General features: G+C 43.3%; 1 protein-coding gene across 1 annotated transcript; it reads right to left on the bottom strand.

Moving 5' to 3' along the window:
* Nucleotides 1-15309: 15309 nt before the first annotated feature.
* Nucleotides 15310-55133, bottom strand: LOC147700731 (taste receptor type 2 member 7-like). Its single transcript, XM_086929201.1, has 3 exons — nt 55091-55133; nt 51611-52068; nt 15310-15885 (listed from the first exon to the last, which is right to left on the bottom strand). Exons 1-3 carry the CDS (start codon nt 55131-55133, stop codon nt 15310-15312), a joined length of 1077 nt encoding a protein of 358 aa, XP_086785327.1.
* Between the last annotated feature and the right edge of the window lie 16956 nt (nt 55134-72089).

Genomic DNA, 72089 nt, shown 5'->3' with positions numbered 1-72089 from the left:
TCAGTAGTATGTTTAAAGAGAGCTATTACAGAGACCACTAGTGCAATGAGAGGGGACATGCTCTTTGCTGTGCACAAACCCTAACAGTTAGTCGATCGATCTCATCTGACCTTATTACTTTACATTGAAAGAATGATTTAAAATTATGCATAATTAGGAGTTTTTGCAGTATGAATTTGTTCATCCTGCTCCTCTGACTATGCGCCTACTTGAGGAGTTCCGTTGTATAATGTACACCGATGGGAGTGCGCAAGCTGCTACGGGTTCCCTTCATGCGTACTCTTCGGCATGTGCGATTGTGGTTGGTGCTATGGTGAATTGAGAGTTCAAGTCCGATGTTGTACAGTCACAAACATTAGGGGACTGCACCACCCAGTTGGCAGAGCTGCGTGCTTTAGTACTAGTGTTAGAGTACGCTGACCCAGGTGTGCCTACTCTTATTGTTAGTGACTCTTTTTACTGTGTTCAATCATACAATGACAATCTACACTTTTGGAGACAAAATGATTATCGTGATTCCAAAGGCTGCACAATAAAACATAAAATGATCTGGGTTCGATTTGCTGAGCTTAAAGAACAGCTTTCACTCGTCTTTGTAAATCATACCCTTGGTCACCAGTGTGTAGGAGTTCACGCTGTAGGCAACTGTCTCGCTGATGAGGCCGCGAAGACAGCAGTAGCAACATTTGCAGTAGCTGCGGTTACACGTTCCAAAACTAAGATTGATGATGACATCTTGGCAGCTATTGCTGCTACAGAGAAGGGAGGTAATACCCTCAGGGTTTCCCTTGTAAATACTATTATTGTTCTGATAAAGTTGCTTTTGTAAGAATTGAAGGCGTTGGTGACAGGTGGTTAGTTCCCAACGCGGACTGCAGGCAAGGTTTGATTACTGCAGCCCACGCCGGCATAACGTCAGCGCATGCTGCGGTGTCAGCTACGGTATCTTTCCTACAACAACGTTTCTGGTGGTGGGGCTTGTACAAACAAGCACGTGAATTTGTCACTCATTGTGGCATATGCCAGCAAATTAAAGGTTCCTCTGCTGCACGCCCGCCCCAGACTCAGTAAAACATCTCTAATAAACCCCTTGGATGTGTCTATTTGGATCACTGTGGTCCTTTCTCCTCTGATACTGCATATAAGTACATCTTAGTAGAGGTTGACTCTTGCACGCGCTTTGTGTGGGTGTGGCCTTAAAAAAGCACTGATGATAGAACTGTCGTAAGTGATTTGCGTGTCTTTGTGGGAATTTTTGCTTGTGGTACCTTCCATTCAGTCCAGGTGTACAAGGATGCCTTGGCTTCATTGGGGGTCTGTAATGGCCGGATTTTCCGCTTAGATGGGATCAGCCCCTAGGGGCCCCTATAACCCAGCCAAAACGTACTCACCTCCCTCCTTAGAACGTATTCACAATGGATATAGATATATATATATGTATGTACAAGTCGTACCTAAGGATGGGGAAATAGCAATAAACATGCATAGGTTTTCTACTATATCTTATTCACATCAGTTAGTCTCGCGGCCACTCCGACCCAGACTGATCTACCCCAGGGCAGATATGACACACAATCCGGTGCGTCTACACATGGGCCTGCAGAACCCAATGCTCTCTTTTCCAAACGGTTTACAATCCGGCAAACCTACACGCTGGTCAACGACGACCACATTCCTATGAGCACCTATCGGAACAATTTCTCCTTTGTCTACTTGGGATAAAACTATAATAATAGAATTTAGTACGGTTTCCAAATAGTATAATGTGCCTACTATCCTTGGCATCAAAGGTCCACTTCGCTCCCTATTTATGTGATCACCACTTACCTGATTGGGGTTACTCATCCATTCATATAAACAACAACCACCTAGAAGCACCGTTTACCAAGATTGAACAAGAATACACGGCACATATCAGTTTACTAGAAACTAGGGTATTTATTGTCAATAAACATATAACACAATACTATGCAACACAAATTATGCAAAGAAAAGGAAAAGGTAAGGATTAGAATGCGCGCTTATTATAAAGAGGGCGGATATCACCTTGTTAACGTGAAGTCGGGACTCGGCAGTCATCTAGGTTCCCTTCTCGTCTCTGTGTCCTGGCTCGTCTCGCAGTCACACCCCAGCCGTCACAAGTACACGTCTGCACCGCTAGGCTCAACCTCGTCTGCTTCCCTCCAGGCCACTGGAACCTTGCTGGTTATTAGCTACCGTCTCTCTCTCTCTCTGTTTGAGTGCGCTCCGCGCTAATTCTCCTTCAGTCTTTCTCAGAGAGTTTCGGTCTTAAATCTTTCTCGGACTTCAAAGATGGCGACTGTCCGCCATGAAATAATTAATGGCAGAGATGCTAACGGCTAGATGCTGCCTACGAACTGACTGTCGACTAACTAACACCTTCACTAATATCAAAGCCTGTTCCTTCATGGAAAGCTACGGCCAGTAACCTGCCGCCCACCAAATTCTTGTACCTCCCCGTACCAAGGACACGTTCCCAGCCGGCCGGCCTGAAGTTGTGTCTTCGGAGTGGAGAAAAATACATTCCTTCGATAAGGGCCAGCCTGAGCCGGTTCTCTCCAAGCGAACAACAGCTTGAAACTAAAACATTACACTTGACCTAGAAGGCCTCTCGAGCTACTAGGCAGAGGGCAAGATGGAGTCTGTCTCGTTTAAGGCCTACAGGACCCGCAATATGCATAACTCCATGGAAAATATCCTAACACGTTAGCAAATGGGCAAATCATGATTAATACTTATGTATCTATCCCCTAACTTGAATTCATAAGCCCTACTCTAAAGAAAGGGACACGAAAATACTCTACTATATAAAAGGCAGGGATCCTATCTATAGTCCTAATCCGTATGCTATAAGGGTGATAGGCTGGAGTCACTCTCCATCATTCTCCCTCTTAAAGGAGCCAGAAAAGGTCAGCCATTACAGGGTCCACGTCAAATTTTCGTCTCTCTACAGGCCTGAGGGTAATAGTGTGGTGGAGCGAAGGTTATAGGTGCTGGTAGAGATTGGCTCACCCATCTCAAATATAACAAAAGAGTGTTCTCACTTCCCACTATTCCTGAGAATGTCCTAAGTCGCATGTTCTAGGTTGTCTAATCATTGGTTACTTTGCTATAGGATGAAGTTCTAATGTAACACTGATTGCTAGCTGGTTGGGGTTTTTAGGTACGGAGGTGAGTTTCTGGTCCACCACAATTCACTAATGTCCTAAGGCTCTGTGCACAGTTCTGTGTATGAGCAGAAATCCTTGCAACAGGTGGAGCTCAGCTGCTGGTATGATCCTGTTGGATGCTGAAAACATCCCAGACATCCTCTCCTTCAAAGTAGCCAATGGTTAACGTTAGTAGAAGGAGAAAACCTGGAGTCACCTGTGGTTTCACATTTCTATCTAATACTTTCTCCTTATTAAGGCATGCTTTTTATGTTAACTTAGCCATATTTAAATGCATTCGGATGTAGTGGAAAATTGTAAGAGGCCTTCATGGTTTTAAGAGATTTATTGTGTTGAATTGATGTGTAAAGACACACCTGCTCCATAGTTGCCAAGAAGCAGTCGAGATCCCATGGTATGAAATATGCCCTGATTATGCATTAGGTGTAGTGGAAATTATCACAGGGGTATGCAGCACATGGCTTTAACGAATTGTCTGATCATGAGTTAAAAAATGCATGTGTTATTTCTCACCATGTGTTAAATACCACACATCTATAGCCCACGTGCACTATTTAATGCATGCACTGTATGCCACAAGTGAAAAATAATGCATGTGGTAAAGAACACGGAATTACAAGTATAAAGGGTCCTCAAAAAAGCAGGAGAAAATAGCACCTTAAAATATCACCAGTCAAAAGCTGGTGGTAAAAAATCATGAAAGTATAAAGAATGAAAAAAATGCTCATAATCAAGGCCATAGAATGTATTTAACAAATCGACTCTGCTCCCCATATAGAGCAGCAGATCATCGACCCTGAAAATTTCTGAGCTACAGTTCATTGAAGAATGTGACAATGTTTACAGGTGATATATTCTTCTAAAATCAAAATGATCTACAATTCATCTTGTATGAGCACAGTTTAGAAAAACAAGCTATGTTCCATCATCTCCACAGCAGATATCATGACAAAAAGGTACTTGTTGGGTTGTTTTTCACACCAGGGGTTACAAGAATCAGAATTATGGAGCTCTGGGCAGGGAAAGCAAAGGTAACAAGCTGACAAGTTAAATACCATGTTTCCCCACTTCTAAACAGTTACAAATATGAGACACTGTCCTTGGTGATGAACACAAGAAGTTTTTTATACTCCAGCTGCAAGCCAGTCTGTGCTCCATTGAATGAAAGATTGAACAGTGGATAATCTTTCGCTTTGATATAGATGACACAAGCAGCGGGTACGCTGATGATCACTGAGGCCAACAATGATCCCATGAGTAGCCATGGCATGGTCTTTGGAAATCCCACTTTCATCCGGGAAAACAACGCATAATGAAAGTTTAAAATGTTCATACAGTAATAAAAACAGAGCCAGGAGGGAGACCAGAGGCTGCAGATACCCAGTCAGAATGTCAACCTACAATGATATCTGTACAATCTATGAACTGGAAATATCTCATTCCAGTGGCAATTAAAGACAGTGCCTGCAAAAGGAGCACAGTTAAGACAAATGTTGGTGACTCCAAGACTGAAGACAAATACATTATTGACATTCAGCTCATTCATGGTGTTGATCCAGTTAGATTTATTCATGGAGACAATGAATGTGTTTCCTAACAGCCCCATTACATGGAAGATTCCACTAAGAACCAATTCTAAATGATGGCCAAACATTGTTTCTGCTTCAGATGTTGCTGGTGTACTTTGATTACACTTTGTGTATCTTGCATATTGTAGCTGAAGGACGAAGGTCTGTGATTTCCTGGCACACCCAGAAGGGCTGCTCAGTGAAGCATAACAAGGTTACTGATACTCTTCCCAGGTCACCCTCAATTTGACTGATGTAAATTGAATTATTTGAATCTGGTCTTTAGTTCACATCTGTCTAACCTTTTCCTTCTTACTGCAATAGAGGAGAACACAGGATCCTAGCACACATTTTCTTCAGAAGGAATTATGAAAAAAGGAATAATGTGCAGGATGTTGGGACTTTTTCACAGTGGAAAAATCTTTACTACCTTAGGAGGTAGCATGCTACATATAGGCCAGTCGTGGCCTGTATGACTTGCGGGTGTGGGGGGTGGAGGCAGGGGCGTCGTGCAGGGGTGGGGCTTAAATAAAAAACTAAAATAAACGTACCTTCCCGGGTCCTGCGTTGTCTCTGCTCCTGACCTGCTCTCCTGCTGTCCTGCCTCCGGCATAAACAGGAAGCAGGCAGCCGCCCTCCAATCCCCTGAGCCAATCACAACACTGCAATGGCAGTGTTGTGATTGGCTGGGATGGTTCCCATCCAGGTGCCTATGGGGAGGCCATTTTCTCCATGTAGGCTGCATTGCAGCCTACATGGAAAAAGGACAGAGTGCACATGACTGGTTTGGGCAGCCCCCGAGGGCCGACCAAACAGTCAGCACCCTCAGCAGTGGGTAAGCCCCCAAACAAAGTCTTCTGCTTCCTCGCAGTTCGAGAAGCAGAATCATAAAATGGTAGTTATTACCATTTTATGTCTCTGCTTTTCGGACTGTGAGAAAGCAGTGGGGCGACACTCCTCCACCCTAGTGGAGGAGACCCCCCTGATGAAGGCCTTCAAACCCATGGTGCGAAAATGTGAACATGAATATAGAAACAGATATTCTTTAATTCTTTGGTAAATTAGCACACCCCTTGCTGAATGGTATATTTTAAATAAACATTTGTAACCGGATCTGAAGCAATGTCACAATTTTCAGAAAATTCAGGCCACAGCCAACACAGTAGTGACATCACTAAAAGCACTTTAAAAGTGTTTTTGTGGCCATTACTAATCTGGGAAGCTCTGGGAGCATAGGTGACAACATCTTGCCCACTTGGCATTTGAAAAGGGCCTGCATTATTTGTAAGTGACAATAATTGATGGCCTGATATACTGTCTCCTCCTAGTATTACAGAAGGGAAATTCACTGGTCATGGAGGTCATTTACTGGCTATGTTCTCAGTTCACCATACTAGTCCTTGTGCTCTGCCTATTTTTCTCACCGGGCGATAGCATGCTGTCATCCCAGGGCAGCAGAGTGGGACTTGAGTGCAGCCTGTTTTCCCCTGAGCCAATCACTTGGTCTGTTTGTGCCATAACGTATAAGGGAAGGGGAGCAACAACTTCTGAAGATTTGCATTACTTGTGGGAAGTCCTCTAGTGCTCCATGCAGCATTTCACGCGAAAGCTGGACATGCATCAAGATTTAGAAAGGAAGGTCAGCCTGCAGAGGTGGTGATGGAAATATTACCGATCCTGTGTCAAACAAGCTGGAGGGTCATGGTTACACTACAACTTTCCCAATTTAGTGTGGTTGTTATTCCAGTACATTACAGCAGGGTTTCACAATTTAAGATGACATCCACCTCATTTCCTGTGATGTCATGTACTGTCTGGACCATTTATAAGAGAACATTGTTGTGACATGAATCTCTCAAAAAGCATTTGAACCCTTATTTATTCATTATTTTCATCACCTACTTTAATAATTTTGTTTCTGATTTTTGCCACACCCACTATGGATCTTTCTTCTTGGATTCCTTCAGGACTCTTTCTCCACTCTTATTCAGAGTAATCCTGCTGCCTTGTATATCAACGTTTATTTGTTCTTCAACTCAAAGTAATTACATTATGCTTGCCAAAGGAGTTTTTTTGCATTAGGGCTTTTTTTGTCATATTGTGACCCACTTAACGAGACACTTGACACCTTTCTTTTGTAAACTAAACTAAAAGGTTGCACATGGCTTCTGAGAGGAGTTGTCCTTTCCTCAGAGAAGCAAGAAAGACAAATGAATGATCTTCCTTATGTTCCATCAAAGACAAGTCCCTTTCTCAAAATAATTGTTTTATTTTTGTTAAACTCAGTTTGAACATTTATAAACAATACTCAAAGAGAGGTAGATTGTTCTCCTGTACATGTGTTTCAGGGTGAAGTGGTAGCATAACTGCTTGAAAAGATCTTTACTAAAAAGGTGTTCAATGTCATGCCTTTGTTTTTCAGACTAGTGTCATTAAAATGTTACTATGATTGTGGCCTGTAAAATTGGCCAGTTTCTTGCAATAACATCTTGCTTAATCCCTTCGAGAATATACACACATATGTTATGATGCAGGTAACAGCCCACTTAATCAGACTGGCTCTGTCTGGTGGAACATTTTAACATAAGATTTCAATTTTTTTTTTGCTGTATGATCTTAAGCACAACGGGGGTGAAAATGTAGCCATGAAAGCTCAACAAGCTTGATATCCCCATTGAGGGGTCACTAAGCATGGGCGAATTTTGCAAATTTGCGGTCCGCGAATTTGCGGATTTGCGAATTTGCAATCCGCAAAATTTGCAAATTCGAATTTGCAGATTTTTTTATTTTTGCGTGTTCGCGGGCACTTTGCGTGTTCGCGGGTGTTCACGGGGCGCTTTGCGTGTTCGCGTTTTTTTTTTTGCCTGGTTAATCACTGCCACCCTATAATTTTTTATGCCCTTCTGCCCTCTGTATCACTCGTTTCTGTGCCCTTCTGCCCTCTGCCCCACTAATTTTTTATCCCCTTCTACCCTCTGTCCCACTTTTGTGCCCTTCTGCCCTCAGCCCCACTTAGAATGGCGCCGGCAAGCTGCAAGCGCCATTCTGAAATAGCTACAAAGAGCTTCAAAAGGAAGCACTAATAGATAAAGTAGCGCAGGTGCATGAGTTGAAGGTCAAATTAAGTTACACAATCATTAATCACCCCAAGTTTGGGGTGATTAATGATTGTGTAACTGAATTTGACCTTCAACTCGAGCACCTGCTTTACTTTATCTATTAGAGCTTCCTGTTGAAGCTGACTTTTGTAACTATTTTAGAATGGCTCTGGCAGCTTGCCGGCACCATTCTAAAAGAGTTACAAAAGTCAGCTTGAACTTTTGACCCAATCCGTTCCGCTCGCGTGGGTCCCGTGCTCACTACGCCACTGGAGTCAAGCTATCCTGGTTGAAGACGGCTGATAGCCAGAAACCGGTCCTAGAGTGCTTGATTCCGTTCCAGGGAAGACATGGCTTGGCAGTTCGGGCTGGACTGTTCCCATGAGGCACAGGGTCAAGACTGATTTGCATATGGCCATGTCTGAACTGGGGTGGCTTGGTGAGCAAAATAGCAATGTAATAAACCCAGATCTGTGACTGGGGGTGAATGTTTTGCCATTGTGCAACATTCCGTCCATCATGTTGTTTGTTTTGCTGTTCACCCTATGTGGGACGGGTATGCCCAGACGTGGGTCCCGCGCTCACTAAACCACTGGTGTCAAGCTATCCTGGCTGAAGATGGCTGATTGCCAGAAACCGGTCCTAGGATGCTTGATTCTGGTCCAGGGAAGACATGGCTTGACAGTTCGGGCTGGACTGTTCCCATGAGGCACAGGGTCAAGACTGATTTGCATATGGCAATGTCTGAACTGGGGTGGCTTGGTGAGCAAAATAATGATGAATTAAACCCAGATCTGTGACTGGGGGTGAAAGTTTTGCCATTGTGCAATATTCCGTCCATCATGTTGTTTGTTTTGCTGTTCACCCTATGTGGGAAGGGTATGCCCAGACGTGGGTCCCGTGCTCACTACGCCACTGGAGTCAAGCTATCCTTGCTGAAGACGGCTGATAGCCAGAAACCGTCCATCATGTTGCTTGTTTTCTTTTACATGAAGTTAGGAGCACTCAGCCAATCAGAACACAAGACACACAGTATACACAGTGATCATGCATTCCTCAAGCCGGACATCTAGACACCTTACCCAATGGCCCTCATAGTGTCCACAAGGTCGAGGCCCACCTGCATTTTTTCAGGTGAAAATATTTTTGACTCCAAGACTAGGCCTGCATTCCATTCCGAAAAAAAGGATCTCCAAATTGTTTTATGATGCTCCAAGAAATTTATATAATGGCGCTGAGATCAATTGTAGTTTGAGACAGTCCACAGACCCCGACTCTGGAACTGTTCGCCCGGCCGAAGAGTTTTATTAAACCAACTGTTCCTGTTTTGCCAAACGCCTCTTGTCTTTAGTTTGTCAATGTAAAATCATATTCAAGCAACAATACTCACTTCCAGACATGGAGTGGTTTGTCTTTCGGGTAGTAAGTTTTGACTCTCTCAGCTAAAGTTAAGAAAATGGTTGTGAATAACAGTAGGGCTGACAGGAATGTGAATGATATTGTGTAAACCTCTGCAATTAATCTTAAGCAGACAATTTGTCCATGTTTTCTCAAATGTAGTATAATTAATAATAATGTGATCACTCATATTATATATTTTCATATTAGATTACCTTTATACTGTGTTTTTTTCTCATGGCACTTTCCTATCAAAAGTTTGACAATAAAGAATTAATCAACGTTATATATTGGAAATAGTCTATGCAGCCTTGCTTTTGATAATGCATTTAGAAAAACAATTCTCCCAATTTATGGTGGAAGTGTGGAACATATTTCTGTTACTCATACAACCACGGCTGTGCAAAGCATTTGCACGCATTATAGTTGATTTAATAATGTATTAGACAAGACAACTTTAGATTAAAATAGTTGTCCTTTTAAACAGAGCAGGGCTTTAGCACCTGCCACTGGCTAGAGATGGATGGGCTTCATCATGCATCATGTATCCAAGGCAACCTTTTCAATGAGGTTTTGGTAGCATTGGGTCTTTCACAGAACGCGTTAGCCTTGCAGTATTTGTATTGTGATTTCGCTGCACATGTTGCCTTTTTTCACCCGAGAAAGGGCCCACATATTTAAGATTCCCTTTATTACAAAGTATACTTTTCTTTTATTTTAACAGTGTCTTCATAGCTTTCCTCAAAATACATTCATTGCGTTGTAGGCCAATTACACCTTGCAGAAAACTAGACACATATCCTGGCCTTAGTACACACAATTCCATCGACAGTTTAAAAAAAAACATATTTTCAAATCAGGTATTTTTATATGAAATTGCCACTTACTATTATTAACCTTACCTTTGTTACATGTATTGATTCACTGGTAGTGCTGCTTGGGAAAGGGCCCCTTTGTTTTTAGAAGGCTACCTGCTAAGATACAGCCTTTTGTAAACAGATGCTCCATTTGGCCTAGATTCATATAATCACTACTTTAGGCCACAAGATGTTGACTATTTCTCAAATTCATACGCATCAATGTAATATAATTCAAGACTTTTTTATGTTCTCCCAAAAGGGTGTATGCATGGGACTGTCGGGCAAGTTCATATGGTTCTGCTGTTCAGTGTTGCAGGCTTACATGGTCCTTCTGTTTGTAAATTGTCCTAACATCTAGATTCCTTGGGTTCAGCTATTGAGAGAGGCAAGCGGCTTGCTTGGCATGGCTCTTCTCCCATTCCTGAACCTTATTATTTTTTAATTTTCATAGAAAAAATTCCACAGATGTTTTCATGAATGGCGTATTTTTTGGTGGTTAAAGATAGATTTGTGTTGTGACATCATGCTTGATAGTGAACCTCCTACAGTCCAGGAATGGTAGGCCCACTTTTGTTTATATTGATAGAATCAATGGTAATGTTTAAGAACGAAATCGCATCTCTATTATCTAATTACACCCGCTGGTAACTCTCCATACCCCCGAATCAGAAAAATGTGGTTAGGCAGGCTCTAAAACCAATACGTGACGTTACTGATTGGCAGGTGTCAGGTGGGGTGGTACATAACCGGCATACAAACTTGTGAACAGGCAACTCAGGCCAATCCCCCAGATAAGCGCAGCTACACCAGAATGACCCTGGGAAATTGGGGCCAATAAAGCACACATAGCCGGAAGGGTGCATGCATTCCCAAAAACACCATAAAGTCAGATGGCACATGAAGTTAGGAACACACAGCCAATCAGGACAGAGCACAAACAGAATAAGCACTGATCATGTGTCATTCATGCCTGACATCTGGATACGTTACCCACTGGCACCCATTGTGGCCACACAAGGTTGAGGCCCACCTGCATTTGTTATCAGGGGCCTTATTTATGACTCCACATACAAGACCTGCATTCTTTTACCAAAATAGGATTGATGGAAAGACTTTATGATACCCTAAGAAATGTATAAAACCTTTTTCAGATTGATTGTACTTTGAGACAGTATGCAGACCCACCACTGTAACCATGTTCCATTAAACCACTTGCTCCTGTTTTGCCAAACTCCTCTTGTCTTTCATGTTTTCGAGGTAAATTCATATTCGAGCAACACTTTGTTGAAATTTGTCTATTAGAAAAGTCACTTATTTAAAATTATAATGAACAATAATTTTCGGAGAGCACGAGGCATCTAATTATTTCTTGGATGAAGATACTTTTGCCCGCTTATAAGATATGATTATGCTTGTGCCCAGGAACAACAAACTAGGTGAGTGTTTGCAACGGCTGTCTGCTGCTGTTCATGTTTTGTTTCATTTTGCACTAATTTCTTAGAGCGGAATGCATCCTTGGCTCTGCTTTGGATGCAAGTATGCAGAGAATAGTGCTAAATGTTGGGTCATGGTCCTTGTGTTATTCCGCATAATCTCACATAATTTTGCATAACTATGCCACAGCATAAGTAACACCTGCCACTAATAAGAATATGAGGTATGTAAATTTCTTCAATATTGATGGTACGTCTTTGCACTTTAACTGCTTTACTTATACAAAGCATGCATTTTGTTTCATCTATTTGCAATAAAAAAAGAAATGCAGCCCATTAGATCAACAGTGGCTACGTCTAATTTAACAATCTTTGCAATCGCCTTGTTCTTTGCTGCAGTAGATGTCCTATTTGTGACAGGTGTGTACAGATGTGGGTCCAGTTCTCGTAATGCCAAAGATCTCAAGCAATACCTTAGCAATGAGACCTACGCTGTGTTTGCTTGTGCTCCCGTCTTGATGGGACCTGGCCTTGTAGTTTGGGCTAAGACAGTTCTCAGAACACAGAAACAAGACTGATTTGCATATTGCAGGACTCAGTCTAGAGTGGCCTAGTGGGTTGAAAACAATGGTCTTCAATGTGACTGAAGCAATCACCAATGGCTGAGAATATTTTATGGGTTCCTTTCATCTCTTTGTTCCAGTATGTACCTTCGGAAGCATTATTCACAAATAACACTAAAGAGGATGTGAGAAATGGGGCTGTTGGTTTACTAATTTGTGAGCCATGGTCAAGCAACAGGCACTATTCCTAGCAGGGTAAACCACAAAAAGTCACAACATTAACCTGTGCTTAACCCTGGGTAGCTTGGCACAAAAAGCAGTCATGTTTAACTTAGATACAATGTGTAAAGTTTTAATGCGGCACACAAACAGTAATACATTGAAAACACAAGACAAGAAAAATCCCACACCAATTTAGAGAAATAGAGTACATTTTACCGAATGATTGGACAGCAAAACGACAACAATTCAATCAGTAGAATCAGAGTTATGAATTTATAAAAGTTTGTAGTAAAAACGAGTTCCTAAAATATAAAAGCAATAACCGTGACCATTTAGTTGCGCAAGAGTAAAAATATATGGCTTACCACGATGGAGCGCAGTTCGAATACAAAATGTGGATTGAGCCCGGTCAGAGCTTACCTTCAGACTTAGAAGAATTGTTAAGAAACATGTTCTGGGAAGGCAAAGTTCAGTGGGGCAAGGCTGCATGTGTTATCCTAGAAGAGTACTTTGTTGCGGGAGCCTTGGGTCGAATCTGCAGTGAATATTTCTAATGTTGGACTTAGTCTCTTTTTTGGACGTTGAAAATCTCCAGCGAGATGAAGCAGGAGGCTGTAGCTAAAGACAGTTCCAGGAGCTGGGATACCCCTTTTGCGAGGAACTGCTAAACAGGATTTGCTGCTGTGGAAAAGAACGCAGTGGGAGAAAATGCAAAGTCAATTCAACTTGGGATGCACCTCAGCCGGATAGGTGAGCTGACAGGCCCTGTCTCCTTTTGCCTCTCAGAGCAGTTTTTGGCCAAAGTTTTCTCAATATTCAGTTTCGGTTTTTGCCCATCTAGACAACTTTAGCACCACTAGCAAGTGTCCAGTACTGGTGGGACACTACTTGGGGGTTCAGGAGTCAGGAGTCATGATGGGTCCAGGTGCGGTTCAAGATGGTGGGAGCCTTTTGTGTCCATGTGGCTCAGAACAGAAGGACAGAAAACTAGCCCTTGGTGTCACTTCAGGAGCCTTTGGTTCAGGTGAAGATGCTCAATAGAAGGATGGCCTCTGAGGCTTCAAGACAGGCTTCAGACAGCAAAGAAGTCCTTTCCGGAACGGTAACAGTCTTGCAGAATGCACAGCAGGTCACCGCAGCAGGCAGTCCTCTGAGAGTCTTCAGCAGGTCCAGTAGTGTGTTGAAGTAGAGGTCTGAGGGTCCTATTTTTATAACTGGTGCCCTTCCTTCAGAGAGGTGGGAGAAGCTACTAGAATGTTTCTTTGAAGTGTGAAAGATTTCCTGATATCCCTGCCCTGGCTCCGAACTCGCTGCAGTCACAATGTAGAGGTGATAAGTCCTTAATGTGAGGAGAGAGGAGAGAGCACAGCATAGTTGAAAGTGTGGCTGTGTTCGGCTCCACTGCTCTATCCTGCTGGAAATACCGCAATATTAATTGCGTAAGGTGCCAACTTTTCATACCATATCAGCAATGTTCCTCATTTGACTAATAAAGTTTGCAAGATAATTGATGATTTTGTGTGCAGAGCATGCAATGTTTATTGAAGATAATATAGTAAACATGTATAATCAAATCAATTATTGCCACAATAGTAAATCTGATATCCTTAGAGGCTCATTTGTGAACACGTGCACCACTTTTGGACCATCACACACGGAACCTTGGGTTCTCCAATTGAAGAGACTAGGCTCCTTCCAATATCATGAGGGTTCCACGCCCATTTTTCCTTAATGATATCCTGACATTATATAATTTATCATTCAGAGTGGGCATTGTTGCTCCATCATGAACAATGAATAGAGTGCTGTCACATGCACAACCACAATGTCCTACTTGTGTGATAAATGCCCTTATATACATTCAATGTTAGGTGATGGGAGCACCATAAGCCTAGAGGCACCCTACAAAACACTACATCAAGTGCAGTTGTTTCAGAATGTGGTAGCATTACTGATAATAAGTATTTCTGGAAAAGACCACATCACTCCCATCTTCTACTCATTGAACCCATGAACAATGCAAAGTAGAATACTTTTTCATGTCATGGGAAACGCTGACAAAGTCATATTCGGTTAAACTTGAAATTCATCACAGCCAAGATAACACAATATACACAAGGAATATGCCCTCCTTGGAGTACTCTAAATCAGTACGGTCAGGCATGGCGACAGAACCTTCTCAGTGGACAGAGCCAGACCATTGAAAGCTCTTCAAATATCATAACATAAGGCCAGAGGGGCCACATATATGTTGAATAGTGTAGGACTCAAACAAGATTCGGCCTTGAGCACATTGGAACACTCACCTTAACAACACACCCTCTTCCTTTTGCAAGTCATCTTTTTGACTAACATTTGTTTCTGCTAGGAGCATCACTCTTTAGAGATAATATGTTTAGTTTTCAAGTGTGTTGTGATGTTGAGTGTAGAGCATTGTTGACTGATGTACCTTTTCTATAGAGACCCTTTTCTAAAGTCTGCTTGTCTGCAAAATAAGCATCAACTAAAATGTCATATTTAATTAGAATTAAGATATCAATGATAGTGCCACAACTCCTATACAGGAATATTCTAAACTAAAAGTAGCATGATGTAATAAATGCAGTGACAGTATAAAGTTACTTTATTTTAGTTTATCTGTGCCTTATTAGCCCAGGCATTCTCTCTCTCAAAGTAGCCAGTGCAAGGGATAGCAGGAAGAGGAGGCAACATTGTGTCTTTAAGGCTTTAGGAGATTTATTTTGTTGGATTAATATATACAGATATCCTTGCTTCATAGCTGCAAAGAAGTTGTCATGCATCCCTCATATGCCAGAGAATCTATTTAACTGATAACATCTACCCCCCTGTGGACCGGAATAACACCCACCCCTTAAATTCATGAGCCATAGCTCTGTAAAGAAAGTGGCTCAGACAATCTTTACAGATTAAATATACTTTTAAAATCCCAAGAAAATCTACTTGCATGATACCAGTTTAGGAAGCATGCCGGGCCTCTTCGTGCCCACACCATATAGCATGACAAACTGAACTTGTTAGCTTCTTTTTCAAACTGGGATTTCCAAGAATCAGAATTATGGAGCTGAGAGTAGGGAAGGCAGAGATAACAAGCTCACAAGTTAAATGCATTGTACTCTCTTTATCTAACTCTTTTAGAAATAGAAGACACTGTGCCAGGTAATATGAGATACAGAGGATCAATAGCATAGTCACAGTCTTCATTGCACCCAGGTGAGCATCGAGTCTTGCGCTCCGAAAGCTGTCTGCATTCTCCACCATTCGCCTCATGTGTCTGTATAGGGAGGCAATGATCGCCGCAGCAGAGAAAAAGAAAATTATAAAGGCCACTGATGCAATAAGGCTTGGTATAATGAAGACATGGAGTTGTTCATACTCCAGTTGCAAACCAGTCTGGGTGCCATTGTCTGAAAGATTAGACAGCGGGTTACCTTCTGCTTTGAGATGGATATCAAGAGCAACGGGTATGCTGATGGTCAATGAGACGAACAAAGATCCCATGAGTAGCCAGGGCACCATCTTTGGAAATCTCACCTTCATCCAGATGAACAATGGGTGATTAAAGTTTACAATTTTCATGCAGTAATAGAAACAGAGCCAAGTGACAGACCAGAGGTAAGCATGAGCGGATTTTGCGGATTGGCAATCCGCGAATTTTGCGGATTTGCGGATTCGCAATCCGCAAAATCCGCGAATTCCCGCGAATTTGCGGATTTTTTTTTTTTTGTGTTCGCCCGTGTTTCTGCCAGTTCGCGAGGGTTTTTACAATTTCGCAATTTGCGAACTTACCTGTCGGGTCGCAAGTTTTGCGAACTTGTTGTTTCTACGTGTCCAGCCTGTTTGGGACACTCTTCTTCATCACTGCCACTCTCTGTCACCACTGCCACTCTCTGACTACTCATGCCACCCTCTGGCCCACCCATGCCACCCTCTGTTTCATCACTACACCCTCTGGTTGTCCAGTGTACATTATTTTCGGCAAAGCAAAGCACACCTTCCCTGCCTCAAGTGACCTGAATTAATTTGGGGCTGATTAATGTGTCACAGAATATTTTTTTAGCTGGCACCTGCTTCCTTAGTGCGCCCTGATTAGTGATCTTTTGCACTTGCTAAGTGCTTTCATTGTTGCAAAATTAGTTACAACACCTACCCTGCCCCAACTGACAATAATGAATTAGGGGCTGATTAATGGATTTTAACTTCCAGCCTGGCTCCTGCTTGTCTCCCTTAGCTGTAATTCAGGACCTTTGTGGCATATGTGTAACTATTCTGAGGTTCAGAGCAGGGTCACATAATAGTTTCAACTGGCAACTGAACTCTGGAGGGGCCCCTCAGGAAGCCCTACAGGAAATGGCTACTAATGATGTGCCTGAACTTTTGAACCTGGTAAGTAGTTACTTTCAGTTTTGCCAAGATCGTATTTCTGCAATTTCGCACTTATTCGCGGGGCGCGAACTCACGCTAACAGTGCGAGCAGTGCGAGCAAAATCCGCTGCTCGCGGATTTGCGGATTTTGCGGGAAATTCGCAAATCTCGCGGATTGCGGATTTCCCGAAAATCCGCAAAATCCGCGAGCGGAACGGATTTTCCGCCCACGCCTAACCAGAGGTTGCAGCCACCCAGAAAGAATATTAGCGTAAAATAAAATGTGGAAACTCCGTAAAGAATAAATATCTCCCGCCAGTGGCAATATAAGACAGTGCCTGCAAAAGAAACACAGTTAAGAAAAATGTTGGTGACTCCAAGACTGGAGACGATGCAATCACTGACGTTCAACTCATTCGTAGTGTTGATCCAGTTAATTATATTCAAGGAAACAATGAATGTGTTCCCCAACAGTCCCATCAAACAGAAGATTCCATTGAGCACCAATTCCAGAAGATTGACAAACATTGTTGCCGCTTCAGTTGTTGCTGATGTATGGATTTGATTTGATTTTGCTTTGATTTGACTTTGGTTGTGTTCCTCGCAGACTGTCGTTAAAAGGCGAGGTGTGGGATGTCTTGCACATCCAGAAGGTCTGCTCAATGAATCATGACAATGTTACTGATACTCTACCCAGATCACCTTCATTTTGACTGATGCAAATTGATTTATTTGAATCTGGTCCTTAGTTCACATGGCATTTAATCTATTGCTTCTTGCTTCCACAGAAGAGAACACAACAACCTTTTCTTTGGAAGGAATTATGAAAATAGTAAGCATGGGCCTAAAATCCGTTCAGCTCATGGATTTTGCGGATTTTCTGCGATTTCGCTATCCGCGAATCGCGCGAAATTGCAGAAAAATCAGTGAATTCGCAAGCGGGACACATTTTTCCCCCAGGAAGCACTTACAGGGTTACAGCAGGTGCCCAAGTTGAAGCTACTTTCTTTGAAACCATTTACAAAATGGTTACAAAGAAATTAACTTCAAATTGGGGAACTGCTGTAACCCTGTAAGTGCTTCCTGAGGCACCTCCAGAGTTGTTGCAACTATTCTCTAACCCTGCTCTGACCCTTGAAGCAGGATCAGAGAATAGTTACAAATATGGCTCCTGTCACAAAAATTAAACTGCCACAGGAAGCACTTACAGATAACTAAGCAGGTGCCTGACTTGAAGCTCAAATTCAGTAACACATTAACCAGCCCCAAATTAATTTGTCTCGGTTGAGGCTGGCTGGGAAGGTGTGCTTTCGCCACATAATCTACAGTGGTGAACCAGAGGGTGCTGTGATGAACCAGAAGGTGCAGTGGTGAACCAGAGGGTGGCAGTGGTGAACCAGAGGGTGGCAGTGGTGAACCAGAGGGTGGCAGTGGTGAAACAAAGGGTGGCAGTGGTGAACCAGAGGATGGCAGTGATGAACCAGAGGGTGGCAGTGGTAAACCAGAGGGTGGCAGTGATGAACCAGAGGGTCGCAGTAATGAACCAGAGGATGGCAGTGGTGAACCAGAGGGTGCTGTGATGAACCAGAGGGTGGCAGTGATGAACCAGAGGGTGACATTGATGAACCAGAGGGTGGCAATGGTGAAGCAGTGTGGAACCACAAGGTGCTGTGATGAACCAGAGGGTGGCAGTGATGAACCAGAGGGTGACAGTGATGAACCAGAGTGCGGCAGTGGTGAAGCAATGGTAAACTAGAGGGTGCTGTGATGAACCAGAGGGTGACAGTGATGAACCAGAAGGTGACAGTGATGAACCAGAGGGTGGCAGTGGTGAACCAGAGGGTGCTGTGATGAACCAGAGGGTGACAGTGATGAACGAGAGGGTGACAGTGATCAACCAGAGGATGGCAGTGGTGAACCAAAGGGTGGCAGTGATGAACCTGAGGGTGACAGTGATGAACCAGAGGGTGGCATTGGTGAACCAGAGGGTGACAGTGATGAACCAGAGGGTGGTAGTGGTGAACCAGAGGGTGCTGTGATGAACCAGAGGGTGGCAGTGATGAACCGGAGGGTGGCAGTGGTGAACCAGAGGGTGCTGTGATGAACCAGAGGGTGGCAGTGATGAACCAGAGGGTGACAGTGATGAACCAGAGGGTGACAGTGATGAACCAGAGGGTGACAGTGGTGAACCAGAGGGTGACAGTGATGAACCAGAGTGTGGCAGTGGTGAAGCAGTGGTGAACCAGAGGGTGGCAGTGGTGAACCAGAGGGTGATGTGATGAACCAGAGGGTGGCAGTGATGAACCAGAGGGTGGCAGTGGTGAACCAGAGGGTGCTGTGATGAACCAGAGGGTGACAGTGATGAACGAGAGGGTGACAGTGATCAACCAGAGGATGGCAGTGGTGAACCAAAGGGTGGCAGTGATGAACCAGATGGTGACAGTGATGAACCAGAGGGTGGCATTGGTGAACCAGAGGGTGTTTTGATGAACCAGAGGGTGGCAGTGGTGAGCCAGAGGGTGGCAGTGATGAACCAGAGGGTGGCAGTGGTGAACCAGAGGGTGACAGTGATGAACCAGAGTGTGGCAGTGGTGAAGCAGTGGTGAACCAGAGGGTGGCAGTGGTGAACCAGAGGGTGATGTGATGAACCAGAGGGTGGCAGTGATGAACCAGAGGGTGGCAGTGGTGAACCAGAGGGTGCTGTGATGAACCAGAGGGTGACAGTGATGAACGAGAGGGTGACAGTGATCAACCAGAGGATGGCAGTGGTGAACCAAAGGGTGGCAGTGATGAACCAGAGGGAGACAGTGATGAACCAGAGGGTGGCATTGGTGAACCAGAGGGTGTTGTGATGAACCAGAGGGTGACAGTGATGAACTAGAGGGTGACAGTGATGAACCAGAGGGTGGCAGTGGTGAAACAGAGGGTGCTGTGATGAACCGTAGGGTGTCAGTGGTGAACCAGAGGATGCTGTGATGAACCAGAGGATGGCAGTGATGAACCAGAGGGTGACAGTGATGAACCAGAGGGTGACAGTGGTGAACCAGAGGGTGGCAGTGGTGAGCCAGAGGGTGGCAGTTATGAACCAGAGGGTGGCAGTGGTGAACCAGAGGGTGACAGTGATGAAACAGAGTGTGGCAGTGGTGAAGCAGTGGTGAACCAGAGGGTGGCAGTGGTGAACCAGAGGATGGCAGTGGTGAACCAGAGGATGCTGTGATGAACCAAAGGATGGCAGTGATGAACCAGAGGGTGACAGTGATGAACCAGAGGGTGAAAGTGGTGAACCAGAGGGTGGCAATGGTGAACCAGAGGGTGGCGGTGATGAACCAGAGGGTGGCAGTGGTGAACCAGAGGGTGGTGCTGCTAAACTGCCCGGGAGCCCTGTGGGTGTGAGCCCCCGTGCTGCTGAGCTGCCCAGGGGTTGTGAGCCCCTGCGCTACTGAACTGCCCCAGGGCCCAGTGGGTGTGAGTTCCTGTGCAGCTGAACTGCCCCCGAGCACTCTTCGTGTGAAACTCATTTGTGCTCAATTACCTGGGAGCCCTCTGGGTGTGCGCACAGATTGTGCTTAGTGCCTCCCTGCCCCCAGTACATGTATACCTGTACCACATAGCACCATTATGCTCATGCACCATGAAGTCTGGTGCCTGGATGCTCCTGATCCGTGTAGGTGGTACCACTGTCTGGTGCAGTCAAAATGTAAAGTCATAACTTGCTACACAGCACCAATAAACATGTGTCCCCCCTGGCACCGGTATGCGCATGTACCAGGCTTGCAGCACCCGCATGCCACTGCACCCTACTGCCTAGTGCCAGCATATTCCTGTACGGGGCAGTTTAGTATGAGATGGGACCAGAGGATGGCAGTGGTGAACCAAAGGGTGGCAGTGATGAACCTGAGGGTGACAGTGATGAACCAGAGGGTGGCATTGGTGAACCAGAGGGTGACAGTGATGAACCAGAGGGTGGTAGTGGTGAACCAGAGGGTGCTGTGATGAACCAGAGGGTGGCAGTGATGAACCGGAGGGTGGCAGTGGTGAACCAGAGGGTGCTGTGATGAACCAGAGGGTGGCAGTGATGAACCAGAGGGTGCTGTGATGAACCAGAGGGTGGCAGTGATGAACCAGAGGGTGACAGTGGTGAACCAGAGGGTGACAGTGATGAACCAGAGTGTGGCAGTGGTGAAGCAGTGGTGAACCAGAGGGTGGCAGTGGTGAACCAGAGGGTGATGTGATGAACCAGAGGGTGGCAGTGATGAACCAGAGGGTGGCAGTGGTGAACCAGAGGGTGCTGTGATGAACCAGAGGGTGACAGTGATGAACGAGAGGGTGACAGTGATCAACCAGAGGATGGCAGTGGTGAACCAAAGGGTGGCAGTGATGAACCAGATGGTGACAGTGATGAACCAGAGGGTGGCATTGGTGAACCAGAGGGTGTTTTGATGAACCAGAGGGTGGCAGTGGTGAGCCAGAGGGTGGCAGTGATGAACCAGAGGGTGGCAGTGGTGAACCAGAGGGTGACAGTGATGAACCAGAGTGTGGCAGTGGTGAAGCAGTGGTGAACCAGAGGGTGGCAGTGGTGAACCAGAGGGTGATGTGATGAACCAGAGGGTGGCAGTGATGAACCAGAGGGTGGCAGTGGTGAACCAGAGGGTGCTGTGATGAACCAGAGGGTGACAGTGATGAACGAGAGGGTGACAGTGATCAACCAGAGGATGGCAGTGGTGAACCAAAGGGTGGCAGTGATGAACCAGAGGGAGACAGTGATGAACCAGAGGGTGGCATTGGTGAACCAGAGGGTGTTGTGATGAACCAGAGGGTGACAGTGATGAACTAGAGGGTGACAGTGATGAACCAGAGGGTGGCAGTGGTGAAACAGAGGGTGCTGTGATGAACCGTAGGGTGTCAGTGGTGAACCAGAGGATGCTGTGATGAACCAGAGGATGGCAGTGATGAACCAGAGGGTGACAGTGATGAACCAGAGGGTGACAGTGGTGAACCAGAGGGTGGCAGTGGTGAGCCAGAGGGTGGCAGTGATGAACCAGAGGGTGGCAGTGGTGAACCAGAGGGTGACAGTGATGAAACAGAGTGTGGCAGTGGTGAAGCAGTGGTGAACCAGAGGGTGGCAGTGGTGAACCAGAGGATGGCAGTGGTGAACCAGAGGATGCTGTGATGAACCAAAGGATGGCAGTGATGAACCAGAGGGTGACAGTGATGAACCAGAGGGTGAAAGTGGTGAACCAGAGGGTGGCAATGGTGAACCAGAGGGTGGCGGTGATGAACCAGAGGGTGGCAGTGGTGAACCAGAGGGTGGTGCTGCTAAACTGCCCGGGAGCCCTGTGGGTGTGAGCCCCCGTGCTGCTGAGCTGCCCAGGGGTTGTGAGCCCCTGCGCTACTGAACTGCCCCAGGGCCCAGTGGGTGTGAGTTCCTGTGCAGCTGAACTGCCCCCGAGCACTCTTCGTGTGAAACTCATTTGTGCTCAATTACCTGGGAGCCCTCTGGGTGTGCGCACAGATTGTGCTTAGTGCCTCCCTGCCCCCAGTACATGTATACCTGTACCACATAGCACCATTATGCTCATGCACCATGAAGTCTGGTGCCTGGATGCTCCTGATCCGTGTAGGTGGTACCACTGTCTGGTGCAGTCAAAATGTAAAGTCATAACTTGCTACACAGCACCAATAAACATGTGTCCCCCCTGGCACCGGTATGCGCATGTACCAGGCTTGCAGCACCCGCATGCAAATGCACCCTACTGCCTAGTGCCAGCATATTCCTGTACGGGGCAGTTTAGTATGAGATGGGACATTGTCCAGCAGCAGCAGCTGCATGCACCTGAACCCACTGAGCAGGATCAGAATGGCTTTGTATCAACACACGCAGCAGAGCTATCTTGGACATCTGAATGATTCTGGGGTCATGTGCCAAACTTATTTTTGCATCCATGAGTTTCCCGAGTGCCATCTCCGTGAAGCTCCTGTGACCAGGAGGCTGCTTTCTCCTCATCTGCTGCTCTGCTCGGTCTCTGACCCTTCATCAACAAGATGTTTGTGAACTCGCATAGAAGCCCTATCCGTTTGGCCCCGTCCACCACACACTAGCAGTATGAAACGTCTTCCCGCCGGTCCCCACTATAATGGCCAGCTCACTCAAGGGACCTCAGCGCCTTTTGGCGCGCTGGCAAAGTTACAGCACACGTGGTCACATATTTGTGCAAATGGCAAAAAAATCCGCAAGTTCGCGGGCAAATTCGTGAACTCGCAGATTTTTTTTCCCTTTCCCGCGAATTCGCGAAACGTGAATTTGCAAATTTTGCCCATACTTAGAAAATAGTAAAAATGTGCAGGATGTTTGGCTGAGTCACAGATGAGCATTCTTGCTAACAAACGAGATAGCCGGCTACCTGACATCCACACCTATTCAACTCATGGTGAGAACATACTAACATCAATATACAAACAGATTTTCTTTGTTAAATTAGCACTTACCTTGCAGAATGCTGATATTTAGTAAAAATGTGTGAATGGTTGTAAAGGAATATCACAATTCTCAGGAAATGTAGACTGCAGTAGAGGATTTCCCAGCTCAACACACAGCAGTCACATCACTAAACTGCTTAAAATGTGTTTTTTGTATCCATGACAAGTCTGTGACAGACTGGGACCATGGCTAGCCACATCTTGCCTACGTGGCATTGGCATAGGTGACAATACCCTTGGCATACCGACTCCCCCTACTGTGATAGCAGGGCAAGTCCTTGGGCATAGAGATCACACAACAGCTGTCATTTTCCTAGATCCCCGGGAAATGGCAGATCCAGGGCAGAAGTATGAAGCATGCTTGCCATCTGTTTCTCCTGGTCCAACCGCATGGTCTATTTTTGCCACAACACCAAGGAGAACTTCTGAATACTTGACTGTCTGGTGGGCAGTGCTCATGCACTCCCTTCAGCGAGGATGCTGTCTTAACTATCTTGTGTCAACCATACTGGATGGTAATGGTTACCCTAGAGATTTTCCAACTTAATGCCTGATTATGATGTCTGACGGACCACCACCGATGGCCTGTCAGTGGCGTTCTGTCTGACATCTGGTGCCATGGTCTGACCACCTTCATTAAATTAAATTAATCCCTAAAAGTTACTTGCAGGTCTGGTAGAAGGGGGGAAATAACCAGAGAAAAAACACAAGAAACCTCCCACATGACCTATATTGCTTTAGAAAAGGCTGACACCAGCGCTACGAGCTATCCATAATACAAACTCCAACATCAGTGTCTTTTTATTATATTCTTTTTATTATTAAAATATTTCATACTTTTTTCATTTCATTTATATTCATATACAAAAAAGATGACCAAATCATTACACATTTTATCTTTCTTTACAATTTCATCAATTGGAATACATCAACATGTGCGTGATATTCTTATTGCAAACAGTAATTTCATCATATCATTGTCACAAATCCCCCAAATGATGACCCCACTTGAACACTCCCTAACATACCAACATATTGATTTGGTGGCACAGTATTACTTTAGGGCCACTTTCTTCAGGACCACCCAATTTAAACATGAAGGGAGGTAAAAGGAAAATCTGAAATATTGAGACACAATCGTATCATGGGATGCACCACAGTTATAATTTTTACAAAGAACTTGAATTCATAGTGCTCCATGGTTTGTTAGAAAGTTAAAAGAAAATAGAAGATGACTTTCTTGTGAAAAGAAACGTCTCTACCTTCAGTCTTCACTCCAATAGTGTCATCAAAAAAAGAGAAAAAAGTATCTCAACAGAAAAACGTCTTCTTCTTAACCAAGCTTCAAGATCAGTGACTTATGTATAGTCCCAGCCTGTTTAGTCATGCTCAGAGGGTTACCCATATTCTAGGGAAAGAAGGTCTACACAGTTGTGAGGGATCTTAATTCCTCCTATATCCCTGAGCAGGAGAGAAAGAAGAGGTAATTTAAGAAAACTTTGAGACTTACAAACTCTACGAAAGAGTTTAATCTGTATCATTCCATGGGAGTTAACTCCCTGTATGATGTGCACACTGCTACTTCCCAGTCCAAAGGGCAAACCCCTGCCAGTTCACTCTGTAGGTCATAGAAAGAGCATTCAGGCAAAAGCTTTCAATGGAAGCCCAATGTTACCGCTTTCGGGATAGGTCTAATAGATCAGTAATAAACAATCTATTAAATGATGAATAAACATCCTATGGGACCCTCAATGAGAAATTTTTGATGTTGCACTTGGACAATATTTAACCCCTTCCATGCTCATGACGAGCTCAGCTCGTCATGAGGTAGCCTGGAGCTGTGCTGATGACGAGCTGAGCTCGTCATGACACCAGCAAAATGGCAATTCCCAGCACAGGAGGGGAATTGCCTTAGCAGCCATAGTGTTAAGGAATATGGCACAGGATCTTATGTGATCCGTGCTCAGGATGTTCGTTCCATCTAATTGTCCAATAGATGCATAAAAAACAACGGTGACAACATTAGCCTTGCCCGATGCCCGGTGGAGCTGTCCTTTGCAGCTACAGAGGAGTCTGGTCCCTTGATAGTCACCTACTCACTGGTCATCTGACATTGTTTTCCTCTTCTCCCCGTTCGTGTCTCCTTCACTCCCCCTCCCTCTGTGATTCTTTGATTCAAACGGTTGTAACTATGTAACCTGTAACTTGCTGATTCAACTGTTATAACTATGTATCCTGTAACTTGCTGGTCCTCATGTAAAGCACTCTGATACCTCCGGGTCTAGCCAGCGCTATATAAAACTTTGCAAATAAATAAATGAGGATAAAGATCTAGATTCCTCGAATGAACATGTACAAATAAGATGGTTACTCACTTTTAGACATACAAGTATACTGATGTCAATATGACTTAATTGGTCTGTGATGGAGTTTTGATAATTATACTAATCTTAGCATCAGCTCAATGTGGCTAGTATAAGAATCTAGATATTTCTGGTTTTGTTGATCTAATTATTCCCACCGAATCTGCGTCCAGACACTACCAAATAATACACTTCCCATAACTTCAACTTCTACAGTACAAGTATTGAATGAACGAAATCCCTCTATCTTGCACGACTGTTGTTATCCATAGACCATGAAACAAGGAAAAAACATTTTTCTATCACTTCTGGAAAGGGGCGACCACTCGGTCCCCCCGAACGTATGGCGGAGTGCCTCGATCCCCCCGGGAAGCCATTTTTGGCGGGAGGCGCGTCTCGGCTGGTATGCCCGAAGCGGCGTAGCCGGGGCGCGCTTTTTCCCGCTCTAGAGTGGGCTGGCCTAGACACCGACGTAACCAGCCCCGCCCCCGGGACGGGCAGGGGCGGGTTTACGCCCGCCCTGAAGACGGATAAAAAGAGACGCAAGACCAGAAGACGTCCTCTTGTTCTTGTGCTCCGAAGCTGCACCTCCTCGCTACACGTGAGCTCGGGACAGAACGAAGAGCCAATTTTGAGTGTTTTGATCTTTTTTCTTTGTCTTCTAGATACTTCGTCGGTGAGATGCCAAAGAAAGTCGCAAAGAAAATGTCGACCGACCAGATGGTGCGGGCACTTTTCAAAGATATGGCAGACATAAAGAAACGGTTGGCAGAGCGAGACGGGGAGGAGGGTTCGGGCCCTGCGCCGGCTGGAGGGAGACCGAAGAGGCCGAGAAAGGTTCCAGCCGGTGGAGACATCCCGGTTCCCCCTGCACCGCTCGAGGCGCCGACCCCAGTTCCAATAGAGGGGAATCCGATCCCCGTTGTCGTCACCCCGACGTCCAAGGGAGATATGCCCCCCGAGCTGGCAGCACAGCTAGCAGCTTGGTTGGGGGATAGTAGTGATGGCGCCACGGCTGCCGAGGCACAGGCGCTGATAAAAGGGCTTCGGGAGAAGAGAGAGGCAGCGAGAGTGGCTGCGCCGTTGGCGGGGATAGACAAGCCGCAAGCGGCAGAAGCTGCGTCCAGTTCAGGTAAGCGGCCATTGCCGATTGCAAGGGACGAATCAGCACCCTCTCGTAGAGAGAGATTGGGACAACATGTGCCTTTAGCCATAAAGGAAAAGATCTGGGCAGGGGAATACGTGAATATTTTTTCCTTGCTTGTTGATCATTATGATGTGGAGCATGTGAAAAGTCAGAAGGACTTAATGCATCCGAGTGTTTGGCGCGCAAAAATGGCCGCCTTTAAGGTAAATGAGAACATTGGCAATTGGGGCAATGCATGGGGTATTTTTACATCGATTTTGGGGGAACGTAGGCCCGAGTTGCTCCCAGAGTTTCCCGTTTATCAATCACGGATTATGGGTTACTCGACAACGTATCAAGGTAACCATTGGTTTTGTTACGACAATCTGTTCAGGAAGGAAAAGGAACATAACAAGAGTTTGACTTGGGATTGTTACGATTCTCTGACATGGGATAAAATGAAGGAATCGGGAATGTTAAGAATGCCATTGGTCGGGAGCAATGTTGTTGATTACTCCCGCCAAAATGTGGGGACGCCCTTTCGACCAAGTACGAGCACCGACGACCAGTCGAGGCCCGCGGGCAATACAGGGAGAAAGGGTTTCTGTTTTAATTTCAACAAGGGGAAGTGTACTAGGCCACCGGGGTCGTGTAAATTCAAACACGAATGTAGTATGTGTGGATCATCCCATCCTGAGTCATCGTGTAGAGCCAGAACGAGTGAGAATGGGGGTAAGGGAGGCGCCAAACAGGTCTAAGTTAGGCCGAGGGGCGCCTTTACCAACCCCGATTGATACCCTGGCAATGATTCCCTGGCTCAGCAACTACCCGGATCGGACTTCTGCCGGGGTGCTGCGGAACGGTTTTACACATGGTTTCCGCATCCCGGTAGGGGACTTTCAGGGTGTAGGGATGTGCAAAAATCAGCTTTCCGTTTTACAACATACATCTGTAGTGCAAGAAAAAATCCAGAAAGAGGTTAGCCGGGGTCGGGTCGCCGGCCCGTTTAGTGTACCCCCGGTACCAGATTTCGTTTGTTCTCCGTTAGGGGTGGTCCCCAAGAAGGACCCGGGTGAGTTTCGTTTGATCCATAATCTGTCTGCTCCCCATGGTCTTTCGGTGAACGACGCAATTGATCCAGAAGTTTGTTCGGTGCGATACGCATCGTTTGATGAGGCAGTAGCCATCTTGAATCGCCTGGGGCCCGGGACGCTGATGGCAAAATCAGACATCGAGTCAGCGTTCCGGTTGCTCCCGGTACACCCAGACGATCAACGTCTGCTGGGATTCGGGTTCCAGGGGTCATTCTACATGGATAGGTGTATGCCAATGGGTTGCTCTATATCATGTGCTTACTTTGAGCAATTCAGTACTTTTTTGCAATGGGTGTTCACTAAGAAAACGGGTTTCCGAAATGTAATGCATTACCTTGACGACTTTTTGTTCCTTGGCCCCGCCGGAAATCCCGCATGTGCACAGGCCTTAGCTGAATTCCGTGTGTTGATGGGTCATTTTGGCGTACCATTGGCACCGGGTAAAACTATGGGTCCCACGACTCGCCTCGAGTTTTTGGGGATCGAGTTGGACTCAAGGGAGGGGTGTTTCCGTTTACCAGCTAACAAAATCTTGAAATTCAGGGCAGCCCTCCAAGTATGTTTACATGTATCCAAGGTTACACTACAGCAGTTGCAACAATTAGTGGGAAAGTTGAACTTTGCCTTGAGGGTGATCCCAATGGCTCGCCCCTTTTCCCGCTCAATTGCCCAAGCGATGGTTGGCCTAAAAGAGAGTCATCATCGCACGAGGTTATCGGCCGAGGTCCGCCAGGACATGCGGATTTGGTTAGCATTTCTGGCGGACTTCAATGGCCGAGTCGTCTGGAACAAGCCAGCCGTGTCCTCCGAAGAGCTTGGGCTATGGACAGATTCAGCAGGGAGCATAGGCTTTGGCGCCATATTTGGCACAAAATGGTCGGCACAAAGGTGGCCCCTATGGTGGCACGAAAAAGGGCTGACGAGTAATATTGCCTTCCTGGAACTATTTCCCATTCTGGTGGCCCTGAGAACCTGGCCAGAAGGGTTCAGAGATCATTCTGTGGTGTTCTGGTCCGACAACATGACCGTGGTAGAATGCATCAATAGTCAGGCAGCCCGTTGTAAATTGATTTTGAGGCTGCTTAAGGAAATTGTCCTACTGTGCATGCAACTGAACGTGATATTCAGAGCAAAACATGTCCCAGGGGTGTTGAATCAGGCTGCTGATGCACTGTCTCGTTTTCACATGCAGGCTTTCTCGGGTTTCCTTCCTTCAGCGGACCCAGAGCCGGCACCCTTCCCCGAAGCTCTCTGGTCTCTCGGTGCCCCGAACTTCATCACCTCGTGGGAGAGAGTCTAGCACCCAGGACAAGGAAGGCATATGAAGGGGCGTTTCAGGCCTATTTAGCCTTTTTAGGGGCAGAGAGAGGGGGACTTTGGGGTCAGGAAGAGTGGGTAGTACTTTTTCTGATGTCCTTACGTAGGGCTGGGAAATCGGTGGCTACGGCTTAAAGGCATCGTGCCGCCATTTCCTTTGTTGCCAGGGCCCATGGCATCCTGGACCCAACAGCGTCTTTTACAGTACAGAAAGCGCTGCGTGGGTGGCAACGTCTAGAGGGTCGCAGAGTGGACATAAGACGACCAATAGGTTTTGATAGATTGTCCCAGTTACTGGCCACACTCCCTAGCACATGCTCGTCCCCTTTCGAGACCTGTTTGTTCCGGACTGCATTTACGCTGGCATTTCACGGGGCTATGAGAGTTAGTGAGCTAGTTGCAAGAAACAAACAGGATGTGTCGGGGGGCTTGTGCAGGGAACATGTTCAGATCAGGGGTGATGCGATGGTTGTCTCCTTTCTCAGGTCCAAGACTGACCAAGATGGGAGGGGGGACTGCACGATCATTCGCAGGATCCCCGAGTCCTCCATGTGTCCGGTACAGTGCTTAGAAGATTACCTAGCACGAAGGGTGGCATCATGGGGGGGGACATTGTTGAGGCATATAGACGCCACCCCGCTGACGAGGTTTCAGTTTCAGCGGGTGCTTGCAATGGCCATTGCCGCAGCGGGCTTGGACCCGGGTGAATTTGGGACCCATTCCTTTCGTATAGGGGCTGCCACTGAAGCAACAGCCAGGGGTCTTAATGTAGAACAAGTGAAACGTGTGGGGCGTTGGTCCTCCAATTGTTATAAGAGGTACGTGCGATTGCACATGTTGTGAAGCTGTAATCATGTACTCACGCTTCTTGTCTTTTGTTTGTTTTCAGTTGCGCAAGCCTACGCGGCAGGGCGGACTGTGCAGTTGACCCAACACCAGGCCAGCGGTCACACATCACCGGCTGAGAGAAAGGAGGTGTGGGTCGTAGGCCACTCATACGTGAGACGGGCCGCAGACGTATTCAAAGCAGGTGATATGATTCATGTACCTGGGGAATACGGGTACAGAGTGTCCTTCTACGGAAGGGGCGGTCTCTGTATTGACCAGTTTCAAGCATTCTTTGAGGGTTTGTTAGAGCGGATGAGGTCACCGCCGTCCATAGTCATAGTACATTTGGGGGGCAATGATTTAGTCACCACCGGTAGACGACTTCTCCTGGAAGCTATGCTTTCCACGGTAAGTTGGTTAGCAAGGAGAGTTCCGGGGTGTATGATTGCATGGTCTCATATGATCCCACGAAAAGTGTGGCGGGGGGCTATCTCGATCCCTGCTTTGAATCATTCCGTTAAAAAATTGAATAACAAAGTGAGTAGGTTGTTCCGTTCCAAGACATTGCATTCGATCTCACATAGTTGTATTAATGATGACAGTATGTATTTGGGGGATGGTGTGCATTTGTCGAGGGTGGGCAATGAGTTACTCATAGGAGACTTCCTAGCTTGGTTAAAAACGGTAAAACATGACCTTTAGGTAGGAGTTTTGTGGGGGGTCCGGATAGCCGGTCAACTATCCGGACCTGTGGCGGTAAGGTCATGATCGGTGAGCACTAATTGGTAGATCCCTATGAGTGGGCGTCACCCAACACGGATGGGAGCGCTCGGGGGAGGTGGCCATTGGCCCCTCAATGGGGAGGCGGTCCCGTCTAAGGGCGGGTCGCCGGAAGTTAAGGAAAGGCGGTCAAGGCCCCTTCCTGTGTAGGAGGGGTTACAGCCCCCTCCTGAGGAATTTCCCGGGGCCAGTGTCATCTGCGACGGCAGATGCGGTAAGTTGTGTGGGGTGGGGGGAGGTCCACGATACCTTCTAGATACCACACACAAGTATTCGAACGACCTTTAAATGGCGTCGAGTCTTAAGTGCCCCCGACAAGTCAAGGGAAATTGTTAGTAGTTGCACTTGAGGTAAGCCTCTGTGCTGTCGCCCTTCCCAAGTGGGAGGGGTAAGTCTGGTTAGGGATCTTGACACCGGTTATGACCTTGCCGTTGGCCCTTAAACGTTAGGATGTACAATTTCAATTTTTATAGAGAATGTTTTTTGTAGGATGCTAGTTCGGCTAGGAGAACCTCTGTATTAGAGAATATGTTAAGATTAGCCAAACATCGCAATATGATAATGAAATTGTACATAACATGAAACGTTTAATGTTTAATTTTTTGTTTTAATAAATACGGCCGCGGGAGGGTCACTCCCTCCCACATCCAAAAACTTTAAGAACTGTTTCCGGTTTCCCTCCTTTTGGGATCGTGTTGAGAGGGGGTGGCGGGTATCTCAGCCATATGGAAAGGGGCGACCACTCGGTCCCCCCGAACGTATGGCGGAGTGCCTCGATCCCCCCGGGAAGCCATTTTTGGCGGGAGGCGCGTCTCGGCTGGTATGCCCGAAGCGGCGTAGCCGGGGCGCGCTTTTTCCCGCTCTAGAGTGGGCTGGCCTAGACACCGACGTAACCAGCCCCGCCCCCGGGACGGGCAGGGGCGGGTTTACGCCCGCCCTGAAGACGGATAAAAAGAGACGCAAGACCAGAAGACGTCCTCTTGTTCTTGTGCTCCGAAGCTGCACCTCCTCGCTACACGTGAGCTCGGGACAGAACGAAGAGCCAATTTTGACCCACCCACCAGCCCCTGAGGACAGCAAGTTGTTGTGCAATAAAGTGAATTTTCTAAGTATGTTTTTGCTGTTTTCGTTTACAGGTTTTGAAATTTTCAGTTTTGTTGTTTATCATAATAAAGTATGGTGAATATCGTTTAGGTTGTTACGATTAAAGTGACTTGATGTAGTGTTGCATTTTAAGCATGCTCTTTCGGTCGTAGCGACCAATGTTTTCAAAGGTTCGAGTAAGAATTGTCGTATTTATTTTTGGTAGGCGGTAAGGTCATGATCGGTGAGCACTAATTGGTAGATCCCTATGAGTGGGCGTCACCCAACACGGATGGGAGCGCTCGGGGGAGGTGGCCATTGGCCCCTCAATGGGGAGGCGGTCCCGTCTAAGGGCGGGTCGCCGGAAGTTAAGGAAAGGCGGTCAAGGCCCCTTCCTGTGTAGGAGGGGTTACAGCCCCCTCCTGAGGAATTTCCCGGGGCCAGTGTCATCTGCGACGGCAGATGCGGTAAGTTGTGTGGGGTGGGGGGAGGTCCACGATACCTTCTAGATACCACACACAAGTATTCGAACGACCTTTAAATGGCGTCGAGTCTTAAGTGCCCCCGACAAGTCAAGGGAAATTGTTAGTAGTTGCACTTGAGGTAAGCCTCTGTGCTGTCGCCCTTCCCAAGTGGGAGGGGTAAGTCTGGTTAGGGATCTTGACACCGGTTATGACCTTGCCGTTGGCCCTTAAACGTTAGGATGTACAATTTCAATTTTTATAGAGAATGTTTTTTGTAGGATGCTAGTTCGGCTAGGAGAACCTCTGTATTAGAGAATATGTTAAGATTAGCCAAACATCGCAATATGATAATGAAATTGTACATAACATGAAACGTTTAATGTTTAATTTTTTGTTTTAATAAATACGGCCGCGGGAGGGTCACTCCCTCCCACATCCAAAAACTTTAAGAACTGTTTCCGGTTTCCCTCCTTTTGGGATCGTGTTGAGAGGGGGTGGCGGGTATCTCAGCCATATTAATAAAACACGATGTTCTTGCACTCGAAAAAATAACAGAATTATATCCATCCCTGCTCTGAACCACTTCCTGCTGACAACCATTGAGAAGCATCGGTTTACCCCTGTTCCATCCCACCATTCTTTCAAGTAATAGAAATCGCCAGTTCTTAAACATTAAGGCTGTTCCCAAAGCATGATTTTGCTTACCTTGACATCTAGTTTTAAGAAATTGTCACTTCTTTAAAACAGCTTCACGTTTTTTCAGGTTCTATTCATAAAGCCCAGTGCACCGAGGCGCGCATATCTCGTTTGGAAACACACTAATTATCACGATGGAACTGCCAATTTTATATTACTCCACCCTCCTTGACTACTTCCAGGTGAAAGGTTATCAGTGCTTATGTCAGGATTCTAAACGGAGCTAAAAAACGAACTAAATGCATTACATTTATGTTCCTTCTCCCATTATGTTTAACCCAATGACTGCCTACCCCAACATGCAAAATACCTCGCCCCTCTCAACATGGTGTTTTGCCGTCCTAACAAATATTCTTCATAATAGGACACAAGAAGACCATAACAATCATGGTTATATTATCAGTTCTTCTGATCTTCCAGCTACTTGTAAACTGCACGTAACTTTATTAAAGATCATGATCGCTGACCCAGCTGCCGTTACAATCGACATCACTTCATGCGCTTTTGAAATTGTTCTTCGTATGTAATTATCATCCATATTAATTCCAGGTTCCTCATTTTTCATCATTGGTGCAACCTCTCCAAAGTTAAGGCGAACTGTTCTTGTTAAGAATAAAAAATAGATAACACACGTCTTGCTAACAGACCAGCAGGAGCAATAATAGATTGGGTCGATCTGATACAGCATGGTTTCATTCCCACCCAGAATACTACTGCCCACACTAATTTAGCAACTGCATTATGTTATACTGTGAAAGGGTGTGTAGTATGGCTTAGGGCCACCTTTTGCGTGCATGTTAAGTTAGCAAGGCTTTTCTGGTTTTAAACGCCATTTTTTCCTTTGGCTTCTTTTGCACACGACACTGCTGTTAGTTGTTTTTGCAAGTTAGCGTTTACGAAGGTCCTCACATGGGAAAGGGTTTGATTTTGACATCCCTAGACATACATCGTACCCTCAGTCTGTACAGTGAGTGCTGAGCCGCCAAGGTTATCATAACGTGTGAGCCTGTTTATGGGCATGCCCGTGTAACACTTTCTAGACACAATATTTTGGCATCTGCGAGCTGAGTGAGATTCTGCCGCCTTTATCATTGCACTCTTGACATAATTTCACACTCTTGGAAGAATCCAGGGATGAAGAGAGATATGCTGATCCAGATGTAATTTACACTTACTGAGCGGAAAGTTAAATGGGGTCCCCCAAATACTCATGAGACCTTCTATATTTTATAATACAAAGATCCTATATAGGGAGGGTGTTTAAACTAGGCACTATATTTTACCTGTTGGCACTTTCATTGTAACATGATTTCTCCTTTTGTGTTTTATGGAATTGTAACCCTGCTGATCATATTATTTCTAATCACATGTCTGCTTGTGTTGGCTAAGATACTGCATATGAGATCACGTCGCTAAAATAAATATTTTAACCTTACTCTTTATTACCCCTGTTGTGGACTGGTATGAGAGTATAACAAAAGAGTGTTCTCACTTCCCACCATTCCTGAGATTGTCCTAAGTCATATGTTCTAGGTTGCCTAATCATTGGTTACTTTGCTGTAGTACGAAGTTCTAATGTGACACTGATTGCTAGCTGGTTGGGGTTTTTAGGAACGGAGGTGAGTTTCTGGTTCACCACAATTCACTAATGTCCTAAGCCTCTGTGCACAGTTCTGTGTATGAGCTGAAATCCTTGCAACATGGCTCTACCAACGGGTGTGGTCTTATTGTGAGACACTTGAGTAGTGCTTATATCAGTCCGCGACCCCCTCACTATTGTTTCCGGTTGACGGTAGTGACGGATACAACCTACCTATACTTACATAGGTTATTTCAAGCTTGATACTTTAAAACCTTTTACAGTTGAATTACTACCCAGTTGTGCAATATACTCATTCATTGTACTTTTCGTTTCCTGTTCTGATATGGCGGTGGATATCCGACCTCACAGTCGAGTAGCTGTGCGAAATCATTTGCAGGACTATCATGTTGATTTGGGGGGACAAGACGTGGTCTTTGTAGTTTTGGCTCACGCAGCGTACCCTTTTGAGTTGTTCTACTCGTGGGTTACGTTCCCTGCGGTAAATGCAGTTTCGGTGCGTTTCACATGTATACCGCTGCTACAGTTCCTGCTGCATACGCTTCATATCAGACAGTTGAAGTTCCGATTTCTGCTTGGCAGCACGCCGTTTGGTTTAATGGCGCCCTCCCCCACAATATTTCTGCGGTTAGACAAAGCCTGTTGTCAATTCTAGGTACAACGTGGCCTGTCTTAGCTGCTCATACCCCGCATCTACTTACGGCTAATTTGACAGCTCCGCAGCTCTGGCCTCTGTATGCTTCGGCAGTTTCGGTGATCAGGGGTCTGGTACATTACATTACCCGCAATCTCCCGGCTGGGGCCCAGGGAGGTGTGCCGCATCCATCTGGCGGTGGTGGGCTGAAGCTTTGTCCCGTCATGGTTAATGCGGTAATGGGCAAGGGTCACCAGGATAAGGATGAAATGCCTTTTTGGCTTGCCGAGAAATTTGACCAGCTGGAGGCTGTATTTCTGAATACGAATCCTGTTGAAAAGCACCAGATTCTGACAATTAGTTTGCAGAAAGACTTGGTCCCAGATGTAACTGAATGTACAACTTGGGGTGTGATTTTTGCCGCTGTGTTTACTAGGTGCTTTGGCACCCCGTCAATGACTTTTATGCCTACTGTGATCAAACGTGTTCAAGATGAACACAGTCCGGAGGTGGCTGTGGAGTTGGGGATTCGACTTTTGGGAGCGTCTGACAAGGTTCGCAATCTCGTTCTTGCTAATGTCAAGGGAGATGCAGTGAGTTTCCAGGCCTCTAATGCTCTGCGCGATGTCCCCGAAGCCGAGAAACCCCACCAGTTAGCTAGAATTATTACGGAAGCTTATAAAACTGTGGGCCGTAATAGTTTGGGGGTTAAGCCTTTCGCTAAGAAAGAAAAGAACCAGCAAACACAGCAAATATCATCTGAGAAAGATGGTGGTCCCTGTGGTATTGGTCGTACGTGTTGTGTTGGGCGTATGTTATGTCTCGTGTGTGTGTTAGCGCGTGTTTCTGTGTGCACGTGTGGAATGCATGCTTGGAGAGAATGTAGGGGTAGAGAGTCAGTTGCTGAAGGAGGAGGGTGGAGGTTGCTGTTGTGTTCAGTGTCGCTGTAATGTACATATTACTCAAATAAAGAAGTGAGTAATCCTGATGTGCCTACAACCTTCTTTCAACATATGGCGACGAGCGGGATTCAGCAGCGGCCAAAGTTCAGAAACAGAACTGGAGTAAGAACAAAAAGCAGGGCAAACAGCAACAGAAAAAGGGGTCCCGTGCTGCTTCTCCTACACCTGACCCTGTTGAGCGTACTTATGAGTTGCGAGACCGCAGTACTATGAAGTCACCTGATAGGTTTCAGGTTCCTGAACAACGTTTTCCTCGTTCTTCCCAGGACACATCGGTGGCGTCCACGGTGGAGGAGGCGGCAGCAGAGGTCAAAGTTCCCAACAGAGCCGTGAACAGCCTCGTAAGCCTGGCGGAAAAGGGAAGCAGGACGACATGCCACGTCAAAGGCCCCAGTTTCAAAAGAAGAAAGTTGCTGCAGTATCAGCGAGATATGCCACGGATAGTGAGGAGGCAGCTGCAGAATCTGACATGAGCGCTGACGGTAATGGACAGCGCGGCGGAGATTACCATTGTGCGAGAGGCACTGCGTCCACAACTGAGGGTGACAGCGACTGAGACTTTCATAATAATTGAAACAGCTGACACCAGGGCAGCTTCCCAGACCGGTTTTATGAAATTGTCCTGTTAGTCGAAGGTGACATAGAACGTACTATAAAAGGTTTTTTGGGGGGAAATCTGTTGGATACATATGACATTTTGTTGGCGAAGGCCGATTGGCTGCCACCGTTTGTCTTAGCTGCTCCGCAAGGGGAGGAGGTGATCCCTAGACTCTAGAAAGGAGAGAAAACCTACAGAGAGAGGGTAATAGTAAAGAGTGGTGCTTAAAAGAATACATCCCATGTAATAAACCAGCGTATCCAAAAAGTAAATACCAATAGAGTGAAGTAAGGAAGAAAAAAGTTATAAAAGAAAAAACAACACCTCTTGTGTCTAAAGTTTCAATAAGTAAATCAAAAGAAGAGAAAAATAAATTATAATAGGTGCATAAGTCCATGCAAGTGCAACATAACTTGTGCCACTAATATTTTGCCTTCTAATCTAATCATAATCACTGTGTCTTCAAGGTAGGCCAAATTCAACTTACAAATTGTAATATATTTCAGAAAATAGTATCATAAAGAAGTAATGTTCCAATTCAAAACAATAAAATTCCTAAAAAGAAGGAATTCGAAATTATTCAACAGACGCAAATCGGATTTTATTGTTACAAATGTAGTAAGGCTACACTAGTAATGCACAAATTCCAAGTAATGTGCCAGAATAAAAATTAAGTGAAACCGGTACTAATATTATAACTCAACCGGACATAGGCAAGTACCTTGGAATTTTCTCCTATTTTAAGGCCCATACAAATGGCCTCTCACTATCTAGTTTGTCTTAATTCTGCATATCTAAGAAACATTATTAAGAGGAAAAGACATCTAGGTAAAGGTTCCCTAATTAATAATATTTATCGCTCTGTTATCTTCTAGAATTTTTCTCCCAATTAAGGCCTATACATATGGCCTCTCGCTGTCAGGTATATCTTAAACCAGCATGTCTAGAAAACATTATTAAGAAAAAAAAACTTCAAGGTAAATGATTACCTAAATGATGATTTTTTACGCTCTGTTATCTTCTCTATAAAATTCTAACCAGCCAATATATCGACCGATTTGGTTTGAATCTAAAATTGTAGGAGCAGATTGAACATCTTTCCAACGTTTGTTAAGATGAACTTGTTTAAGGCAATGTAATGTAATGTAATGTAAAGGTCGCACAATAAAATGATCTGGGTTTGAGTGGCTGAGCTTAAAGAACGTCTTCCACTCATCTTTGTAAGTCATACTCGTGGTCACCAGCTCCTTGGAGTTCACGCTGTAGGCAACTGTCTCGCTGATGTGGCCGCAAAGACAGCAGTAGAAATATTTGGAGTAGCTGCGCTTACGCGTTCCAAAACTAAGATTGATGTTGACATCTTGGCCGCTATTGCTGCTACAGAGAAGGTAGGTAAATACCCGCAGAGTTTCCCTTTTAAATACTCTTAAAATTTAAGCCCTGATAAAGTTGCTTTTGTAAGAATTGAAGGCGTTGGTGACAGGTTAATTCCCAACGCGGACTGCAGGCAAGGTTTGATTACTGAAGCCCACGCCGGCATAGCGTGAGCGCATGCCGGGGTGTCAGCTACGGTATCTTTCTACAACAACGTTTCTGGTGGTGAATTTGGCACTCATTGTGGCATATGCAAGCAAATTAAAGGTTCCTCTGCTGCACGCCCGCCCCAGACTCAGTTACACATCTCTAATAAACCCCTTGGATGTGTCTATTTGGATCACTGCGGTCCTTTCTCCTCTGATACTGCATATAAGTACATCTTAGTAGCAGTTGACTCTTCCATGCGCTTTATGTGGGTGTGACTTCAAAAAAGCACTGATGCTAGAACTGTCATAAGGAACTTGCGTGTCTTTGTTGGAATTTTTGCATGTGGTACCTTACATTAGGATCAGGTGTAGAAGGGTGCCAAGGCTTCATTGGGGGTCCAAGTCAAATTTTCGTCTCCCTACAGGCCTGAGGGTAATAGTGTGGTGGAGCGAAAGTTATAGGTGCTGGTAGAGATTGGCTCACCCATCTCAAGTATAACAAAAGAGTGTTCTCACTTCCCACCATTCCTGAGATTGTCTTATGTTCTAGGTTGTCTAATCATTGGTTACTTTGCTATAGGATGAAGTTCTAATGTGACACTGATTGTTAGCTGGTTGGGGTTTTTAGGTACGGAGGTGAGAACGAATTGTCTGATCATGAGTTAAAAAATGCATGTGTTATTTCGCACCATATGCTAAATACCGCACATCTATAGCCCACATGCACTATTTAATGCATGCACTATATGCCACAAGTGAAAAATAATGCATGTGGTAAAGAACACGCAATTACAAGTATAAGGGGTCCTCAAAAAAGCAGTTGAAAATAGCACCTTAAAATATCACCAGTCAAAAGCTGGTGGTAAAAAATCATGAAAGTATAGAGAAAGAAAAAAAATGCTCATAATCAAGGCCATAGAATGTATTTACCAAATCGCCTCTGCCCCCTATATAGAGCAGCAGATCATGGACCCTGAAAATTTCTGAGCTAAAGTTCATTAAAGAATTTGACAATGTTTACAGGTGATAATTTTTCTAAAATCAAAATGATCTAAAATTCATCTTGTATGAGCACAGTTTGGAAAAACAAGCTATGTTCCATCATCTCCACAGCAGATATCATGCTAAAAAGGTTCTTGTTGGCTAGTTTTTCACACCAGGGGTTACAAGAATCAGAATTATGGAGCTCTGGGCAGGGAAAGCAAAGGTAACAAACGGTCAAGTTAAATACCATGTATTTCCCACTTCTAAACAGTTACAAATATGAGACACTGTGCTTGGTGATGAACACAATGAGTTGTTTATACTCCAGCTGCAAGCCAGTCTGTGCTCCATTGAATGAAAGATTGAACAGTGGATAATCTTTAACTTTTAATGTGCAGGATGTTGGGACGGTTTCACAGTGGAAAAATCTTTACTACCTTAGGAGGTAGCATGCTACATGAAGGCCAGTCGCCGCCTGTATGGCTTGCGGGTGTGGGGGGTGGAGGCAGGGGCGTCATGCATGGGTGGGGCTTAAATAAAAATCTAAAATAAACTTATCTTTCCGGGTCCTGCCTTGTCTCTGCTCCTGACCTGCTCTCCTGCTGTCCTGCCTCTGGCATAAACAGGAAGCAGGCAGCCGCCTCCAATACCCTGATTCAATCACAACACTGCAACAGCCGTGTTGTGATTGGCTGGGATGGCGCCCAGCCAGGCGCCTATGGGGAGGCCATTTTCTGCATTGCAGCCTACCTGGAAAATGGACAGAGTGTGCATGACTGGTTTGGGCAGCACCAGAGGGCCGACCAAACAGTCAACACGCTCAGCAGTGGGTAAGCCCCCAAACAAACTCTTCTGCTTCCTCGCAGTGCGAGAAGCAGAGTTATAAAATGGTAGTTATTACCATTTCCTGTTTCTGCTTCTCGCACTGCGATAAAGCAGTGGGGTGACCTTCCTCCACCCTAGTGGAGGAGACGCCCCTGATGAAGGCCTTCAAATCCATGGTGCACAAATGTGAACATAAATATAGAAGCAGATATTCTTTGGAAAATTGCAGAATGGTACAGTTTAAGTAAACATTTGTAACTGGATCACCCAGGACCTTGTCACCAGCAGACTCTACTTCGGGAACGCCCTCTACTCAGGAACAACAACCAAGCTTCTGAGACGACTACAACGAATCCAGAACGCCTCGGCACGACTGATCCTCGACGTCCCCCGATGCAACCACATAACACCCCACCTGAGAGGCCTACACTGGATCCCCGTCAACAAGAGGATCACCTTCAAACTCCTCATCCATGCACACAAAGCGCTACACAACACCGGACCCTCATACCTCAACGACCGACTCAGCTTCCACACCCCCACCCTCAGCCTCCGCTCGGCCAGTCTTGCCCCACCTCAGTTCCTCGTATCCGGAAAACCACCGCCGGCGGGCAAATCCTTCTCCTACCTTGCCGCCAAGACCTGGAACGCTCTCCCTACCAGTCTACGACAGACCCAGGACCTGCTGGCCTTCAGACTACTTCTCAAGACCTGGCTCTTCGATCAGTAGCAGCGCCTCCCCCCACGCGCCTTGATACCCTCACAGGTATGTACCGCACTTCAGAAATGCAGTGATTGATTGATTGATTGATTGAAGCAATGTCACCATTTTCAGAAAATGCAGGCCACAGCCAACACAGTAGTGACATCACTAAAATCACTTAAAAAGTGTTTTTGTGGCCATCACAAATCTGTGAAGCTCTGGGAGCATAGCTGACATCTTGCCCACTTGGCATTGGAAAAAGGGCCTGCATTATTTGTAAGTGACAATAATTGATGGTCTGATATACTGTCTCCTCCTAGTATTATGGAAGGGAAATTCACTAGTCATGGAGGTCATTTACTGGCTATGTTCTCATTTCAACATATTAGTACTTGTGCTCTGCCTGTTTTTCTTACCGGGCGATAGCATGCTGGCATCCCAGGGCAGCAGAGTGGGACTTGAGTGCAGCCTGTTTTCCCTTGAGCCAATCACTTGGTCTGTTTGTGCCATAACATATAAGGGAGGGGGAGCAACAACTTCTGAAGATTTGCATTACTTGTGGGAAGTCCTCTAGTGCTCCATGCAGCAAGGCATTTCACGCGAAAGGTGGACATGCATCTAGATTTAGAAAGGAAGGGCAGCCTGCAGAGGTGGTGATGGAAATATTACCGATCCTGTGTCAAACAAGCTGGAGGGTCATAATTACACTACAACTTTCCCAATTTAGTGTGGTTGTCATTCCAGTATATTGCAGCAGGGTTTCACAATTTAAGATGACATCCACCTAATTTCCTGTGATGTCACGTACTGTCTGGACTATTTATTAGAGGATATTGTTGTGACATGAATCCCTCACAAAGCATTTAAACCCTTATTTTCATCATGTTCATCACCTACTTAATTAATTTTGTTTCTGATTTTTGTCACACCCACTATGGATCTTTCTTCTTGGATTCCTTCCGGACTCTTTCTCTACTCTTATTCAGAGTAATCCTGCTGCCTTGTATATCAATGTGCATTTGTTCTTCAACTCAAAGTAATTACATTATGCTTGCCAAAGGAGGTTTTTTGCATTAGGGCTTTTTTGTCATATTGTGTCCCACTTAACGAGACATTTGACACCTTTCTTTTGTAAACTTAACTAAAAGGTTGCACATGGCTTCTGTGAGGAGTTGTCCTTTCCTCAGAGAAGCAAGAAAGACAAATGAATGATCGTCCTTATGTTCCATCAAAGACAAGTCCCTTTCTCAAAATAATTGTTTTATTTTTGTAAAACTCAGTTTGAACATTTATAAACAATACACAAAGAGAGGTAGATTGTTCTCCTGTACATGTATTTCAGGGTGATGTGGTAGCATAACAGCTTGAAAAAATATTTACTAAAAAGGTGTTCAATGTCATGCCATGTCATTAAAATGTTACTATGATTATGGCCTGTAAAATTGCACACACATATGTTATGATGCAGGTAACAGCCACTTAATGAGAGTGGCTCTGTCTGGTTGAACATTTTAACATAAGATTTAGATTTATTTGGAGCTGTATGATCTTAAGCACAATGAGGGTGAACATTTTAGCCATGAAAGCTCAACAAGCTTAATTTCATCATTGAGGGGTCACCCTATAACACCTGACCTCCACAGCAAAACGCTCTGAGTGGTAAAAAGGTTTAAATGAAGGCACAGAAGTCATGCCTTCTTCAGATAAGCTTGGCACCTTGTCCTATTCCACCACAGATCAAAGCTTTCTCAACTCCTGTGAAATGTAAGCTAACTTTGGTTTCTTGATGCCAAAGGTGCCCAAGGGTTTAGGGCTACTATACAAGATGACAGTCTATTTATAGAGGGGTACCCCACAGGCCCAAATTGGATCCACATCAAAATGTTCTCTGTGACTCCTCAAGATATCTCTGTAACAGTAAGAGCTTCTTCATTTTCCATAGGACGACTACACTCTTAATCCTCTCCCTCCTCCGATACATAAGAGATGGCTGCATGAACTGCGACCTGATTCCCCACACCTGTCTCCAAGGCTACCCATAGGGACAACTCCAACAACAAAAGACAACCACTAGAGCCCAGCCAGCACCCGTATCCGACACCCACAGCTTTGATACAAAACACGCAAGGCCTCCAAAGACTCAAAGATTTAACTCGACCAATACGCCCACCTGGAATCAGCCACTGGGTCCCAAAAGAAAAAGAAGTGCAAGGTCTTCTCAAGCCTCCCCTGCCCCTCCTCCACAGAGATGACCCAGAGACTCACCCTGCTAGAAAGCCAGTTAGAAACGGTATTACGGGACCTCACAGAATTTCTCCTGACCCTCTCCACTCCCCATAAGCCCAACCAACACCCACTTCTGACCCCCATTCACCAACACCAATTGCACAAAGGCTTTGCAAGACTCAATAGCGCAGCGGGTCCAGATCCCTTCTCCTGAACCAGACACAGAGACCCAAAAGAACAAGAGCCGCAATGCTCAGTAGTGATGATCTTGCCACCTCGTACAACACATCCACTACTATCCCCTCTAGCTACAAAATCCAGGTTCTCACTGGAATTGGAAGAGACTACTCCCTCCCCAGATCCTGCCTTCCTCACTAACCTCCCCAGGGTCCTCTTTACAAAAAAAACTAAACTGAGGTATCCAACACAAACTGCATGCTAATTAAATGTATATCGGCCACCAAACATGCAACAGAACTGACAGAGACCATCCTCACCCACGACATAGACATCACTTTTATCACTGAAACATGGCTAAACAAGTTCTCTCCCCCAATTATGGACATGCTTGTGCTTCACAATCATGCATGAAGACAGAACAAAACAGCATGGAGGAGGTATAGCAATCATAAACAAGAACTACATCTCTGTGATGGAAACTGACACCCTCAAATATAACTCATTTGAATGCCTTACTGCCACCATTACGACAAGGGACAACAAAACATTACTCTGCCATCTCCTCTACCACCCACCACAAAACACTGCCACATTCAGTGAACACCTCTCCAACCTGATAACTCAATGCTCACTCCGCGCCTCCAACAGCATAATTCTAGGATACCTCAATTTACACTTGAATGAGGAGAACAACTCGCTAATCAAAACCCTAAATGATCTCCTTAGCAACAACAACCTATCCCAGCATTGCACAGAGAAAACTTATAACAAAGGCTCAATCCTGGATGCCATCATCGCTCAAGCAGACACAGTCTCCATCGACCACACCTTACCTGTTGACTGGTCTGATCACAATATGAATCTATTCCACAGCAACCGAACGATCCAACGCCAGCCACATACAAAAGACCCTACCTGCTGGGCAAGAAATATAAATCAGATTCCCCCAGCAGACCTTGAGGAAAGGGTAAACTTCCTCCTCCCAATCCACACTGGTGAGCTCTAAACAACAGAACTCACCCCTCACTACAACACTACTGTGACTTCCATTATGGACCAATTAGCCCCCCTGAAACTAAAAAGAGTAAGAACTGTACCATCTAGATCGTGGTTCAACACAGCCGTACACTCAGAAAGAAGAGAACTAAGAGTGGCAGAAAGACTCTGAAGAAACAACGCGTCCACATTCCTATGAGCTAGAATCAAATCAGCACATGCAAAATATCGAAAAACACATTAAGAACAAAAAAACTCCCTTCTTCTGTATTGCCCTTGTCAATGCAAAAAACAGGCCAAAAGAAATATTCAATCTCATTAGGTCACAAACTTCCAAGCCCCCTTCGACACTAGTTGGGGCCTCCAAAGACCTGTGTAATAACTTTGCCAATTTCTTCGATGACAAAATCACCAAGATAGAACTCTCTCTGGACACGTAGTGGACTAACCCCTCCTACTTAAAATTCTAAAGGCAGCTCAAAGACCTCCTCTTCAACTGTTCTCCCCCGAAGGGTTAGCTACAGCACACAGTCACTTTGACCTTAAGACCTCTACCTCACTCGCCCCAGGACTACCTCATCGATTCGCACATCCCTGATCAAACACTGGCAGAAGACATGGTGCTACCTACAATGCGCTCATTCGGAGCATCCTGAGACATTGTACACACAACTGTGTGAACATTTCTTACAAGTGATTCTGTGCTTCAAAGGTTGTTATAGCCCACATCCCTGACTAAATACCGTCAAGAGACACGGTGCCTTCTATGACGACATCACTCGAAGCATTTCGAGACATTGCACATACAACTGTGTTAACATACCGAGACTTAAGGTAACTGATTGACAGATTCCAGGTGGGGTGACACATATCCGGCAGACAAATATGTGGACAGGAAACTCATATCGATCCAACAGATAGGCTCAGCGCCACCACAGTGGTCCAGGGAGATTGGCCCAAACAAAGTACACATGGTGGAAGGGGTCCCCAAAACATCATAAAGTTAGATGCCACATGAAGTTAGGAGCACTCAGCCAATCAGAACACAACACACACAGTACACACAGTGATCATGCATTCCTCACGGCGGACATCTGGGCACCTTACCCGCTGGCCCTCATAGTGTCCACAAGGTCGAGGCCCACCTGCATTTCTTCAGGTGGAAATATTTATGACTCCTAGACTAGGCCATTCCATTCCCAAAAAAAGATCTCCAAATTGTTTTATGATGCTCCAAGAAATTTATATATTGGCGCTGAGATCAATTGTAGTTTGAGACAGTCCACGGACCCCGACTCTGTAACTGTTCGCCCGGTCGAAGAGATTTATTAAACCAACTGTTCCTGTTTTGCCAAATGTCTCTTGTTTTTGGTTTGTGGATGTAAAATCATATTCAAGCAACAATACTCACTTCCAGACATGGAGTGGTGTGTCTTTTGGGTTGTAACTTTTGACTCTCTCAGCTAAAGTTAAGGAAAGGGTTGTGAATAACAGAAGGGCAGACAGGAATGTGAATGATATTGTGTAAACCTCTGCAATTAATGTTAGGCAGACAATTTGTCCATGTTTTCTCAAATGTAGTATAAGTAAAAATAATGTAATCACTCATATTATATATTTTCATATGAGATTACCTTTATACTGTGTTTTTTTCTCATGGCACGTTTAACAATAAAGAATTATTCCACGTTATATATTGGAAATAGTCTTTGCAGCCTTGCTTTTGATAATGCATTTAGAAAAACAAGTCTCCCAATTTAAGGTGCAAGTGTGAAACATATTTCTGTTACTCCTACAACCACGGCTGTGCAAAGCATTTGCACGCATTATAGTTGATTTAATAATGTATTAGACAAGACAACTTTAGATTAAAATAGTTGTCCTTTTAAACAGAGCAGGGCTTTAGCACCTGCCACTGGCTAGAGATGGATGGGCTTCATCATGCATCATGTATCCAAGGCAACCTTTTCAATGAGGTTTTGGTAGCATTGGGTCTTTCACAGAATGCGTTAGCCTTGCAGTATTTGTATTGTGATTTTGCTGCACATGTTGCCTTTTTTCACCCGAGAAAGGGCCCACATATTTAAGATTCCCTTTATCACAAAGTATACTTTTATTTTATTTTAACAGTGTCTTCATAGCTTTCCTCAAAATACATTCATTGCGTTGTAGGCCAATTACACCTTGCAGAAAACTAGACACATATCCTGGCCTTAGAACACACAATTCCATCGAGAGTTTAAAAAAAACATATTTTCAAATCAGGTATTTTTATATGAAATTGCCACTTACTATTATTAATCTTACCTTTGTTACATGCATTGATTCACTGGTAGTACTGCTTGGGAAAGGGCCCCTTTGTTTTTAGAAGGCTACCTGCTAAGATACAGCCTTTTGTAAACAGATGCTCCATTTGGCCTAGATTCATATAATCACTACTTTAGGCCACAAGATGTTGACTATTTCGCAAATTCATACGCATCAATGTAATATAATTCAAGACTTTTTTATGTTCTCCCAAAAGGGTGTATGCATGGGACTGTCGGGCAAGTTCATATGGTTCTGCTGTTCAGTGTTGCAGGCTTACATGGTCCTTCTGTTTGTAAATTGTCTTAACATCTAGATTCCTTGGGTTCAGCTATTGAGAGAGGCAAGTGGCTTGCTTGGCATGGCTCTTCTCCCATTCCTGAACCTCATTATTTTTTAATTTTCATAGAAAAAATTCCACAGATGTTTTCATGAATGGCGTATTTTTTGGTGGTTAAAGATAGATTTGTGTTGTGACATCATGCTTGATAGTGAACCTCCTACAGTCCAGGAATGGTAGGCCCACTTTTGTTTATATTGATAGAATCAATGGTAATCTTTAAGAACGAAATCGCATCTCTATTATCTAATTCACCCGCTGGTAACTCTCCATAACCCGAATCAGAAAAATGTGCTTAGGCAGGCTCTAAAACCAATACGTGACGTTACTGATTGGCAGGTCTCAGGTGGGGTGGTACATAACCGGCATACAAACTTGTGAACAGGCAACTCAGGCCAATCCCCCAGATAAGCACAGCTACACCAGAATGACCCTGGGAAATTGGGGCCAATAAAGCACACATTGCCGGAAGGGTGCATGCATTCCCAAAAACACCATAAAGTCAGATGGCACATGAAGTTAGGAACACACAGCCAATCAGGACAGAGCACAAACAGAATAAGCACTGATCATGTGTCATTCATGCCTGACATCTGGATACGTTACCCACTGGCACCCATTGTGGCCACACAAGGTTGAGGCCCACCTGCATTTGTTATCAGGGGCCTTATTTATGACTCCACATACAAGGCCTGCATTCTTTTACCAAAATAGGATTGATGGAAAGACTTTATGATACCCTAAGATATGTATAAAACCTTGTTCAGATTGATTGTACTTTGAGACAGTATGCAGACCCACCACTGTAACCATGTTCCATTAAACCACTTGCTCCTGTTTTGCCAAACTCCTCTTGTCTTTCATGTTTTCGAGGTAAATTCATATTCGAGCAACACTTTGTTGAAATTTGACTATTAGAAAAGTCACTTATTTAAAATTATAATGAACAATAATTTTCGGAGAGTACCAGGCATCTAATTATTTTGTGGATGAAGATACTTTTGCCCGCTAATAAGATATGATTATGCTTGTGCCCAGGAACAACAAACGAGGTGAGTGTTTGCAACGGCTGCCTGCTACTGTTCATGTTTTGTTTCATTTTGCACTAATTTCTTAGTGCGGAATGCATCCTTGGGTCTGCTTTGGATGCAAGTATGCAGAGAATCGTGCTAAATGTTGGGTCATGGTCCTTGTGTTATTCCGCATAATCTCACATAATTTTGCATAACTATGTAAGCATAAGTAACCCCTGCCACTAATAAGAATATGAGGTATCTGAATTTCTTCGACATTGCTGGTACGTCTTTACACTTTAACTTCTTTACTTATACAAAGCATGCATTCTGTTTCATCTATTTGCATTAAAAAAAGAAATGCAGCCCATTAGATCAACAGTGGCTAAGTCTAATTTAACAATCTTTGCAATCGCCTTGTTCTTTGTTGCAGTAGATATCCTATTTGTGACAGGTGTGTACAGATGTGGGTCCAGTTCTCGTAATGCCACAGATCTCAAGCAAAACCTTAGCAATGAGACCTAAGCTGTGTTTGTTTGTGCTTCTGTCTTGAGGGGACCTGGCCTGGCAGTTTGGGCTAGACAGTTATCAGAACACCGAAACAAGACTTAATTGCATATGGCAGGACTCTGTCTAGAGTGGCCTAGTGGGTTGAAAATAATGGTCTTGAACGTGACTCAAGCAATAGCCAATGACTGAGAATATTTTATGTGTTTCTTTCATTTCTTTGATCTTTGTTCCAGTGTGTACCTTCAGAAGAATTATTCACAAATAATACTAAAGAGAATGTGAGAAATGGGGCTGTTGGTTTACCAAGTTGTGAGCCATGGTCAAGCAACTGGCACTATCCCTAGCAGGGTAAACCACAAAAAGTCAAAAAATTAACCTGTGCTTAACCCTAGGTAGCTTGGCACAAAAAGCAGTCATGCTTAACTTAGATACAATGTGTAAAGTTTAAATGCAGCACACAAACAATAATACATTGAAAACACAAGAAAAGAAAATTCCCACACCAATTTAGAGAAATAGAGTACATTTTACCAAATTATCGGTTAGCAAAATGATAACAATTCAATCAGTAGAATCGGAGTTATGAATTTGTTAAAGTTTTTAGTAAAAACGAGTTCCTAAAATATAAAAACAATAACCGTGACCATTTAGTTGTGAAAGGGTGAAAAAATATGGCTCACCACGATAGAGCGCTGTTCGAATACAAAAAGTGGATTGAGCCCAGTCAGAGCATACCTTCATACTTGGAAGAAATGTTAAGAAACCTGTTCTGCGAAGGTAAAGTTCAGTGGGGCAAGGCTGCAGGTGGTATCCTAGAAGAGAACTTTGTTGTCGGGGAGCCTTGGGTCGAATCTGCAGTGAAGATTTCTAATGTTGGACTTAGTCTCTTTTTTGGATGTTGAAAATCTCCAGCGGGATGAAGCAGGAGGCTGTAGCTAAAGACAGTTCCAGGAGCTCGGATACCCCTTTGGCGAGGAACTGCTAAACACGATTTGCTGCTATGGAGAAGAACGCAGTGAGAGAAACTGCAAAGTCAATTCAACCAGGGATGCACCTCGGGCGGATAGGTAAGCTAACAGGCCCCCGTCTCCTTTTGCCTCTCAGAGCAGTTTTTGGCCAAAGTTTTCTCAGTCTTCCGTTTTGGTTTTAGGCCATCTGGACACCTTTAGCACAACTAGCAAGTGTCCAGTACTGGTGGGACACCATTTGGGAGTTCAGGAGCCCGGAGTCAGGATGGGTCCAGGTGTGGTTCAAGATGGTGGGAGCCTTTCGTGTCCCTGTGGCTTGGAACAGAAGGACAGAAAACTAGCCCTTGGTGTCACTATGGAAGCCTTTGGGTCAGGTTAAGATGCTCAATAGCAGGGATGCCGTCTGAGAATTCAAAACAGGCTTCAGACAGCAAAGAAGTTTTGCAGAATGCACAGCAGGTCACAGCAGCAGGCAGTCCTCTGAGAGTCCTTCCACAGGTCCAGTAGTGTGTTGAAGTAGGGTTCTGAGGATCATATTTTTATAACTGTTGCCCTTCCTTCAGAGAGGTGGGAGAAGCTTCTAGAAAGTTTCTTTGAAGTGCAAAACATTTCCTAATATCCCAGCCCTGGCTCTGGGCTTGCCGCAGTCACAATGTAGAGGTGATAAGTCCTTAGTGTGAGGAGAGAGCACAGCATAGTTGAAAGTGGGGCTGTGTTCACCTCCACTACTCTATCCTGCTGGAAATACTGCAATATTAATTTTGTAAGGTGCCAACTTTTCATACCATATCAGCAATATTCCTCATTTGACTAATAACGTTTGCAGGATAATTAATAATTTTGTGTGAAGAGCATGCAATGTTTATTAAAGATGATATAGTAAACATTTATAATCAAATCAGTTATTGCCAGAATAGTAAATCTGATATCCTTAGAGGCTCATTTGCGAACACGTGCACCACTTTTGGACCATCACACACGGACCTGTCTCCCTCCAATATCATGAGGGTTCCATGCCCATATCTCCTTAATGATATCCTGACATTATGTAATGTATCATTCTGAGTGGGCATTTTTGCTCCATCATGAACAATGAAAAGAGTGCTGTCACATGCACAACCACAATGTCATACTTGTGTGGTAAATGTCCTGATATGCATTCAATGTTAGGTAATGGGAGCACCATAAGCCTAAAGGCACCCTACAAAACACTATATTAAGTGCAGTTGTTTCAGAATGTGGTAGCATTACTGATAATAAGTATTTCTGGAAAAGACCTCATCGCTCCCAACTTCTACTCTCTTGAACCCATGAACAATGCAAAGTCGAATACTTTTTCATGTCATGGGATACGCTGACAAAGTCATATTCGGTTAAACTTGAAATTCATCACAGCCAAGATAACACAATATGCACAAAGGATTGCTCTGCCCTCCTTGGAGTACTCTAAATCAGTATGGTCAGGCATGGCGACAGAACCTTCTCAGTGGACAGAGCCAGAGCATGGGAAAGCTCTTCAACTATCATAACATAAGGCCAGGGGTGACACATATATGTTGAATAGTGTAGGAATCAAACAAGATTCGGCCTTGAGCACATTGGAACACTCACCTTAACAACACACTCTCTTCCTTTTGCAAGTCATCTTTTTGACTAACATTTGTTTCTGTTAGGAGCATCACTCTTTAGAGATAATATGTTTAGTTTTCAAGGGTGTTGTGATGTTGAGTGTAGAGCATTGTTGACTGGTGTACCTTTTCTATAGAGACCCTTTTCTAAAGTCTGCTTGTCTGCAAAATAAGCACCAACTGAAATGTCATATTTAATAAGAATTAAGATATCAATGATAGTTCCCCAACTCTGATACAGAAATATTCCAAACTAAAATTAGCATGATGTAATAAATGCAGTGACAGTATAAAGTTAATTTATTTCAGTTTATCTGTGCCTTATTAGCCCAGACATCCTCTCTCTCAAAGTAGCCAGTGCCAAGGATAGCAGGAAGAGGAGAAAACATTGAGTCTCTAAGGCTTTAGGGGATTTATTTTGTTGGATTGATATATACAGATCTTCTTGCTTCATAGCTGCAAAGAAGTTGTCATGCATCCCTCATATGCCAGATAATCTATTTAACAGATAACATTCGCCCCCCAGTGGTCCGGAATAACACCAACCCCTTAAATTCCTGAGCCATAGCTCCTTCAAGAAATTGGCTCAGGCAATCTTTACATATTAAATATACTTTTAAAATCATTACTTGAAAATCAACTTGTATGACCACAGCTTAGGAAACCAGCCTGGTTGCCATTGTCTGAAAGATTAGACAGTGGGTTACCTTCTGTTTTGAGATGGATATCACAAGCAGCGGGTATGCTGATGATCAATGAAACCATCCAAGATCCCATAAGTAGCCAGGGCACCATCTTTGGAAATCTCACCTTCATCCAGATGAACAATGGGTGATTAAAGTTTACAATTTTCATACAGTAATAGAAACAGAGCCAGGTGACTGACCAGAGGTTGCAGCCACCCAGAAAGAATATTAGAGTGAAATAAAATGTAGACACTCCGTAAAGAATAAATATCTCCCTCCACTGGCGATATAAGACCGTGCCTGCAAAAGAAACAAAGTTAATACAAATGTTGGTGACTCCAAGACTGGAGACGATGCAATCACTGACGTTCAAATCATTCGTAGTGTTGATCCAGTTAATTATATTCCAGGAAACGATGAATGTGTTCCCTAACAGTCCCATCACACAGAGGATTCCGTTAAGCACCAATTCCAGAAGATTGACGAACATTGTTGCCGCTTCAGTTGTTGCTGGTGTATGGATTTGATTGTGCTTTGTTTGGTTTTGTTTGTGTTCTTTGCAGACTGTAGTTAAAAGGCAAGGTGTGGGATGTCTTGCACATCCAGAAGGTCTGCTCAATGAATCATAACAAGGTTACTGATATTCTACTCAGATCACCTTCATTTTGACTGATGCAAATTGATTTATTTGAATCTGGTCTTTTAGTTCACATGGCATTTAATCTATTCCCTCTCGTTTCCACAGAAGAGAACACAACAGCCTAGAGGCCATTTCTTTGGAATGAATTATGAAAATAGTAAAAATGTGCACGATGTTTGGATTGCCTCACAGTGGAACATTTTTGGTAACAAAGGGGGTAGCCAGCTACCTGACAGTCACACCTATTCAACTCATGGTGAGAACATACTAACATCAATATACAAACAGATTTTATTTATTTATTTATTTACATACTTATACCGCGCTAGGAACTCGACTCCCCGAGGAGTATCTCCGCGCCTTTGGCAACATCTGTGAGCAAAAGCCCTGTCTAATGTGTATCAATTGCCCTATCAGAATTAATAATTGAACAAGAAAGTCTTTAAATTTTTCCTAAAAGGAAAATGTTCCTTACAAACTCTGATGTCAAAGGGGAGATCATTCCAGAGCTTTGGACCAGCTACTGACGGAGCCCTTCCCCCTTGTCTGGACTTGCGAAACCTAGGGACACATAGCAATTCTTGATCTCCAGATCTCAGGGATCTTAAGGGGGTGTAGGGAATGAACTTTTTAGTCAAGTAGTCAGGACCTTTACCAATGAGGCATTTGTGGATGGTGCAGCATGTCTTAAACAACACCCTCTGTTTCACAGTGAGCCAGTGTAGTTTATTTAACAGTGGCATTGAGGGAGTGCGGGCCGGGGCATTGAAAACAAGCTGTGCAGCTGTATTTTGCACGACTTGTAGTCTGGCTAAGACCCCCTCATTGGCGGCTAGCAGCAAACCATTACAATAATCCAGTCTGCTCAGCACGAGTGACTGAATTAGTGTTTTCCTGGTGGTATCAGGTAACAGGGGAAATACCCGTCGGAGAAGACCAATAACATGGAAGCAGGAGCTCACAACTTGATTAACATGATGTTTAAGAGCAAGCTCCTGATCCAGCTTGACTCCAAGATCTTTCACTACTACTCTGGGTGCAGGGACTGGGCCTAGATCTTGAGGCCACCAGTCTGGAGTCCACAATCGTTTGGCTTCCCCAAAGAGCATAACCTCGGTCTTAGAGACGTTACACTGAAGGAAATTTGCTGCCATCCAATGTGCCACCTCTTTCATTCCTTGTGCAAAGGAGTTACGCACCTCAGGAGTCATGATTTTAAACGGGAAGAGGAGTTGAGTATCGTCTGCATACGATACAGGGATGAGCCCATGAGATCTCATGATGTTAGCTAGGGGTGCCACATAGATGTTAAAGAGCGTTGGGCTCAAGCAAGAGCCCTGTGGCACCCCCTTTGAGATCTCAACCTCCTCTGACTGGTAAGAACCCAGTATGACTCTCTGAGTGCGATTGGTGAAGAAACTCCTTAACCAGGCCAGCGCCTTGCCTTCCAGACCGATGTCAATTAGTCTGGAGGTCATGATATCATGTGACACAGTGTCAAACGCCGCTGACAGATCTAGGAGCACCAGGATAACGGAAAAACCCTTATCCTGTAGCATACGAAGATCGTCAGCGACGGACAGCAAGGCGGTCTCAGTGCTGTGCCTGGGTCTAAACCCCGATTGGGATGGATCGAGCCCCCCGCACTTTCGATGTATTTGGATAAGTGTTGGTTTACAAACTTCTCAGTAAGCTTCCCTAAGAAAGGGAGAAGGGAGATGGGTCTCAGGTTTGTCAGATCTGTCCATGGAATGGAGTTGTTTTTCCGTAGAGGTCTTACCAAAGCCTGCTTCCAGCCAAGGGGAACTTCCCCATTGCTCAGAGAGAGATTGACAACCTGCCTAATTCCAGCCCCCAGCTCGTCACTCAAAAGAGCCATGACCCGTGCTGGGATGTTATCAGAAGGGCACCCGCTCTTTGTCTGAGTGATTAGGGTGGATATCTCCTCCATAGATACCGGTGGGAATTCTGCAAGTTTACTGATCTTATTTTCTACTGAGCTAGGGAGAGGCTGAGATATGCTATCAACAGAATCCATGTTATTGGCAGTGGATTTTGAGGCTAAGATATTAGCATAGATGCCTTCAATTTTTCTGACAAAGAACTGTGAGATGTTATTACAAAGTTCCTGGGACTCAATCCCATCCATTTCGCAGGCCGAGGGCTTAGTGAATGTTTGTAAAATTTGATAGAGAACTTTGGAGTTATTATCAGCTGCTGATAGTTGGGCTGCGATATGGTGTTTCCACGCAGCCCAAATAGCTTTATGGTAACTTTTTAGGGAGGCCCTGTGATTGTCTTTGTCCTCTGCTTTGCGAGTAGCTCTCCATCGTTTCTCTAACTTCCTCGTAATGAGCTTTAACTGTCTAAGATCATCTGTAAACCAAACTTCTTGTTTAGGGGCAGGCCGCGGTTTATATGACCTCAAAGGAATAACACGATCAATGGTTATGGTAATGGCTTCATTAAATTTGGTTAATGCGGAGGTGACATTGTCCCCACAACCAGCCCAATTGGGTTCTAGGTATTTCCCCCTAAAGACCTCTGGAGTTAATTTGTTCCAGGGCCTTCTGACATCTGCCATAGCCCTCCGGATGCCTTTTGTCTTATTGGTGGAGCGGGTATAGAATTCAATGATGGCGTGGTCAGTCCAATCCACATGATGAGGAGGGAGACATTTTATATATGTAGAATTACATAGCACAAGATCAAGTGTGTGACCAGCTATGTGTGTAGGTCCTTGATTCACTAGGTTAAGGCCAAGAGTGGCCAAATCAGCCAGGAGTATCTGTGCCTCCAGACATGTCGCTATGTCACTGTGGACATTGAAGTCCCCTACCACAATGAAATCTGAATTCATCTGCATGTGGGGGGCAAAGGCTTCCACAAGTTGGATGGGAAAATTCCCAGCAGGACCCGGGGGTCAATAAACTAGTGCTCCTTTCCTAGATTCCCTAGAGCTAGGGTTAATAGTAAAAATCAGGAGCTCCATTTGTGGGTTACACACCGTCTCGGTAACCACCACCTCCATTTCCTGTTTAAAAATAATGGCTAACCCACCCCCAGTTTTAATAGGGCGGTCCATCCTCACTATCTTGTACCCTGCCGGCACCCCCATAGTTATGGCCTGGACAGTGTGGGGCTTAAGCCAGGTCTCGGTTAAAAAGCAGAGATGTGGGCTCTCTGAAGTTATAAGGTCCCAAACCTGAGTGGAGTGAGACACTAATGAGCGCACATTGCACAGGAAGCTCTTACAATTTAGAGGTGGGTCATTAAGAGAGTTGACAATTGTCTCAGTTAGATATTTAGTGTGGCCGGATAGGGTCGGACAATTTTGACACGGAGTGATTACAGCGTTGATGGTAAACTGTGTGGCAATTGCAAACAAAACAGGTGATGGACCGAATGTGGATCAATGTCACACATTCAACCCAGTCAAAAGATCTGGGCCCAAATCCATCGTTTTTTTGCACTCCACACCACCCTGTGTTAGACAATGGCGATATGCAAATCAGCTCTGACCCTGTGCCCCATGGGAACAGTCCAGTCCGAACTACAAAAGCCATGTCCTTCCCAGAACAGAATCAAGTTACCTCGAAACCGGTCCGGTCCTCGTATGCTTGATTCCGGTCTGGGAAAGATATGGCTGTTGTAGTTCGGACTGGACTGTTCCCATGGGGCACAGGGTCAGAGCTGATTTGCATAAAGCCATTATCTGACCCAGGGTGGTGTGGAGTGCAAAAAAAGATGGAATTAGGCCCAGATCCTTGTACTGGGGTGAATGTAAGACATTGATCTACATTCTGTCCATCAAATTGTTTTTTGGTAAACTGTGTGGAGCATTTCCTGCAAGTGAACGGTCCCTCTAAGCAGCTCTCAACCCTATGGGAGCACAGCGTTGAAACATACCTGCCCATATCCAATAAGGACTGGCTGGAGTACGTGAGAGCAGGGCGATGGAGTGGCTCCGAGTGACTGATAGTAACTGCCATAGCCCCCTGCCCCTAGCCCCGTCCTGTCGCGGACGGGTGCAGACGGGCTAGTCTTTGGCTCGTCTTAGGCGCAGGAGTAGGCGCCACACTGCGCGTCAACACTGCGCGTTGAGCCGACGAGTTGCTTTATAGCCCTCGAGTAGGGGAGAGCTAGAGCGCTAACAGCTCGCCTCCCTGGATGTTCCTGGCTCTGCCCCGCCTTCCGCGCCCGTGATTGGCTGGAGGGTCGGACTGGGCGTGCAGGCACAGGTCGAGCTACAACAGAGCAGGTCCCTCAGTGCGTGTGGGTAAGCGATAATTTTTACAATGTGCAACTATTCATTTATTTTCTTTGTAAAATTAGCCCTTTCCTTGCAGAATGGTGATATTAAGTAAAAATTTGTGAATGGTTCTAAAGGATTATAACAACTCTCATGAAATGCAGACTGTACCACAGGATTTCCCGCTCAACACACAGGGGCCGATTCCGATCCTGGAAAAACGTTGTACAAATCGTGGTATGGAGCATTTTCCCCATACAACTCGTACTTGTAAGGAGGCCCCTACAACCTAGGAAGTACGATCCGCACAAATAGACGCCCTCCATACAAATTGTAAAAAAGACCATACAACTCGTATATACAAGCGATTCCGATTCGGATTGCACTGTACGCGACGTTCCCATGTATTCCCGGCAGCAGTTTACTACCCGGCAAGTACGATTCGTACAAATGGCACTCCGTACGGCTCTTCTTTTACAAGAGCCAAAAAGTGCCAGAAAAACCTTGTATGCCCCGAAAACAGTACGAGACAGACCCCCCCATGTACGCGTCATACACCCCATGATTACAGGGGTACGGTGCATATGTACGGTGCGTACGGATGACACAGAAAGTGGGGTACGGTGTGTACATACGCGATGAAGGGGTACTGGTCGTGTACGCATCGTACAAGCACCGTACCCCAAAATCACGTATGTACGCACCATACCCCGAAATCGCCTGTGTACGCACTGTACCCCAAAATTGTGTATGTACGGTGCGTGCATGCGCGATGTTGGGGTACGCACCATACACATGCCTCGCATGTGGGGGGACCCCTGTACGCCTCTTACCCCTATGCGACCCGTACCCCGGTATGAGTCGTACACGCAGAACAAGTCATACCAGGGTATGAGGTGTATAGGGGTACGCTTCGTTGCCCGGTAAGAGTCATTCCCCGTATACATGCCATTTTTCATACAAATCGTATGCTGACAACCCGGTACGAATCGTACTTGATGGGTTGGACAGCCTTTTTACAAATTGTATGGTCTTTTTTACAAGTCTGTGTCGTACAGCTTTTCCCGATCCGATTTGTAATGATCGGGCCGATCTGTATGTATTTTTCCCATACGAATCGTACTACACGGGTTGGAAGGGACTTGTACAATTTGTATGGAAAAAAATACAAATCCTATTTGTATGGAAAATAAAAATCCAGGATCAGAATCGACCCCACAGTAGTGACATCACTAAAATAACTTAAAATTTGTTTTTGTAGCCTTGACAAGTCAGTGACAGACTGGGACCATGGCTAACCACATCTTGCCCATGTGGCATTGGCAGAAGGGACTGCATCACTTGTAAAGAACAATACCCTTGACGGATCATTGACATAATATCGAGGGACAAAATATAGAGTACTAAAATATCGATGCCAAAATATCGACAGACAAAATATCGAAGTCCTATCTACAAACAGGTAAATACAAAAATATCAACTCCAAAATATCGTTTACAAATATGTACTTTGTAAAAATATCCAATTTATTAAAATTAATGTAATATTAAAAAAATATTAAAAATAAATAACTAAAATATACTTTAAAATACTTAAATAACCTTAAAATTATTAAATAAATAATTTAAGTTATAAAAAAATAATACAATTTTATTTGGTAAAACATATACATATGTATTAACATAATATTATTAAAAAATATACAATATCATTACCGTAGGATAGTGGGAGTGTTAAAATTACTATACCCACTCCAATGAGTGCAACAGTAGGGAAAGCGCTGGCTAGCATAGCGGTAAAAATTACTATTCCCACTCCAGAGAGTGCAACAGTACGGAAAGCTTTGGATAGCATAGGGATAAAAATTACTATTCCCACTCCAAAGAGTGCAACAGTAGGGAAAGCGTTGGATAGCGTAGGGGTAAAAATTACTATTCCCACTCCAAAGAGTGCAACAGTAGGGAAAGCGTTGGATAGCATAGGGGTAAAAATTACAATTCCCACTACAGTGAATGCAACAGTAGGGAAAGCGCTGGATAGCGTAGGGGTAAACATTTCTATTCCCACTCCAGTTAGTGCAACAGTAAGGAAAGCGCTGGATAGCATAGGGGTAAAAAGTAATATTCCCACTCCAGAGAGTGCAAGAGAAGGGAAAGCGTTGGATAGCGCAGTGGTAAAAATTACTATTCCCACTCCAGTGAGTGAAACAGTAGGGAAAGCGCTGGATAGCGTAGGGGTAAACATTACTATTCCCACTCCAGAGAGTGCAACAGTAGGGAAAGTAAATACTTCATATATTATTAAAAATATATATATATATATATATTGATATATATAACAAATTAATTAAACGTAATTACCAATTTAATATAATATAATAATTAATCAATTAAAATTACAAATTAAAATTAATTATTACAATTAGTTACCTATTAATACAAAATATTTACAAATTAACAAATAATTAATTAACAATTAAAAATTAATTAACAATTATTTCAAATTAAATACAAATAAATAAATTAAATTATTTAATTAATTATAATTAAATTACTTCCCACCCTATTCTTCTATAAATCCACAACCCGCTACAGAAAATAAATCAGTAAAATTAACAAAATGATCAATTAATCAATCAAATAAAATTAATTGTCAATTAAAATGTAAATAATTACCCCCAAAAATTAATTAACTATTAATTCAAAATAAATACCACTAAATAAATTTACATATTTAATTAATTATAAATAAATTACTTCCCACCCAATTCCCCTATAAACCCACAACCCGCTACAGAAAATAAATTAGTAAAATTAACATAATTATCAATTAATTAAAATTAATTGCCAATTAAAATTTAATTAATTAACAAATAGAAATTAAGTAACAATTAATTAAAAATAAATACCAATAAATAAATTTACATATTTAATTAATTATAATTAAAATACCTCCCACCCTATTCCCCTATAAACCCACAGCCCGCTACAGAATTAAAGTACGCAAAAATTTAAAAACATAAAATTCATTAATTAAAATGTATTTATAACATAAATACACACTTTTCACACATATAATAACAAAAAACACTATAAAAAATTCTATATTATTAAAAATTCGATAATTTTAATAACCTATATTATATACTTCGATATTTTGACTTTCTATATATTTAAAATTCGATATTAAATTACTTACCTTAAAAACAATATTTTTGATGACTATATTCTGTCCATTCGATATTTTGTCCATTCTATATTTTGAACTCGATATTATGTCCATTCGATATTTTGTACTCGATATTTTGACTGTTTACCACCCTTGACATACCAATTTCCCCTACTATGATAGCACAGCAAGATCTTGGTCATAGGGCTCATGCAACACCTTTCGTGTTCCCTGGTCCCTGGGCAATGGGCAATGGCAGCATCCAGGGGAGCATTGTGGAGCATGCGTGCCATCTATTTTTCTACTGGGCCAATCACATGGTCTATTTTTGTGATGACACCAAGAAAGAACTTCTGGCCTTCCTGGTGGCCTGTGCTCATCCACTCCCTGCAGTGAGGAGGCTCTCTTAACTATCATGTGTCAGCCATGCTGAATGGTCACGGTTACGCTACAGATTTCCCAATTTAGGCCTGATTATAACGTCAGATGAACTGCCACTGTCTGAAAGACTAATATGACACCTTAGTAGAGAACTACAAACCGAAGTAATAAGTCAGTAAATGTAGCTTATCTTCATACTATATCGGCAATGGCCATAATTTGATTAATATCATTTACAGTTAAATCAACTGTGAGAATAGCTTACAATGCTTGTCAAATTTAATGTCTCACTATTCTGGTACTATCTTCTTAATACCGGAATAGTACATTTGATATCCACTCATAGCCATTGGGCATAGATGGACCATTTTTTGGACCATCACACACACAACGAGCCTTCTCTTCTCCTGCTGTGGATACCTCTTTTCAGCAGAAAATTATGAAGGCTCTGTGTCTCTGTCTCCTTTCAGAGATTCTAACTTTACTTGTTGTATCATTCAGGTGGGCATTGTCCCTGAATACAAAACCAAACTCAGAAAAGTGATCTCCACTCACCAACTTTCCCTATCTATTTTGCCTTCTGCCCACCTTCCTCACATTCTTCTCGACACTATATCTTGTCTTCAATTACCCATGCTTAACATCACCCACGCTTGTCATTCAACAATCTCACCAGGCAAAGATCCACTCCTTGTTCCCATTAACTAGAGCCCCTGATTAACTCCACCTCTCCTTTTTCTCAAACAAGTCAGCACAAACTCAGTAACATGAAATGGTTCTTACTAAACTAATACATTTCCAAACAGCATTCCTGGTCCTTAACCACATGTGATATTGGCCAATCGCTTCTGTTCCTTATCAATGTCCCCAGTCTAACACTATGGGCCCAATGTAGTTAAATCCGAAATACCGAGCCCTTGAATCACTGACATAACCTCGACAGACCGAATATCGACTAGACAAAATATCGATGACAAATTATTGACTACAAAAATATCGACCCCCAATACTTAAACAAGAAATAACAAATATATCAAAACCACAATATTGATAAAAAAAATCGACTAAAACATTATCGACTATCAAAATTATAGCATCTAAAAAACATCGACCACCAATTCTTAACATAAAACACAGTCAAATGATCGACGATCACTATATAGAATACTATAATATCGAAAAATATATAATATCGACATTACAAAATACATACAAAATGCGCTTTCTAATAAATAAAATATATTATACACATCACAAATATACATAATATATTTTTGTAAAATAATACAACATACAATTAACATTTCTAACATTTACAAAAAAACATTTACATCAAATACCCATTTTATAATACATATACAACATTGCAAATAATAAAACATTGCTTAATGCACATAATAAACATTCTTTCACTTTAAATCTTAACGCCATTAACAATTGAAAAAAAATGCTTTACCCATAAAACAAAACATTAATTGGCGTCACCCATTTAAGGAAACCAATTACCAAAACAAGTAAAAAAATTCCAATAAACCAATAAGAATAACCTATCAAAGTGATTAACCAATAAAGTTTCTGAAATAATTTAACACATCCTATAAAAAGAAGAATTACACCTTCTAAAATCGCAATCTAAAACACCGAAAAAAAGGAAGGAGAAACTCTGCCAGTTTGCTGAAAGAAAATGAATTGACTTCTACCAAAAACCAGCTACACCTATCTAAAGTAAGTACTACCGACTTTATATATTTTAAAAAAGTAATTCTAAGACTTCAAATATGTATTTAGAAAACAAATAACTGAAACATCTCTTTTATTCCTACTCTATTTTCTACAGATAAAAAGACATTATTGAAAAACTGCACAACATCAACACTTCAAAGAAAAAAAGATAAAAAGTAGGTATCTAATCTAAAAAATGACTAAAAACCTTAATAAATAGAAAACTAAGGACAAAGTAGCTAGCAGATCACAACAAAAGAAACAGAAACAAATATACATTCTCGTAACACATCTTCTCAATCTTAACAGGTACAGAAGAAATACAGAAAAAAGAAAATTTAGAAGAAAAGCAACACCTGAATTCAATAACGAAATAAACTGGTAAGTAATTAACATGCAAATCAATGTTATTATTATACTAAATACATTATTTAAATACTTTTCTAATAATGTATTGTTTAATTTCTCCTACCACCATAAAGCAAACATGACTGAAGGAGCTAAATGTGTGTATTCTCAGAAAGGGAAAATGCTTCTTTGTTACATGGGATATGTATACAATCAAGAGAAACAGAAAGATATGAACGTTTTTTGGAAATGCACTAAATACAATTCTAACAAATGTTATGGGAGAGCTATAACTCAGGAAACTACTGTAACTTATACTAGGGAACATAACCACCCACCCAATGTTACAGAAATAGAGATTAGAGAAATGCTTGATTCCATTAAAGAAGCTAGCACTACCACTGATATAGGAACAACTGCTATTCTAAAACAGCATTTAAGTGTTCTACCCCAACATGCCTCTAGCCAACTACCAAGTATAGATTCCCTTAAAAGAACCATAGCTAGACAAAAAGGAGCCACAGCAACTACTCCTCCCACACCTAAAACTTTTGAAGAAGTGCAATTTCCCCCTGAACTCTGTCTAACTCATAATAATGAACCATTTATACTATATGACAACAACTCAAATGATAAAAGAATAATACTTTTTGCCACTGCAGACAACATGACTAAACTAAACCAATGCCAAACTTGGATGATGGATGGTACTTTTGCAGTATGTTATAAACCTTGTTACCAATTGTACACTATGCATGGTCATTTCCAAAATGCTAATATTCCATTCCTATATGCCCTCTTACCAAACAAACAACAATCTACCTACCAAGAAATCCTAACCAAAGTCAAACAACAAACTAATGACTATTTCCCTCAAAAAATTATCATTGATTTCAAAAAAGCAATGATAAACAGTATCCTTAAAATATACCCACACACAGCAATAGAAGGTTGCTATTATCATTTAAATCAATGTATATGGCGACATCTACAGAAATCTATATTTAGGGCTCCATTAGGATATCGGGCGGATTGCCTCCGCCAGGGTGGCGGTGGCCACCGCCACCCAGGCGGAGGCAATCTGCCCGACAACCACTCTCGTTTTCCCCTCCGCCTGATTAGGATGGCGGAGGGGACAATGGCGGACGGAAAGACCGTCCGCCGCTTTACCTGCACGGTCGCCTTGTGACCGCGGCGGTAATAGATTAATATGGTGGCGATGTCCAATGGACACCGCCAGCCATATTACGATGGATTAATTTAGGGGCCTTTCCGCGGCGGCAATGCCGCCACGGAAAGGCAGGCGGTGATTGCTGCGGGGGCCCCCTGTGGGCCCCCAGAGTGATGGCCATAGGGGGGTGAAAATTGCAAAAAACACAGTTGATGGACAGAATGTAGAACAATGCCATACATTCACCGCAGTACAAGGATCTGGGCCTAAATCCATTGTTTTTTTGCACTCCACACCACCCTGGGTTAGACACTGGCTATATGCAAATCAGCTCTGACCCTGTGCCTCATGGGAACAGTCCAGTCTGAACTACCAAGCCATGTCTTTCCCAGACCGGAATCAAGCATCCAAGGACCGGTTTCTGGCTATCAGCCTTCATCAGCCTGGATAGCTTGACTCAAGTGGTGTGGAGAGCCTGGGACTCATGTCTGAGTATACCCAGCACACTCGGGTGAAAATTGCAAAAAACTCAGTTGATGGACAGAATGTAGAACAATGTCATACATTCACCCCAGTACCAGGATCTGGGCCTAAATCCATTGTTTTTTTGCACTCCACACCACCCTGGGTTAGACACTGGCTATATGCAAATCAGCTCTGACCCTGTGCCTCATGAGAACAGTCCAGTCCGAACTACCAAGCCATGTCTTTCCCAAACCGGAATCAAGCATCCAAGGACCGGTTTCTGGCTATCAGCCTTCATCAGCCTGGATAGCTTGACTCCAGTGGTGTGGAGAGCCTGGGACTCACGTCTGTGGCACACGGGGGTGGCGCACGGGGGGGTACCTGTGGTACCCCCCTGCATTTTCATAATCGCAGCGGCAGGCACCGCGCGGTGCCTGCCGCTTCGATTATGCAAATGCGCGCATTTGTATTTCACATTGTGGCGGGCGGTGCAGTGAGCACCGCCCGCCACAATGTAAACTTGAGGAATGCACCCGCCACTGTAGTGGGCGCATCCTAATGCCAATGTCGGGACCCCCGCCCTTTCCTAATGGGGCCCTAAGTGTCCAATACGCCACAGATAGCACCTTTGCTTATCAAATTAAAAAACATATATCTCTAGCCTATGTTCCTGTAACAGACGTTGCAGAGCACTATAACCTATTAATAGACAGCCCCTACTATAAAAGAAACGAAGAAAGATTAAGCCCTATGCTTGACTACTCCGAAGATACATGGGTAGGAAGGCTACACCGATCAGGTCATAGAAGACAACCTAAATATCAAATAGCCTGGTGGAATGTCTACCTTAGCACCCTAAATAAGGAAGCAAAAACAAACAACGTAGCTGAGGGATGGCATAACGCCTTCCAAGCAACCACAGGCAGAGGAACACCTACTCTTTACAAATTAATTCAATCCCTAAAAAAGTGCAGAGTTACCAAGAGCTCCGAATGGAGCAATCACTAACCCTGATAGGACCAAAACAATGTATAACACACTCCAAAGCCAAGTTACCCTCTATCCAAGTACCAGAGGACTAGAATATCTCTCAATGATAGCTAAAACGATTCTATAAAATATATTACAACTATGCATACAACATTACCCATTTATAAATATAAATTTTCCTACCATTACTATATGTAACAAATTGTAATTAAATTATCAAATAAATTTAAAACACACTTAAAAAATGTATTATGATAATTTACTTTCAAACTGTTACATATGACATAGCAATACAAAAAATTCAAACAGATTTCCCACCCAAAAACATTTCTTTATATACTTACAGTTTCTGTTGCTTCTTCAAAAGTAAGCCAATGTTGAAAAATCCATTACAATTAATCCTAAATGTCCATACAATCCAAGGAAGCCCAAAACAAATGAAAAAATATAAGCAAATCCATGGCGACTCCACTCCAATGTAATCCACAGAGTATAACCTTCAAAACTTGAAAATAGGAATTTAAAAAAATAAATGCTCCTGGAAAACCCGAAAAACAAAGTATGTGTGTAAAAATCTGAGTATATAATACTCTTCACACTACTTTAAAAAAAAAACGGACCTCCTCCAAAAACTAAAAGGGAGACCACAACCTAAAAATAGAAAAAAGACATACCCACCTACACAGATACACCCATACACATATAAAAGTACATATTTATACTATCAACATAAGCATTTAGTAACATTTAAACATATAAACATACCTCACACACCTAGCACTAAAATGCGGTAAACACTAAATATCGTACACTCGAGCTAACACCTAAAACACAATGTACGATCGATATTACAATCCTACTCAACCTAAATACACCACACATACACTTAAATTAAATTTACTAACTTGTAAAATACAACAAAAACAAACTTATTCTCTCCAACGCGACGCAGCATCCAACCGCGAGCTGTACCAGTACCAAATCAAATAAAATAACATTACGCGGTTAAAAAATAGTCCCTGTATAACAGAAAAGCCTATTTATTTTCTATTTTCTTACACTTAAAAAATTTAAAAATATAGTCTTACATTATATATTATTTCTCCTAATATTTTTTTTAAATACTTATATAGATATATTTATTTAAAAAAATTATTTACAATATTATTTAATGAAGTATGAAAAAAAATATTATTTATATGTACACTTTGTAATTAATTAAAATGTTGAAAAGACTTTTATCATTCAGTTTCTGTTAAAACTTATGCTTATAAATATGTTAATGTGATTACAAAATGTATCTACAGTTTAAAAATTATTTCTCATTATTTACTTTTGTAAAAATTAATATTATTAATATTTTCAATATTAATTTTATTAATATATAAACTAAATATTTTTATTGTGTAACTAAAAATATGTTACTATTTTGAAATCTGTAAAAAATGTATCTATCAATAATTTGTACTATCAAATACTAAAACATGTATGTACAACAAATATAACAATTATTTTCAACATGTTTACTATTAAAATATTTCTATTTTGTATGTGATTTAAAGTAATTGTTATGAAATAAATTGTACACTATGTAATTGTATTTGTTATGAAAATTTACATTTCCAATATATGGGAATGAACATAAAAATTATCTCATTGCATTTATGAATATTTTCAATATACAAATATTTACTTGCTATTACTTTTTTTTAACTATTCACTCACAAAATTAAACTGCAAATAAAAACTTTTCCTCTACTTTCCCATTTCTTTTTACATCTTAATAAACTGTTTGTAAATGTTTTCACTTAACCATGTGTGTGTCTCCTTTTTTAATTTTCTAAATAAGATATAATGTAAATAATTATTTATTAATTAATTTTTAAAAATCATAAAAATTGTGATTTATTTATCAATGTATTACTAATATAACAATAAATAAAATTACTACTATAGTTAATATATTTACATACAAATAATAATTGCAATATTCTACCAACCAAAATGTATATCTCTACAAAGTTTTTGCTATTCCCACTCCACCAACTATAAACTCAGTGAAGTTGCTGGACATTCAACCCTTATAAATTACTATTCCAACTCCACCAAGTATAAACTCAGGAAAGGTGCTGGACATTCAACCCATATAAATTACTATTCCCAATCCAACAAGTATAAAGTCAGGGAAGGTGCTGGACAGTAAACCCGTATAAATTACTATTCCCACTCCACCAAGTATAAACTCAGGGAAGGTGCTGGACAGTAAACCCATATAAATTACTATTCCCACTCCACCAAGTATAAACTCAGGGAAGGTGCTGGACATTCAACCCATATAAATTACTATTCCCACTCCACCAAGTATAAACTCAGGGAAGGTGCTGGACAGTAAACCCATATAAATTACTATTCCCACTCCACCAAGTATAAACTCAGGGAAGGTGCTGGACAGTAAACCCATATAAATTACTATTCCCACTGCACCAAGTATAAACTCAGGGAAGGTGCTGGACAGTAAACCCTTATAAATTACTATTCCCACTCCACCAAGTATAAACTCAGGGAAGGTGCTGGACAGTAAACCCATATAAATTACTATTCCCACTCCACCAAGTATAAACTCAGGGAAGAAGCTGGACATTCAAACCATATAAATTACTATTCCCACTCCACCAAGTATAAACTCAGGGAAGAAGCTGGACATTCAAACCATATAAATTACTATTCCCACTCCATCAAGTGTAAAGTCAGGGAAGATGATGGACATTCAACACAAATAAATTACTATTCCCACTCCACCAAGTATAAACTCAGGGAAGGTGCTGAACATTCAACCCATATAAATGACTATTCCCACTCCACCAAGTATAAACTCAGGGAAGGTGCTGGACAGTAAACCCTAATAAATTACTATTCCCACTCCACCAAGTATAAACTCAGGGAAGGTGCTGGACAGTAAACCCATATAAATTACTATTCCCACTCTACCAAGTATAAACTCAGGGAAGGTGCTGGACAGTAAACCCATATAAATTACTATTCCCACTCCACCAAGTATAAACTCTTTGAAGATACTGGACAATAATTCCATATAACTTACACAAATTCAACAACACACTCCTATAAAATTTAATATTTTATACAATATTACATTTCAGAAATTATTACGAAATTACATTTAATAATTTAAAATAATTTCTCAATGTAATTTCTAAATATTTTTTTACAGTTCCTATCCTAATTCCCAAAACAACCACAACACAGTCCATAAACTAAATTATATAATAAAATAAATTTTTTGTATAACATTCATAAATTAAAAAAAATATTTTTAAATAAATATCGATTTTTAAATATTAAATTTTTTATAAATATTCCAACATTATTACCCAACAATTACACTACCCAATCCTAAAACACAAACATTTCAAACACAAATAAATTTGTAATAAATTTGTAATTTTAAATATATAACTTAGGAGGAGGAGCTACGCTAGCAAACAAGATGGCCGCGTAAGCTCCCGGCTCCGCTGACCTCCGACTCCTGCCGGAATATCTTGTCATTTATCCTGTTTTTGCGCCCTGCCTCCGTGTGTATGAACCGGACTAGAGCTTAATGGTGCGATCCCAAGATTTCTACCTGTTTGGTAGACGAGCTTGGAAGCCGGGGTCTCGAGTACTGGCCCAGCCGGGTTCCAGTTGAACAACATCGGATGTAGTGGAAGATTTTTTGGACCAATGTTGATGACAGTTGGCTGAATTGGTGAACATCGAAGGAGGGGCGACGATGCACAACTGAAGCGGAGGACGGGGGTCTTTGGCCGGGTGGCCCGGTTAGGGCCCCGCCAGCGTTCGCTGGGCTGGGATCTCCGCCTGCGGTGGCGGAATTTGGATCGTTATTGTAACCAACGATAAGTCCCCCTCTACAGTCGTCCGTTCCGCATCCACCTGTTCCCCCCGGGGAGACCGGGCTCTCTGGGGATGTGAACATGATCGAAACCGAGTGAGGAGTGGTGGAACAGACTGTGAGTGAACCTTCACTACGAACTGTGCTGGGAACCATAGGGTCACTTCATGTTCGTTTTGAAGCCCACATTCATAAAATGGTAGCACGTTTGTCTGGAATTGGGCAGATTGGACCGGACCCTGCTCCACTACGATAAAAGGAACGACTCGAGATAGCCAAGATGGCCACTTCGATGGAGGAAGCAGACCCCGTACTATGGGAGGTGTCGGAGCCTATAACCAGTGTCTTGACTGATGAGAGTGAGCTTGATACCGTGAATGGATTGTCAGGCCTACGATCGTTGCCGACTATGAACGGACTATTTGATGCTCCCTTTCCGGAGACTTTCGATGGGAACTGTTGCTGGTTTGTAACTGCGTCACTCCCCTACACATCGGCACCGCTAAGATGGCGGATGAAACAACGTTGGGAATTCATAACGGTGAGGGGAGTCTTTGGACCTGACGGAGCTCCCAGCTCCCATCTCTTTGCTACGTCGCGAATTGAACTTTGGTTCAGTATTGTTGTGCTTTGACTATCCTGCAGAAGCGGCAGTTCGTCCGGAGAGAGCTCACATGTCTGATCAGAAGGGTCAAGGAGGAGACTAAGTGACTGAGTTTGGCATTGAGTCTTGCTGGACATGGGGTTTGCAATCATGATGCTCTCGGGAGGTTGGGCGGTGTTTGAAGTTTCCCCTGTTGCGCTACGTATTTGCTGCCTAATAGATTTTTTGACCTTCGTGAAAAGGGCGAGAAATAATCATCGAGGGGCACTACTGGAAAACAAGACCCAGAGCAATCAGGCAACAGTCAGATCCATCTGCGTGACAACCTATAGCCCCCAAACCAATGAGGTTTCCAAACTCCTAAATAAACATTGGCGCATCCTGACAAGTGGCAAACTAGACATTGATAAACCCCTATTTGCCCACAAACAAGGCAGAAATCTCAAGGACCTGCTAGTACACATGCGCCCGAAACTACAACAAACGTCACAACTCCATCTTCAAGGACTGGGAGGTCACTACCCATGTGGTAACTATGCGAGTTGTCACCTGACTCAGAAGAGTAAAGATCTGACTTTTGCAAACGGAACGAAATGGGAGCAATGTAAGCTAACCAACTGCAACAGCAAAAACGTAATTTATGTGAGAACCTGCCTTTGCAGTTTGGAGTACATTGGCATGACAAAAAGACCAGTGAAAATACGAATCGGGGAGCATAAAAGAGACATCCGATGCAAGAAGACAACAACGAAAATGGCCACGCATTTCGTTGAGAATGGACATTGCGTAAATGACATCAGGTGAACAGTAGTTGAACAACTCCCATCAGAACAAGGACTCTTTGAGAAGGAGCAGAGATGGGTCTTTAGACTGGGGACTAACACTGCAGGCCTGAATGACAATATCCCCTGGGGTCAGTTAACGTAGATGGTCTCCTGCTGAATTACCTCTCCCACGAGATGTAAAAAAACAATCTATATAAACTGAGTATCCCATGTAGAATTCCCTATTTTCCCCACATGGAGCATCTTCCAGGCGAACTAAAATATGCCCTGGGGTCTGCTTTACCACTCAGCCACATCCTTTCCAATGGGTAGTTCTCTGTGCACTTGTAAAGGAAAATGATCTGCGGAATGAATAAGCATGCACGCTATTAAAAACGCAGTACTAAGATCAAAATAGGCACATATTTTTTTTTAAAAAAATGTCATCCACAGTGCCTTTTTATGAGAAAAGATATCAATCGCATTGCCACAATAAACCATCATGAGAAATAATGTACGCGCAGGATAGCGCATGCGCTTGACAGAAAACAAAGACGCCTAAGACAGCGCATGCGCAACAGAAGGACCAAACGCGCACAGAGGCGCATGCGCAAAGAAAAGACGCTTCCAAACAGTGACCGCGAGCTAAATCCGACAAAGACCTTATATGACCATAAGGAACCCTCAATTATTCAATCAAATAATTAACTTTACCCGGGAAAAGGTATAAAAAACCCGACTTCGAGAAACCTTCTGGCATTACCATCGGAGCCACGAAGGGATCGATCGGAAGGTATTTACTTGCAGAAATCGTGAGTAGAAAGGTCTGATAACCGCGAGCAGTGCCACCACTACTTTACTGTAAGTAAAACTCGGACCTGAATATGCCTTTCTTTCCCAAACAGGTGCTAGTTAGCACACCAGATCCTGTCGTTTGGCTCATGAGGCATTTTCTCCAACTCCAAAACAGTATGTTGTGACTATGTAATGGCATGATATTTTTCCTCTTCACTTTACAGGGACATAATACAACTTTGTCCTTTCCTGTTTACCAACAATGGTGTTACGGCCAGAAAATACTGTTTGTAAAACGTTTATCCCACTATAAGCACTGGAATGCAGCTATAGTATTTCACATGTAACCACTGGACATTTTTCCTATGGACATGGAGAGGTAGACTACCAGAAAAAAAAATTGTCTTCTTTTCCTTTACAGGTTTATCAACAGAAAATGTCTTTTTGATAGGTACATTGTTTTTACCTGCACTGTAATTTTTCCTCACTTTTATTAGAAAATTCTAGTATTAGTTAGAGAAACGTGAGTAAGGTGGGGATTTGTGCACCCCGTCCTGAAGAAGGTGCTTTTTGCACCGAAACATGTCGACGCACACCAAAAGGAGGTAACGCACATTGTCAGCGTAGCAACCTCCAACCCTTATTTTAATAGCACCAGCCCGGGGGCTTATTAAATATTTTTTAGTCACCTCACGAGCCAGGTTCTTTTTAACTTTCCCTATTTCCCAAACCCCACAACACACTCACATATAAAAAAAACCCTGACCAACACCACACATAGTCTACCAAGTGCTCCCACGTATTCGTAGGTCGCAGCACGCCGTACCCCGTAGAGGGGTACGATGACCCCGATGATGAAGCATAACACCAAGGGGCCTGTTGGTGTGTGAGGGGACCTAAAAACAAGAAAGGTGTTCCCCACTGTGGAGGATACACCCAAAGTCTCAAGGAGTGGATTCTATTTGTTTATTTATCTATGCCCAGGGAGAATGAATCCATTCTGATTTCCTTTTCTCTCTATCCCCCCTCTGTTTGTTAATTATCAGTATATGTTGGCAGGAGTAAATGTATCGATATTTGTGAAACACTTGTGTTAACATTTTTGTAAACATGGTGTGCAATTAACTGATGTTTTTATTTACAATATAGATTAAGAATTTGGGGAAAGTTAGAGCTTCTGCTCTGTGTGTAATAGTCTCAGTGTTAGATCTTTGAAGCATATGTGTCATTGTATAACCACTTTAAGAATGCGTT

This window comes from Lissotriton vulgaris, chromosome 7 (genome assembly GCF_964263255.1).
Source record: "Lissotriton vulgaris chromosome 7, aLisVul1.2, whole genome shotgun sequence".
In the NCBI taxonomy this organism is placed as follows: Eukaryota; Metazoa; Chordata; class Amphibia; order Caudata; family Salamandridae; genus Lissotriton; species Lissotriton vulgaris.
Note: the sequence above shows the minus strand (reverse complement) of the source record. Positions and strands in the feature narration are given on the sequence as shown.

Excerpts from the sequence above, each read along its gene's own strand:
- LOC147700731 (XM_086929201.1), bottom strand. The coding sequence starts at position 55,133 with ATGCAGATGAATTCAGATTTCATTGTGGTAGGGGACTTCAATG. Across the intron at positions 52,069-55,090 it reads TGTGGTAGGGGACTTCAATG|TGGGACTGTTAGGGAACACA; the intron begins TCCACAGTGACA and ends TCCTCTGTGTGA. Across the intron at positions 15,886-51,610 it reads TTTCAGACAATGGCAACCAG|GTGAGATTTCCAAAGATGGT; the intron begins GCTGGTTTCCTA and ends ATCTGGATGAAG.